This window comes from Ambystoma mexicanum, chromosome 5q (genome assembly GCF_040938575.1).
Source record: "Ambystoma mexicanum isolate Mex_15411 chromosome 5q, UKY_AmexF1_1, whole genome shotgun sequence".
Taxonomy (NCBI): domain Eukaryota; kingdom Metazoa; phylum Chordata; class Amphibia; order Caudata; family Ambystomatidae; genus Ambystoma; species Ambystoma mexicanum.
The window spans coordinates 737,211,064-737,283,152 of NC_090933.1; positions in this window are offsets into that span (position 1 = coordinate 737,211,064).

Here is a 72,089-nt window from a genome sequence, read left to right on the forward strand (position 1 = left end):
TGTAGAATATTTGCCTGGCTGGAAAGCAAGAGGCATGCTTACATATAACAAAAAGCCCCTCAAGCATGGAAAAATGATACAGGCTATAGACAAATTAGTGTCAGAAAATGATTTAACAGTAAAATGGAGGAAAATTCGTGGACATTTGAAAATTCCAGGAGAAGATAAGGAGGGAAATGATAAAGCAGATCACTTAGCCAAGATTGGGGCTGTTATGGGAGAGTTGTTACCCATTCAACACTTAATTGGTGAAATACAAATAGATGCAGTTACACGCTCTAAAGCTCCAAAAGAGGTAGAACAACCAGTAGTGCAATGGAGTTATGATACACCAGATAAAGATCTGATTAAGGCGCAAAAAGATGATCCGATATTGGGGATCTATTATAATCATTTGATGGACCCCGAACAAAATCCTTTAACTGAAAATGATTGTACAGGAAAATAAGAGTTGAGGGTGTTATTAAAGAATAAAAAACGGATTAGGCTACAGGATGGACTTATGATCAGGGAATCCATAACAGGACCGATACAGTGGGTGGTACCCCTTTCATTCAGAGAGCTAATGTTACACCCTGCACATGATGCAATACCTGCAGGGCACAGAGGTATGTGCCCAATTTAAACATGCTTCACCAATGCATAGAGCTCCACTGATGAAAAGAGGCTTGACCCTTCCATGGTCAGATTTGCAAATTGACTATGTATGGCTTGTAAAAAGGGCGAGTAGGGGAAACCGTTATCTTTTGACCGTGGTTTGTTTGATGTCAAAATGGGTAGAGTGTATGCCTGCACCAGATTGTAGTGCTCAAACAGCAGCTACATTACTGGTAAATCATATATTTTCAAGATTGGGATTAACACAAAGAATAGAGTCAGACAGAGGAAGTCATTTCACAAGCACCTTAATGAGTAAGGTGTGGCAGATATTGGGGGTGAAAAGGAATCTGCATATTGCGTACCGGCCCGCCTCTTCTGGAAATATTGTACATTGCAACAGGTCTGTTGTGGAGATATTAAAGAAGTTTGTAGCGGAGGCAGGTTCCACTTTGGATTTACGATTACCTCTGGTATTGAAGGCAATCAGATCAACTCCTGCCAACTCGACAGGTATCAGTCCTCATGAGGTGTTAACAGGAAGGAAGATGGTACTGCCACAACATTTATTATACAGGACACATGAGCAGACACTTGTGAGTGCATCTACAGTTCACGAATATGTGGAAGAACTGAGAAAGCATTTACAACATGCATTTGCATTTGTGCAGCGAAATTTGGAGAGAGCTGCTGACAGTGCAAAGTCATATTATGATAAAAAGACGTCTGTGAAAGAGTATAATGTCGGGGATCAGGTATATACTTTCATTTTGGAAAAGGTAAACATAAAAATTTGAAATTTCTTGCGGCCTGGCAAGGGCCATTTAAAATAGTGGATAAGGTGTCCCCAGAAGTTTACAAAATATTAAAGATAGAGGGTGAAATGGTGACAGAACAATTTGTTCATGTTAACCAAATTAAGCCCTTTCACCCTAAACATGAAATCAGGAGACTTGAGCAAGTAGAGACAGCTTAAGTGCTCTGACTACATGGAGAGAAAGACACAGTGGCTCTTCATAGTGTCCCACGCCATAAAAATAAAAATAGATGTAATCTTTATTGTAGAGATAAATGGAGATGAAAATACCACATTTGATAACAATTGATAGAAGATGATGGATCAGGTTAACTTATTATGGTACAAATTAGATGTTCTACATGAAAATGTTTTGATGTATGATGATGTTATATGTATGTTATTGTTTCTCTTTAAGATGTGCTTAGTTACAGAAATCGGAAGAGTCATTTGGAATGTTTTGGACAACACTTTGTTTTTGTGTGGTAGAAAGGGTAAAATTGGTATTGTGCTATGTACTCAATCTGTTCCTCTTCTATTTAATTTAGACAAATTAACTGACATTTGATTGGGGTCGGAGGTCACAGAACCAGAGGATGCGAGAGATGATGGAGTCATGGAGTCTACGGGATGAAGCTCAAGTAAAGCCTCCAGACCGAAGTATGGAGGTGAAGACAAAGCAACAGGGATGCCTAAAGAGATGATTTCTATGGAAAAGCACCCAAGAGCGCCAGGATGAAAGAGTTTCACCGAATGAACCAGATGATGAGAAACTGGCGATCAGGGCATCTCAAAGGTGCAGTCAAAAAGATGGTAAACGTCATTAAAGGAACAGTAGTGAATTGAACTTAATTCTACAGCGTTCCTGATGAAGCATAGTATTATTCTATGGGACTGAAAATAAGTGTGGTGGAGTATCATATGTTTGTTATTTTAATTATTTGTTTTAGTTAGTTATATTAGTCATTTATTTTATCTATTTATTTTATTTTATTATTTTTGTTATCAATTATGAAATGTTGATGTCACATATATGAAGACTATGAGTAAACCTACGTGGACACTTCGGTTGGAAAGAAAGACATGTGGATATTTCATTATAAATGCACATGTGTATGAGGACTCATGGACCCATTTGGGATATGCTTTGCTTTTATTATGACTAAGCAGTGGTTAGTTAAATGTTTAAATGTTCGTTTTAATAAGTTGATATTATTTCAATTGTGATTCATATGATGGAAAAAGAAAGAAGAACAATTTGGGTTTCTTCCAATTGTGGATTTGGATACCCAGAATTGTCAGAAAAAGGAGGGTTTATATAAGGGCATCTATAGCATTTTGACAAAATATAATAACATATGTTTTTGCCAGCATGTAGTGGCATTTTGCCAGTATGTAATATGGTGGGTTTTTTTTTTTTTACCAGTGTGATATGTAGCGTTGTTGGTGGCATGAGAAGTACAGGATTTACAACACAGCCAGGCCCAACTTGAAATTGCAGATATTCAGACCACGCATAGCAAAATTTAGTTTGCTGGCAGGTTCAAATAATGAAGTGCACCATGTTTGTTTCATGTATGGAGACTACATTAGAATATATAACCAACTAACATTATTAACATTACTAAACTACTAATTCCAACTTCTCTAACATTACAATGTAGTCTCATATGCAAAATGAGGTGAAATCCATGTTTTGGTGGCACTGCTGAGATTCATTTTTAAGTGCACGCTGGCGTTTTCTTCAGCTTGTGGAGAACAGAAAAAATGCAAGCTGCAGGAAACATATTGAAACAGTAACTCTGAGCCTAAAGCTTTCATTGTTCTGAAAATTAGGGCTGGTACAGAGCACATTTTTTTTACTATGATTGGTTGAAATTGTAGGCAGACAAGCTACGTCAATAAGGGGATGCATAATCCCAATAGAGTTTTCTTAGTAACAAGAAATGAGGAGAGCAGTGAGTCCATGCTGGGCTGAGGAGACAGATGGAGGTTCCAGGGGGTAGAGCGCTAGCCGTGGGACATAATCAGCTGGCGCTCCCCACACAAGCTTATAGAAGAATTTCGCGCTGACACTGGGTCTGCATCTCCAAACACAACAAGGTTGTGCAGGGGACTTCAAAGAAATACCAATCTTGGTAAAATAAGTGCTAAGTGAGGACCAGATAACATCATGTATGTGTGACTAAGATTTATTGCAGTTTAGGGAAGTTAGGAAATCATTGTATGTTTATTTTTCTTTAATTTCAGAATGCGGGAACATTAATCCATGTTTCAAAAATACCCGCTTGTTCTGTTTTGTTCTTTTGTATTGCAGATGATGCTGTAATTAACACATGGTAAGATGTTGTGACTTGTAAATTAAATACAATATAGAAAATATATATAAAAACAAATGGGATTTTGTGTCATTCATGCACCTGTGCATTATTTACATAAGTGAAGTATAAAGGGGAGGCTCATATCAGTGCAGTAGTGCATTTACCAATTTACCACTGTAAGTAAAATAACAAACAAGAGAAAGCTAGTAATAAACAGCTATAAAGCAGAGGTTTGTGTGCGGTGTGATGAAAGTTTCCTTCCTTGCATGCTGATGGGAAGGTGTCTGATCTGATACATAGATTACTGGATGTACATAAGCCAGTAATGCCTAATGCCACATAGGTTACTGGATGTACATAAGCCAGTAATACCAGCCACAAACTGTAGGTGGTGCTATAAATAAAATCATTGGGCTCTACTGAAGTGTATAAGTCTGGGGCTTTCTACACACAACTAGAAGGTATTCTAATAGAAAGGAAAGGTTTGTTTTATGATGGGGTTATAGTATAAAAAAGAAACCATGCTCCCCACTATACCACAAGAATAAAATACCGCAAAACAAGATGCCACTAAAATGACCACCAGTACAAGCTAACAAGGTATGGTCACTAAAACAGTGTGATACCAAACCCATTCTAAATGTAAGACTAATTTACCGCCAAATTACCACCTATATTTTGACGGTAAAAAAATACAGCCAAATCCCGAATTCTCCCCAATAAAACAAAATCTCTTACAGAGACGAGATTTAAAATGGCTCGAGCAGAGGTTGCACTGCGTCGGGCAAGCAGGCAGGCAGCTATCCTGGAGGCAACTTGCAGGGAGGCTGAGGCGTTGGGGAGGCACATGTTGGAAGCACTGCAAGCCCTCCAGGAAACAACGGAGGCCAGCTTGCGGTGATGGACGCAGTGCTTGATGATGCCCTTGTCTAGACATTGAGTGAGACTGGAGATGAGGAGGACTAGCCCGCTGCCTGTGTGCATCGTTTTTTAGGTGTAACTTTCCTCTGATTTCTTTTATTATTTGGTGCTGACATTTAGGACAATACTCCCTTTTTTGTTTGTACATAGTTCTGTAGGTGTAAGTTTCCTTTTGCTTATAGTATTTCTTTGGAGTGGTCTAATTGGACTATACTCCATGTTTTCTTTAGACATCGTTTTTGAGTGTGATTTTTTACATTAATGATAACCAGACTTTATGGACATTTCTTTTTATTTCCAATTGTACATACATTTTAGGATGTGAAGATGATATTTTTTTTTAAAAAAGGTACATGGACACCTTTTTCCTTTTTGCTTTTACAGTTTGTATGCTGGTAATACTGCTGTATATTATATTATTTTATTTACTCACAATCATTGTTTGTAGCAGTTCTTTTTGTTGTGTGCCTGTTTGGTAGTCTATTTAGTAGCTGTGATTCTATCCATTGGTTGTCATGTGTGTGGTTGCTTACATGCATGGGGATTGTTGCTGGGTTGATTTGCGAGGGGTGTATACACATGTGGCAGACCGGTGGTGGTGTGTGAAGTGAAAGGATGGGTGTGCACTGTCAAATGGTATTTCATTTCACATGTGCTGCATCACACTGTGTTTGCTTCATTGTGTTTGGGAGGGAGGTAGGTGGGGTGACTGTGGGAGTGTTTCATGCTCAACTTCATGGCACATGTCTTTGTTAATGCTGTGTAACAGACATGTAGTGCATTCACCTTCCTAAGCATGTGTTCCAACAGTAATCATTATCTCAGGTGTTGGTCAATCTCTTGCACTGGGATACAGTAGTGGTGTTTCTTTATAGTCCTTAGTGGCTGCCCTATTCACATGTCAATGTGAGTGGTCCACTCTATGACTGCCATGTCCTTCACACATGCACGCAACAGTGATGTGACCCTTATGGAATATCTTTTGAGAATAGCAGCTCATTTAAAGCTCAGGCTGTCACACACCTGGCCATTGTTTGTTGATATAGCACACATTGAGGGTATGTTTGATTCTGTCATTGGTAAACAGTTGGTCCCTGGGAATTGCTGACATGACATTGTCAGATGGACAGCAGGGCCTCACTTTCACATAACCATGTCACATGTGTATGTTTGGAGATGTTTATATCCAGCAAGTGTGTGTGAGCAGATGACACACTCATGGATGCAGCTCAGGTGAATACTTTTATTTTGATTTGCAGGATACATGTTCCTGAGGATATTCTTGCGATGTCACAACAAAGCAGTCCAGGTGCACAACACACAATTGTTGCAGTGATGATGTGTCACAATGTCAGGGAACATAATGCGGGGGGGTGTCCCATCTGGAGAGGTCTGCTTGTGGGTGGTGTCACAGGTAATGGGGGTTGGGGTGGTATCCCATCTGGAGGGGGCTGCCTGCGGGTGGCGTCACAGGTGTTGGGGGCTGGAGGGTGGTGTCCCATCTGGAGGGGCTGCCTGTGGGTGGTGTCACAGGTGAGGAGGCTGGGGGGTGGTGTCCCTTGTGGAGGGGGCTGCCTGCATGGGGCTGTCATAGGTGAAAGGGGCTGGTGTCCCATCTGGAGAGGTCTGCCTGTGGGTGGCATCCCAGGTGATGGGGCATAGGGGGTGGTGTCCCTTGTGAAGGGGGGTGCCTGCCGGGTGTGTCACAGGGGATGGGGCCTGGCGTTGGTGTCCCATCTGGAGGGGTCTACCTGTGAGTGGAGTAATGGAGGATGGGGGTGGTGTCCCATCTGGACGGGGCTGCGGGTGTCACAGGTGAGGTTGCCCAGGGATGGTGTGTGCACTACAGTGGTTAAAGTACTGTGGGTGGTTATGTGGCCAGGCTGGGTTCAGTGAGTGTGTTGGGATTCATGTTTTTTAAACATGTGTAGCCTACACTTACGAGGGGGTGCGTGATTTCACTGGTGTACGGCTTGGGCTTGCGTGTGAGGGCATGCCTTTTCTCTTGGGTGCAGCCATGGGGATAGCAAGGTGCTGTTGCGCAATTATGCTGGGGTGCGGCCAGGGATTGCAATGTGTTGTCGTGCAAATTCCCTGTTGTACAACTTGGGCTTGCATGGGAGGGTGCACATTTTCTCTGGGTTTTGGCCAGGGATAGCGAGGTGCTGATGCGCAATTACACTGGGGTGCGGCTGGGGATTGTGAGGTGTTGTTATGTGATTTTGCTGGTGTACGGCTTGGGCTTGCGTAGGAGGGCATGCGTTTTCTCTGTGGTGCGACCGGGGATAGCGAGGTGCTGACACGTGATTACACTGGGGTGTGGCCAGGGATTGCGAGGTGTTGACGTGCGATTTCAGTAGGGTGATGGATGCTGGCCCAGGGATGGCACAGAGGTTGGCACAATGTTAGGCTTTTCAATTGCTTTAGATGGCGTGTTGGGGCATTACTCGCGCAGCTTGCTGTTACTTGCACGACGGCTACTGATGCCTCTGGAAATCCATGAATCCATGAATACGCGTCCCACGTGAGTATTTTTTCAGCGCCACAGCTTGCGCAGGGTCCTTCTCAGTGTGCCCCCCTTGCACCATTTCTGTGCCAGATTCTTTCACGGCTTTTGCAGGGTCCTTCACGGTGCATGGCCCTTGCGCCAATTCTGCACCAGATTCTACTAATCGAGCCCAATGTGTTTCTAAAGTATTCCAACAATTGCAAGAGCTGCCACCTCCTCATCCAAAACTAAAATGCTTCCAAAGAAATCCAGTAGGTTCTTTTTTTCGATCCATGATTGCTAAATCACACAAAGAGCCTCACAATGGATTCCCCAATCAATTGTATGCATGTGGTTTTATAACTGGAAGTTAGGTAGGGCGCAACAGAGTGACCTGCAATGATTAAAGAAGGGCTACAAAAGAGTAGTATTGCAGAGCATAGCATAGCATAGTGGGGGCTGGGGATCTGGTCTGTTGCATACGTTTCGTCGTTATTTCTTTGGACCTCATCACAACTCCGGCAGTAGCTGTGCCGGTAAAACCGACAGGCTGCCGCCGGAGTTCCTGGCTTCACGGAAACACTGGTGGATTACAACCCCGGTGTTCCTGGAAGTCAGGTGCCAGAAAAATGTTAATCCCCATTCCCATTTGAGTCCCATAGGACTCAAATGGGAATGGTGATGATGGAATCACCGGCACAGTTAATAACGGTGATGGTGTTTCCTGGAAAGTCTGCGGGCGGGTGCCGTCCCGCCCGCCAGGTCAGCTGCCCACAGACTCGGAGTGTGCCAGTTCAGTAACAACGGTGCCGGTAGGCTTACCGGCACCGTCGTTACCAGACCGGCATGCTCATAATGAGGTCCTTTGTCTTTGGAAGAAAAAGGGATAAGGGAAAGGGTTTAAATGTATCCCTGAGTGTGACACAAAAATTGTCACTGTGAGTTAAATAATTTTCACAAAAGATCTCCATGATTGATTCTCCATCCATGCATAGTACCATCAGAGACCTTAAAAGAGGATATTTTATCAAAACGTGCCTTCCCTGATAGCAAAGTAAATAAAGAGCCATTAGGATCATGCTTAAGTTGCACCACACCTATAAATGAACTATTTGGTTCGGACAGCAAAAGTCCTTTGAATAAGGCGGCAATATTAACTCTCCTGTAGATGATGCCATCATTACATCAAGAGACTTTGACTATATCAAGCTATTAGTCCAGGGTACAAAAGTGCATTTTTACATGTAACAAACTGCAGACTTGATAATTGAGTACACAACTAATTTCTTAAGAATGGGCTATTCAGCTGAAATGTTCTATGATAATGTTATCCATGAAAGCTGTTCTACTAACTCCCTCAATGATAAAGTTAGGGTCACATGTAATCATGATGGCTGACATGTGATGGTGGAGGATATGGGCTTGATGGAAACAACAAACAGGATAAGCGACAACTTACATGGAACTGGCTTCCACAAGCATTACATGGAACTGGCTTCCACTAGCGTTAGTTGGCCTTTCAGAGCAGCATTCCTAGTCCTCGACTACTGATTTCTCCATTTTGTCATGGAACACTAGGGTCAAAGCCACTATATGACAGAGACTGTGGGTTTTGACATCATAGAACAATAGGATTTATTGCTATTGCAAGAAACATGGATTACCGGTGGCGTTTCAATAGATAGGTTCCATGTATTATATCTGGAGGGAAAGAAAGGGGACATGGAAGAACTTGTGGTGTGCTCTTGATTGGGGTAATTAACGTATGCAGTCTGGATGAATTCTGTTTAAGTCGCCGGAATAATGGCAAAAGAAAGAGGTGATGGCTGAAAAGTGTATAATTAATCGTAAACCTGTGGCAATTGCTCTGGGCAACCCTCCAAACCATCTTTCTTCGCCTGCCAAGCCATTACAGAAAGGGGAAAGACTATATGCAAATCAGGCTTGGTCCCACTCCCTAACGGGCAGTCCAGCCTGAACTGCTAGGTCACATCCCTTCTGAACCAATCCACAAGCATCCCCAGACATGTTCCAGCCTCATTGTGCATCATCAGTGAGGAGTAGCTTGGGTCTCTATGCCCAGCCAGCCCCGGGGCCATGTCTGGGCATACACGTCTAACTTGGAGTGACAAAACAAAAAGGAAAAAGTGATGTCTGGAAGGTTTAGAATTAATATTAAATATCTGGAAATTGCTCTGGGCAACCCTACAGACCATCGTTCTTCACCTACCAAGCCATTACAGAAAAGGGAAAGACCATATGCATATCAGGCTTGGTCCCACCCCCTAAGGTGCAGTCCAGTACATCTCGTAATACCCGTCCCACTCGGGGTGACAAATCAAAAAACAAAGACGTGATGGCTGGAGGGTTTAGAATTAATCTTAAACCTCTGCCAATTGCTTTGGGCAATCCTCCAGATAATTGTCCTTCTAAGTCGAAGGAATAAGCATATTCCCTGTGGGAAACTTACTGTTCAATCAGGGCCAAGGGAGCTGTCAATTCTAAGTATACTCATTTATGATCCTCCAGGTGGGGAACACACAACTGATATGTTGTATTATGCCAGCGATGTAAATTATAATTGGACATGGGTAGATAAGAGGGCCCTTATTATTCTGGGTGGAGATCAAATTGCATATTGCCATGAAACTGTGGCCTCAAATGGACACCCTGAGTTAAAAGCTAATCATTGTACACCACACGGGCACCTGGTTGTTCCGATACATAGAGGTGCTAAATGGTTGCAGCTACTAGCTGCCTTCAATGTGTCCAATGCCAGTGCTCTATTCCCCTATTTGATTAACAAGCCACCCTCCGGGAGACCTGGTAAAAAGGCAAGTCTGTTCATTTGCTCAACATAGAATTTAACAAGCTTAGCAATCATGCTAAATTGTAGATTGCCTTAAAGCGTGGTAATTATAAAAAAGGATGACAGGTGTATACATGGCACTTATCTGAGCATTTCAAATGAAAGTCACATTATTTGGAGTAATACAAATGTTAGACAATTGAATACGACCATAAACCGAAGTAATACAAATGTTTACCATACTGTAGTACATAATTCCTCTGATAGCTTTAACGATACATTAAAAGACACAGTGAAGAGCCAAGGGAGTTTGATGATACCGAGGAGTGTCATGGACAATATAAATAGCACAGTTTTATAGGATGCGGCGTGAAAACCCATCTGAATCTTAAATAAAGATGTTCAAATATCTCCTTGCCACAGATATATGCAAATTCCAACCGTATAAAAGACCTACAGAAGCTGGATATGCAGATACAGGAATTCGGTAAATACTGTGCACGAGAATCTAAGATCCAATGACACAAAGACATGTTGGGCCCTAAATAACAAGCATATGGGCAATTGTAATAAACATGAGATCAATCCCATCTCCGAATCCACGTGGATCCAGTAAATATCTAACACGTCTACTGAGACTGACGCCATTGAGGCCGATACCTTGTATCATTATCAGTACATCGAAGATGACATCATAGACATCATTAAGCCCTCTAATTCCTCCAGGGCGCCCAGATGTGCTAGCAGACTGTGTACTTAAGGCTCATCCAGAATGCTGGGCCACATTACGACAAGTTGTAGTCAAAAACATAGTATGCTCTTGGAAAAAGGCACGCTTAGTCCCCATACACAAAAAGGCCTGCATTCTGACCCAGCGATCTATCGCATGTTGGCTATGATCCACATCTCTGGGAAAATATTTGCGAACTTTCTTTTAAAAGATCTGAGAACTTGGGTGCAAGAGATGCAATGATTGTATACTTAGCAACTGGCCTTCAGATGCGGATATGGCACATTGCATAGTATTCTTATCCTCCAGCAATTACTAGAGACCACTTCAGCCGTCCAGGCCAATCACCATACCTGGCACTTGTGGACAGTAGAGCTGCATTCGATGCAGTGAATCCCACTCTTCTTTAGCAGCTGTTACCTCTTTGGGGCATTCCACAAGGACATCTCAGTCTAATAATGCAAATGTATGAAGGCACATCAATCCAAGTTAAACTGGACAATAAGGGTACCCTTTCAAAGCACATATTTAAAAACAAGCCTGAAACATTCTTTAAATGCTCCCTCAGGTTATGCTATCGAACCCGGTCTTTTGATTAACTATGCAAAGACCAAACGTATGGTTGTAGGCTAAAAACCCAGGTTTCCTAATACATTTGACGACTTTATTAATTCACAAAAAGTCGAAAGTGTGATCAAATTTAAATGCCCAGGTGTCATACTGAGTAACAAAAATAGAGACGGCCAAGTGGAGAATCAGGTAACACCCAGAGCCATGAGCACATTCCTGCCTGCCAACAAATTCACCAGTGTTACAGAAGGTTGTTCTGTGCTGGGGGCAATAGAATGACACACTGCCTGCATTGTTACAGGCATATTATACAGGATGGAAACGTTCCTAACAGCCACGTTTCATTGGCTAAGCCAACTAAAGGGAAAGTTATGGAGGTCAGTATTAGGACTTTTTATGTGTTGCCCAATGGAGGCAATTAAGATGGAGGTGGGTACTGTGCAATAAAAAATTGCATTGTGAATAAAACATTGTACATTTCACTTAAACATGCTCCTTTCCCAGCATCACTCCAAAAATGACAAATCAAGATCACAGACAGGGTTTTACGCCTGTGTGTCTATTGCTAAAAAAAAAACACATTGTGGTAAGTGGGGGACAAGAAAGTAAAAAAGAAAACACAAAAAAAAAAGCACCATGCAGCGTCACCTTTGACCCAGGTTAGTGGGAGGAACTGACGATGCATGGATAGTGGGGAGTAGGTGGCACACACAGAAGTGTGCCGCAGTAAAGGTAAGAGGGGGTGGGGTGAAGGAGGTTGGGCAGGGGATGTGGGCAAAGTGATCTATTTGATCACTGCGCCTCGCCATAATTGGCGTTGACATTTTGGGCAGCGCAGAGATGACATAGATTGGTCTGGAAACACAAGTCCGGGATTTTAATCTGCGTTGTCTTGCTTCTAAGGTAAACGTGTCGGCCCTGACCTATCCTAGCCAAATACCTCACTCCAATCGCTTCTGCAGGTTCTGGAAAATAAAAGATAATCTGGAGAATACTAAGCATATGCTCACCCAAAACACACCACTCATTTAGGGGCTGTATCATGGAATTATTTGCACCGAAAAACGGGGATTTGTGCGCCATTGTGTCCGCAAATCCCCATTTGTTAAACAGGGATTTGCGGGCAGAAAGGCGCACAAATCCCCATTTCTTTTTGCACAAATAATTCCATGAATCAGCCCCTTAATCTCTATATATGTAAGGTATCTTTCTAAATATGTACATAATATAGAAAACACTGTAACTGTTGACTTTTGGGCAGTATCTATATCTAGCTCAGCAATCTCACGTATACACTCTCTCTTTGGTATACGGACAGTCATCATGAAATCTCTTGACTCTTTAAATAGATGAGTAGTTTACATTTTATAATTGTATAGGGCCTCATTACGACCCAGGCGGTAAGTTACCGCCTGGGTCGTACCTTTACCACCATGGCGTAAACGTAGTTTACGCCATGGTGGTTGGCGGACCTACCGCCCCATTCCGAGGTTGGCGGGGCGGTAAGTCCCCAATCCCCATTTACCCTTCCCCATTCCCATTTTTGCCCCATAGGGCATAATGGGAGTGGGGAAGGCGTTAATTACGCCACCGTAAATTATGGTGGCGTAATTAACAACAAGGTCCCTTAGCGCCATGGATTTTAACACCTGCTAAAAGCAGGTGTTAAATCCTCCATGGCGCTAAGGGACCTCGGAATCAGGCGGTAAGGGTCGGCGCTGTTTACGCCGCCGTAAACCCCTTACCGCCTGGGTCCTAATGAGGCCCATAGTTATAAAATTGTTAAATATTTATATGAACGTGTATATAAGTTAAACATGTACTGTATATAATGTATGTATATATTATTCATTATGTAATGCTTAATCTGTATTAATCAACATACTGATGTATTTGGTTTTACGTGATTTGATCTTTGTATTTAGTGTGAAAGGTTATTTCAACTATACCACACTTAATTAAAAAAATATGTTCATTACTCCTCCAATGTTTGCCATATATCTGTAAGTACGGTATGCATAGGTACGAGGTGTGGCGCTGCCCGTAATGACGGGCCTACGCGGCGGCGTGACGCTGCACGCCGCCGCCCTGAATATAAATAAAGGGGCGTTCCCGGCCGCGAGCAGAGCGACCGGGAAGCCCGAACCGAAAGGCTGTGTCAGTGTGTGTCCTTTCGGGTGGGGGCTTGCGGGCACGCTGTGGGGGCTCAGGACCGCCCCCCAACAGTGGCGACGAGCGAGTGCGGATGCCCGGGCCCGGTGGTGAAGGCTTCCGAATTTTTCTACACGAATGGAACACCTTGATGTTCCGTCTTACGCCGTGGCTGCGGCTCGTACACGCGGCCGGCGGCCATTTTGTCTTGTAGGCCGCGGATGTTCTCCGAGCTCCGGTTTGGAGGGGGAATTGAATCCGGGCCAAATTTTTGGAAATTCTGCTTGCAGGCAGCATGATCTGCACGCCCATGGTTGGATTGTGGATTTTCATGTAGTTTTGGTGCTACTACATCGAGTGAAAGCCAGGAGAAGGGCTAACATGGCTGGGCCTGCTTAGCCTACTCCATGCTTATGGCTTAATTTTTGGAACACCTATACACCGGTGGGTGACATTGGATGGAGACAGCATTTTTCTTCGTCCCCTTCATCATCAAGTGGCTGTGGTCTCTTCTTCGTCCTCTTCATCATCGGAGAAGGCTATGATTGAGAGACATTCATACCAGCACGCCTTATTCCTGGTCCTTGGAGCTGGTGGCCGTCCCAGGTGAGCTGTGATGCTGGTGGTGTGCATCTGGTATCGGATTTGACTGTTATAGACATTCACACTGTGGATGGTGAGGGGTGGCTGAGTTGTGGCCCCCAGGACAACTGGTGGGGGTGCCTGTGCGCTCAGACCTATGGTTGACTCTGAAGATTCGGATGACGGGGCCGTGGCTGCACCACTTCCACAGCAGGCTGGGCAGCCTCCAGTAATTCCAATGCAACAGCCAGTACCGGCTCCACAGTTGCCCCCGCAAGGACCTCCAGCAGCGCTGCCAGCTGCCCAACCTGGACCCCCCATCATGGCTCAGACAAGAGCACCTGCGGCCCACGCCGCTTTGCAGCCCATTCCGGAATTTGACGCATGAGGGCCACCTTCGAGCATGGGCCCCCGGTGGAGGAGATGGATGAGTCGCCTTGATATGTATTTCAGGGCCTCACAGGTGACGGACGATGACAGCAGAGTGGCCACCATGCTGTACTCCGCAGGGCCTGCAGTCCAGGAAATATTTGAATCCCTCACACCTGCCAATGCCTCTTATGACGCGCCCAAGGCGGCACTCCTTGCACATTTCCTCCCCCTTGCCAATGTGGACTATGAGAGGTTTGTTATGCTGTCGGCCAAACAGAAGGATGATGAGACGCTGGACACCTTCTATGGTCACCTGCGCCGCCTCTCCCTAGGATGTGTGTGGACGGACGCGGAAGACATGATGCGCACAATGTTGATCCAGGCATGCTCCTCTGGCAAACTCAGGAGGCAGGTCCTGAGAGAGCCAGGCATCAATCTGCCCCGCATACTGGAGCTCGGCCGTTGCCATGAGGTGGTGGAGGCTCGGGCCAATAAGATGGAGGCAGGATCCCGGTCAGTGAGGTCGGAGGAGGTGTGCGTCGTGTGGCGAGGTGGCAGAGGCATGAGATGTCCTGGTGGAGGACCCCGTGACAGGGCAGGCAGAGCCAGGGAATCGTGCCAGAAATGCGGGTACGACCTTCCTCACGTGACAGAGTGTCCGGCGGTGGGAAAGACCTGTGGCAGGTGTGGACTGGCCGATCACTTTTCAAGAGTATGCCGGGAAGCCCTGCCGGTGATGGTGCCGAGAGGCCAGGCACGGACATGGAATCCGCGCCAGAACCCGCCGCCGAATGTGGCCCAGGTAGATCAGGGCGAAGTGGATCCCCAGGCAGAGGGTGCCGAGGAGGAGGAGGAGAACATCTTTTTTGTCTCGAGCGTGGAAATCCTGAAAAGAAAGAGTCGGAGGCAGCCGAGATGTGTGGTAGAGGTCAACCACTCCCCAGTCCTGGTGCTCGTGGATACGGGGGCCTCAGTCAATGTAATGGCCAGAGGACATTATGACGCTCTTAAACCCCTCCCAGGTCTGGTCACACCGAAGGCTCGCATATTTGCGTTCGGAAGTCTGGAACCGATACCACTAGATGGTGCCTTTATAGCCAGTGTTGAACATGACGGCTCACAGATCAAGGCTCGCTTCTATGTAACTCCTGTGAGCAACAACACCCTGCTCAGCTGTGCAGCTGCCAAGGCCCTGGGAATTGTCAGTTTCGCCTATTCAGTCTACATTGAAGACATTAATGATCTCCTAGACAAGCATGCAACACTCTTCAGTGGGATCGGAAAGATGACCGGTCCCCCAACACGAGGGTTCCCATTGAACAATGTATTGATCTGATGTCCACACAATTTACCCCTGAAACATTTAGATACGCTTTGGGAAAGACAATGGCCAATGACCCATTTATCTGTACATGGTAGCAACTACCAACACCCTTTCTCTGAAGTGACACATTTGAGGCAATCATGCAGTTTGCCAAATCATTTTTCCAGAAATACTGCTTGCAAAACACAATCTTGTTTGCTCATTTGGGGAGGCATGCATTGCACCTCATTAGAAGTATGGTGCTGCGGTAAAAAGGGCAATAAAACTGAGGTAACTCTGTTACAAACTTTTTACTGCACCTCCATACTATAGATTTGGGGATGAGGTGCAGAGAATATTTCCAGTAAAATGCGTGAGGTAATTCCGCTGCCGTAACACCAAAAATCAGCAAAATCGTCAGAATTACAGCCGGCGGAATCACTGATTGTGGTAATTCCTTTGAAATCTCAATGGAGTGCTATGGGCTCCATAAATGGGGACTAAAACCACCATAGTATCACTTTTGTTACAGCTGTAACCAAGAGGTGGTAACAGTAAATCCATTTGGTGGTATTCTGGTGGATTTAGCACAGGAATACTGCCAAGCCTGTAATGCGGGCCATGGTTCTCATTCTAAGTATCAAGACCAAATTCTCTGTTTTCTTAACGACTGCACATTTTGGTGATTTAAAACACTAATTCCTGCAAGCAGAAACAGTTTTCTTAAAGATAACGGATTCATTGCAGTAGTTCAATTTCGAGAGTTTTATAAAATGTAGCTGATTTAAAACAGCAATCTGTGCTTTCAAACGCATTCCAAATCTAAGAGTTAATGGGTTGATTGTGACTGTAACATATATATAATATTCGTAGCCAATTGTGCCTTTAAGCATTTGATGTCCCAACAACGCTGCATTCCAGTTCAGAGTCCTCAATTAAAGTAGTTGGCATCATCTTAATTTTTGTAAACCGAGCTAGGAGACAGTATTATGGCACATATCTATATTTGTGTGAAAGGCAGTTTCGGAATAGCATCCAACAGATAAGTGTTCATATTTTAGAATGAAGCCTTTTAATGAGTGCTTTGCGTTCATTAAAATATGCACGTCGCACACAAAGGGCCTGATTCATGGAATAGTGTGCATTTATCCCACAAGGGCTGCGCGTCGAAACCGACACTGTGTGAGCCTGCACGCTGAATAAAAGATGCCCGGTCGGCGTAATAATGGAATAGTTTGCGCAAAGTAACCGTATACGCAACTTGCGGCTGGAATGCCCCCAACATACCCCAAGGCAAAGCCAGAACAGCTACATTTCCGCACTCCCCACACACACATGTAAACAGTGCATGGGGTCCACCGCAAGCACACCAGCACCTCGGGGACCCTGTGCAGGGTTCCCCGCAACTGTCACCTGCACCCCAACAACATGCATAAGATTTTTCGTAACTCGGTTATAACTCGGGAAAATCTGTGTGAGAACCCCCATAAACCGTTCCTGCACCCTGCTACACTACATAGGCGCACCCCTGAGTTAGATCGGAACCCCAGCTCCATGTCCACAACCCCAAATCCAACATGCAAAACACACCTCCGAGCGGTGATTCCTATGAGCAAGTGCCTCTACGCCTGCCTTCCGGTGGTGAATAGCATGAGGGCTTTGCATGGCCATTTTCTTGCGAGGTTGATTCCATGAATGTGTTGTTTCGTGGAAGTGTGGGTATGCGATAACTGCCTGCAGCCCGTCCCTCATAACGCCCTCTTTTTAGCATGTTCTTCCCCATTTTCTGTGTTCCGCCCCCTTCCCAACACTCAGCGGAGGCCTCACACACGCCCTGCGTGGTCTCGCGTGTAAGGCACTCGGCCGTTCGCAGAGAAGCACAGTGCATGCTGGTAATCCACGCAAGTCAGCTAAATATCCCGCGCATTAGATTCCATGAATCGACGGACAGCATTCTGCATGTATTTTGACGTGAAAATCCTTTTTTATGCGCAAATAATTCCATACATGTGGGAAATAATTGCATTAACTTAAAGTGTACACCACTTTTAAGCCATACCTTACATATATTTACTTAACCAGGCATATTAATTGGGCACTTGAGGCTGCAGTTGTCGTTGGTAAAACTTCATTGCTATTCTTTACACGTGACACAATCAGATATAAACAATCAATAATGAGGCAATCGAACTGTTCTTAGCATATGATGGCAGTGACTGCACATGTTGGCTTATTCCACGGAATATGGGAACTCTACCAGGCTCTTGATGGCATTATTGGGGCATTTGGGGTTGCATTTGGCATATTCTAGCCAAATCCTTTTGGCTGTGACAGTTCTTGTTTGTTAAGCGCATGCATACTGCTTTGGTGACATGTATCTCAAAATCGGTAGCAGCAGGTTTGATACACTTGTAGGTCTTGCCATCAATCGTTTGCAAATGCAATATATGTTAAAAGTGGATTACCGACATTGGAAATTTAGCACACAACTGGAATGTGAAAATGTGTAGATGTAGTTACCACTTGTATCCGGGAGGATAGCTCAGCGGCAACATGCTCGCCTCGGAAACAAGACCACACGAAGCAACACAGGTTCGATCCCGGGGTCCGCGCTTAGAAACCTCTGGGTTTTAAGTGCATTATAAATAAGCAACTAAGTCATATTCCGGTAACAGTGTCTCTATGCCACCCGGCTGTGTGAGCGCTATAAAAATGCAAATAAATAAAATTAAACTTGTGACGTGTTTTACAGAGGTTGCTGTGCAGACATACTGGAAATTTCAGCTGACATTGACTGCTTCGAAACCCAAACGTGTGTGTTTGAAACACAAACACAAATCAATGTGGTTTCATTATTAGTGTTAGGGAGAATTCTCAGAAATGTGCTAATTCCCTTCTACCTTATAGACTACTGCTCTTTTTGCTGGACTTTAGGACTTTTAATTTCTAACCTGGAGAGAGTGAGACCTTTTTCCCACTCTCTCGTGTATTTTTCTGTGATTTAGACTCTGTTACTTTTGACTTTGGGGTCTGACAAACTCGATAGGTGTCATCTTTACATTGTGACACACAGCACCTTCAGTGCAGGGACACAGGGATTTCCCAAAGATGTAAATACCTTCTCCTGGTGAAACTGTTTCCAAGAGTAGTGACGTGAAATTGACTTTACTTACATTTTGTAACTTTCTAGCCCCAGCACACAGTGGGCCTCATTCCGAGTATGGCGGTAAGGGATAGCGGCCACCGGTAACGAGACCGGTGGCGGTGATCCCTTACCGCCATACTCCGAGTTCCCTTTGCGCCCTCGCCCTTAACGCCTGCTTTGAGCAGGTGTTAAAGTCGAGGGCGCAAAGGGGCCTCCAAGCCAATAACGGTGACCGAAATGAACGGTCACTGTTATTTGCATCTTCCCCATTCCCATTGAGCCCTATGGGGGCTCATTTGGGAATGGGGAAGAGCCTTGGTGAATGGGGAATTACCGCCCCGCCAACCTTGGAATGGGGCGGTAATTCCGCCATCCACCAAGGCGCTGCCGGTCCGGGTATGGCGTCAACCAAGGCGTTAATAGCGCCATTGGTTAGCGCCGTACTCGGAATGAGGCCCAGTATCTTACAATAGGGTGATGGAGGGGTTACTTAGTATCCCCTTTGTCTAGTTTCTCATGTAATATTTTTATGTTACCCTTTCTACAATTAATGGCTGGTGGCAGTGGTTTACTTTTTCCTACCATTGTGTGTTTTTACCGCGGGCTGCAATTGCAGCTGCATTAAGACACACATGGGTGCCCATATTGTCAAAATGTTCCAGGACTTTTTTTTTGCCATTTCTTTTTGGAAAGTTCCTTCTTGAGGTTTACTCTGCGCGACAATATTTGGTCCCTTTCTTTGTTTTGTCTTTGGTGGGATTCACTCATGAAGCCCGCCTCTGGCTCCTGAGTGTCTGGCAGGGGCAGGAAGTGAGGGAGGTGCCCAAAACTAACTGTGCTTAATCCCATTGGGTACAGGAATGCACTCAAAGGTTGTTGGCTGGCTGGCTGCCCTTGGAGGACAGCCCCCAGCTTTGTGAGTGACAACTAGGCTGCAAATGAATGGGAGAAACCTGCATAACAGGCAAGGCTTTTTGCTTGGAAGGTAGAGTCGACCACTGGACAAACAAATCTGAAGAAGAACTTGAAAGAGACGCAAGCTGCAACTCCTGGACCATTGGTTTGCCCGGTGAAGCGCTGTTGCATTACTGAAGCTCCGAATTCGCCTCGACTAGAGAAGTCATGCAACGGATAACTTCTCCCCTTGAGTTAGTGGGACCAATCAACCCCAAAGTGAACTCGTCTGGACATCCTTTCCAAGCTGGGTATACTTCTATTACTGCTGCAGGAACCGATTACCAGGGAGAGGAACACCAGATCGAGTGCATATGCTTTTAATAATAATAATAATAATAATAATAATAATAATAATAATAATAATAATAATAATTTTGCATTTATACAGTGCTATGAACCCTCAGCAGGCTCTGCACAGATGTCCAAGTGAGCACTCTACTCGCTGTGCTATCGCACCAGCTGTACTATTGGACCGGCTTTAAGTCGGATCCAAGCTCCAGGAAGATCATCCAGACTCCCATGAAGCAGGACTGGCCAAGGCTGAGCCACCTCAACAAAGTGCTGGACAAAGTGCTACAAAGGAATTGGAATTTCTTTTCACCTCAAATATTGTGTGATTAAAACACAATTCACCTATATAAACCTTTTGAGAAGTTGTTGGAACTTTATTTTATTTTTAAGTATTGAATTCCACCTTTTTGAAAAAATGAATGAGGAAAAAGCTTGAGTGAAAGCGGAAATAATATATTTTGGATTGAACTAAAAGAAATTAATCTAGCTCCAGATAGGAGCAAGGAGTGAGCACTGGGTCTTATGGGGTGGATTCCACCCTATTTTCCGGTTTGGTTATACTTCATTTCCCCCATCTCCTCGCTTTTCTTTTTTCTTTCTTTCTTTCTTTCTTTCTTTCTTTCTTTCTTTCTTTCTTTCTTTCTTTCTTTCTTTCTTTCTTTCTTTCTTTCTTTCTTTCTTTCTTTCTTTCTTTTCTTCTCTTCTCCCTGCATTTTCCTTTGTTTCTTTCATGTGGAAAAAAGAAGGGAAGAGAAAGGTAAAATGAAAGGAAGGAAAAAGCTGCCATAGGCTTTGGTTCAGAGACTTGGTCTGCAATGTATGTTCTTCTGCCACCTTTGACCAAGTGACAGCATGATTGGAGGTCCTTGTGGATCTGATATAAAATATCCTTTGCAAAAATAAATCTGTGGAAAATAAGAGCAGTGAAGCATACACATTAATGAAGTGTAACATGTTCACCTGCTCTGTCACAAAAAAATGAATCTTCAATTAAGGTTCTATATAAATATTGAGAGACATTCACAAAAAATATTGTAAATGAAAGGAGTGTAGAGAATGCGCTTGTTTCTTTGTGCTCTTTTTAGAAATGAGCAGGTCACCTTATTCTCAAAGGTGAGTGTAAAATGAACCTTAAAATGTGGATGTTTGTGCGCATAACACCAAAGAAAACTCAATATTGTGAGATTAATTTCTTGAGAAAAGATAAAAACACAGTTGTGAAATGTATATCGAAAGAAAAATTTCATTTTATTACTAGTAATGCAGTTTTCCAAAGGATCAATTGTTTGGTGCAAAATGTTCAAACTAATATCTTATTTTGAATATCCCAATTATTACATTTTTTAATTCCCATATTCTAATCTGAACATATCAAATGTTCAATATAGCTTTTCCACTTCTGGTGTTCCAAATGGTTATTATGGGGTCTTCATTCTATTTGCCAAATTCTCAAGATGTTATTACATGAATCGTCTATGTAGGGTTGCCAGCCTTTCATTCATCAAGTTTTTAAACCAAAACCTAAAGCTCTCTGTCAGATTCAATACAAAATCTTCAAAGCTATGTGAATCAAATCCTCAACTGACTCTACAATGTAATCTTCTTATTTGTTTATTACTCTGGTCCTTATAATCAAATGAACTTGAAACTTCATGAATCAAGTAATTAGTTCTTTATTATGTGAATCCTCAGTCCTCAAGGTTTCAAAATCATATCCTCAGGCAAAGTCTATTATCCAAAATTCTCAATACATTGTACATTAAGTCTGTAATCAAATCCACAACAATCAAATAATCAAAATGTTTTTGCCATATCCATGGCTCATCAGACAAATTAATAAGTTTAACTTAATATGTTTCCATATAGAAATTGTGTACACCAAAGTCAATAAAATAATAAGATTAGGTTAGAGGACCTAATTTATATTATTAATCTTTCGGTCTCATAATGAGTAACTTGTTGTAACTAACCTTGAATGTGAAATATTTCGACACTTATTCATGAAAGGTACATTTCTCTTTGTGTTGATTCCAAAATGATCATGTCTGACATAAAAACATTGAAAAACTGGAAAAACAAAAAGGGAGAAATAACTTGTGTTGCTCATCATTTTGTATATTATGTTACCACATGTGAAAACCAACATCAGACTGACAATGGTAGGTGAGAAGGGACTATGGAGAAAAGTAAGCACAACAGAAAGGTGATGGCTGGAAGGTTTTGAATTAATCATAACCACGGGCAAAGCTCTGGGCAACCCTCCAGACCATCGTTTTCAGCCTGCCAAGCCATTACAGAAGGGGAAAAACCATATTCAAATCAGGCTTGGTCCTACCCCAAAAGGGGCAGTCCAGCCCAAACTGCTAGGTCACATCCCTTCTGCACGAGACCACAAGCATCCACAGACATGTTTCAGCCTTGTTGGGCGTCATCAGTGAGGAGTAGCTTGTGTCTCTAGGCCCGGCAGACTCGGAACCCACGTCTGGGCATACCCGTCCCACTCGGGGTGACTTTAGCAAAACAGAAAGGTGATGGATGGAAGGTTTTGAATTAATCATAACCACGGGCAAAGCTCTGGGCAACCCTCCAGACCATCGTTTTTCAGCCTGCCAAGCCATTACAGAAGGGGAAAAACCATATTCAAATCAGGCTTGGTCCTACCCCAAAAGGGGCAGTCCAGCCAGAACTGCTAGGTCACATCCCTTCTGCACGAGACCACAAGCATCCCCAGACATGTTTCAGCCTTGTTGGGCGTCATCAGTGAGGAGTAGCTTGGGTCTCTAGGCCCGGCAGACTCAGGACCCACGTCTGGGCATACCCGTCCCACTCGGGGTGACTTTAGCAAAACAGAAAGGTGATGGTTGGAAGGTTTTGAATTAATCATAACCACGGGCAAAGCTCTGGGCAACCCTCCAGACCATCGTTTTTCAGCCTGCCAAGCCATTACAGAAGGGGAAAAACCATATTCAAATCAGGCTTGGTCCTACCCCAAAAGGGGCAGTCCAGCCCGAACTGCTAGGTCACATCCCTTCTGCACGAGACCACAAGCATCCCCAGACATGTTTCAGCCTTGTTGGGCGTCATCAGTGAGGAGTAGCTTGGGTCTCTAGGCCCGGCAGACTCAGGACCCACGTCTGGGCATACCCGTCCCACTTGGGGTGACTTTAGCAAAACAGAAAGGTGATGGCTGGAAGGTTTTGAATTAATCATAACCACGGGCAAAGCTCTGGGCAACCCTCCAGTCCATCGTTTTTCAGCCTGCCAAGCCATTACAGAAGGGGAAAAACCATATTCAAATCAGGCTTGGTCCTACCCCAAAAGGGGCAGTCCAGCCCGAACTGCTAGGTCACATCCCTTCTGCACAAGACCACAAGCATCCCCAGACATGTTTCAGCCTTGTTGGGCATCATCAGTGAGGAGTAGCTTGGGTCTCGAGCCCCAACAAGGGTGAAACATGTTTGGGGATGCTTATGGTCTCGTGCAGAAGGGATGTGACCTAGCAGTTCGGGCTGGACTTCCCCTTTTGGGGTGGGACCAAGCCTGATTTGCATATGGTCTTACCCCTTCTGTAATGGCTTGGCAGGCAAAGAACAATGGTCTGGAGGGTTGCCCCGAGCAATGCCAGTGGTTAAGATTCAGTCTAAACCTTCCAGCCATCACCTCTTTGTTTTTGCTTTGTCACCCCGAGTGGGACGGGTATGCCCAGACATGGGTCCCGTGCCTGCTGGGCCTAGAGACCCAAGCTACTCCTCACTATGAGCCCCAACAAGGGTGAAACATGTTTGGGGATGCTTATGGTCTCGTGCAGAAGGGATGTGACCTAGCAGTTCGGGCTGGACTTCCCCTTTTGGGGTGGGGCCAAGCCTGATTTGCATATGGTCTTACCCCTTCTGTAATGGCTTGGCAGGCGAAGAACGATGGTCTGGAGGGTTGCCCCGAGCAATGCCAGTGGTTAAGATTCAGTCTAAACCTCCCAGCCATCACCTCTTTGTTTTTGAAAAGTAAGCACATTCATGCTTTTCCTTAGGACAATAAGATGAAAGCAAAACAGATTGTTTTGGGATAACTATCACCCCATTGCAGGGTTGTTATTGCCAGCCAGAATTCTTGAGAAAGTTGTCACCATGCAACTTCAACACCATTTGGAAGCTAATAACATCTTGGATCCCTACCAGTTTGGCTTTAGGCCAGGCTCTGGTACGGAGACTGCCCTACTAATGGTCTGGGATGACCTACTCGAAAATGCTGATATGGGGGACATCAGCATGCTTGTCATGCTTGACCTATCAGCAGCTTTTTGACACTGTGGACTTTGATATAATTGGTTATAGACTAACCGCTGTGGCACAGGTATCGGAAATGGCATTGAAATGGTTTAATTCACTTCTAATCAACCAATTCCAACAAGTGAAATCAGGTCCGTATTTCTCTGAAATATTGACAGTACCTTGCGGAGTGTCACAGGGGTCATCTCTGTCACCTATATTGTTTAACCTATATATCTGCCCACTGTTAAAATGTTTCGCTCATGCTTTATTTACAATATCATTCAAATGCGGATAACACTCAGATCTATGTCAGTTTAAAATAGCCTTCGGAGTCAGTGGAGCGTGTTCTGAAGTGTTCAGAAAGAATTTGCTTATGGATACTTGAGAATAACCTTCAGTTGAATCCGTCTAAGACAGAAATAATTGTATTTGGCTCCAAAAATAAAGTGGCAAAGCTTTCTCTGATAATCCCCTTTGTCCTACACTTTTCGGAATTGCTTCCCAACACACAGAATCTGTAAGCAACCTAGGATGCATTTGGTAATCCAGTTTGTGTTGCAATTAGAGGTGAATTAGATAATTAAGTCTGTATACTTCCAATTGAAGCTTCTCAAACCTCTTCGCACTTTTATATCTGAGCATGATTGATCAGCAGTGGTAGGCATGCTCACCAATGCCAGGTTGGGCTATTGTAATGTGCTCCTTGTAGGCAGTCCAAAATATCAACTACAGCGCCTTTTAGTGGCCCAAAACCCGGCAGTATGTATGATTTTCAATCTACTATGCAAATCACCAATCTCAGAACTTCGCAGAAGTCTTCATTGGCTCCCGGTCCACCAGCGGATTCAGTTTAAGGTGCTGTGCCTAATTTTTAGATGTATTTGTGGCCTGACTCCAGCATATTTAAAATAAAAAATTATGATCTACTATCCTATGCGGTCGCTGTCCTCTATGGATGAAGGACTTCTGGTAATCCCCGCTTCGAAAACCGCTCGTTGGAGGGGCAGGCATTTCTCTGTGGCTGGTCCCCGTGCCTGGAACTTACTTCCGCTTACTTCTGCTACAGGTTGAGTCCCTGGCTATTTTTAAGAAGCAATTGAAAACGTACCTGTTTGTATAAACTTCAAATAGCTGATGTTCTGTATTCCTTTCTTCCCGCCACACATTAGATCTGCACCTAGATGTAGCTTGCTGCTTGGTTCCTCAGGGATATGTGCAAAACAAATTCCCAAATCAATCAAATCCAAACTGGCACCTGATTTATGTTGCGTCTTGATGACGTAATCACATATCGTGAAAATGCAATGACATCGCGTATGTGGCAGCCATTTTTCTTTTCTAAAAGTAAACCTATGGAAGCGTGTGCACGTGTTTGCCTGCAGTATATATTATGTACATCTAATGGATGTTGTAAATTTAATTATGATGTTTGTAAATATTATATTGTCCAAAGCATTTCTTATGCTATGATAATTGAGTGTCATCTATATTTCATGTTTTTAATGTGTATATGATAATACTAGTTTGTAATGTTGGATATTGGATTACCAAAAAGAAAGGTCAATTATTGGATTCAGATAATCCTCAAAGAATAAACTGTTAGTGTAAAATGCTCAGGCTGATATTATCACCTTCTGAAAATCCCAATCCCTACCGACTGAAATGCCACATTTTTGTCTGACAATGTCAATTGCTACATATAGCTTGTCCACTTCTATTGTCCCAATATGCATTTACATGTTACTGTCAGAATAACACTTGATTCCTGAATAAAGAGTTAGTAACAGTGTGGCATTAAAGAAACACATTTTGCTTCTTCATGACGTATTTCCAGTTCTTTATTGCCACCCTTTTCTGGCAGCTTAATTTCCATTATTTCTGTGCAATTGATTTGTTCTATGTGTGGTTTTCTATCCAATGCACAGCTAAAGGATACTTTGTGTCTTGATTTCTAATGGTTCTGATATGTCTTGGATTCTTGATTTGAGTTTTTGAATTTTGCTTCCTATGCACCATTAATTGCAGATACATTTGATTCCATAAACTACAAATTTGGTATTACAACTAATGAAGTGGCTGATTGTGTACTTTTTGCCTTCTTTATTTCTATATATCATATGTGTGCAGGAGACACACGATCTACATGTATAGATTCTGTTAATTTGTTGGAGACACCTATTGCCTATATTTGTCTCAGTGTCAGGTTTCATAAAGGTTTCAAAAGGCTGAGACTAATTTTGGGTTCTATTGTGGGTGCTTTGTGATATACAATCAATGGTTGATCTGGTAAGTATTGTTGTATATACAAATCTACGAGAAGGACATCTCAGTGCTTTTGCAAAATGTTATATCGTACCAAATTTGGTTTTTTTTTCATAGTGACAAACTTTTTCATGATGTGTATTTTTCTTGCTTTGTGAAGTTGCGAAGCATTCTCATCCCTGTTTGCCTTGAACCCTCTTGTATGCTTTGTCAATCATTTTAGTATCATAACCTCTCTCTTTACATGTTTCTATAGTTACTGATGAGTGTTTTTGAAAATCTTATTCACTGCAATTTCTTTTGATTCCGAGCAGTTCTCCAAATGGGATACTGTTGATGACATACTTTGGATGGTTACAGTTTTCATGTAATATAGTTTTGCCTGCTGTGAGATCACATAAAGCAAGGTCAGTATTTTATTGTATTGCACATACAAATGCAAATATAGAAAATTGACCGTCTCTGTACTTTCATTCATGGTCACCAGCTTTCAAACTCCCCAGCCCCACCAGCTTTCAAACTCACCAGCCGCCACTGAACCCCAGCGAATGAATATAAGAATCCAGTTCCCATGTTAGAGCCCTTTCTTTGATCGAAACCTTCTATGCTCAGAAACCTTAGAAGCTAGGTGCTCCCGGACCTGGGAGGGGTAATACTGACAGTATTCACCATTTGGGCAGGTTTGGATAGTAAAAAAAGTGTGAAAATTCACAGGAGCCCACACAACACTTTAATACAGTTTGCTCAGGCTTAATGCCAGTGTATGTTTTGTTCCTATTCTGTGGCTTTTCAAAAATAAATTGCAAATGAACACTGGAAGACTCTGTGAGGTTTATACATAAACGCATGTTTAGCCATAACTAGCTTTGGCAGTGCTCATCTCCCACAGTAGTCTGTCAAATATAATTAAATGTAATACATAATACTTTACAGTATTCAAAGTGCTAAACTTGTTTAATTCTAGATATTTGCTGCAACATAGTTTTTGCTATAATGTGCATGCAACATATGAGTAATATCTTAAGTAATTTAAGAGGTTATTATGTTTTTTTAAATTCATGATTCTCAAAGTCATAATCCAGACCTAAAAAATAAAATCTAAAACTAATATTATGAAATAGTTGTGCACAACACACATTGAATGTAACATGTTTAAAATGCACATGACTCGTTGAAATGCTGCTTTAATTCATTCATCATTTTAATAGAAAGTGTACTATTTGTCGCTTGTATGTTATGTTGCATTTGTATAGCACCTACTGCCATAAATGATGGCGATTAAGCACATTTTGCATGTCAGAGAGGCAAACAATGAGTATGATAGAACATTCAGTAGTCGTAGTGAGAAGCACAGTTGGGTAAATATTTGGGATGATGGTGAGGGAGAGATAAGATTCTCAGGAACGACTTTGAGAGAAAAAGATGGAGGAATCTATCATGGTACTGAACTGCATTCTATGGGGTGCAGCACTGAGAAACAGTTGGAGAAAGGTGTTCACCGTGCCAGGCGATATGTTTGGAATTGACTCACCTCAGAGTCAGCCAAGGCATGTTGAAGCCCTGCCCAAGAAGACACATACGTCAACACCCTTCTATGTATTTGCTTCCCTAGGCCCCCAGCAAACATTTGGGAGGAGTTGCATGTCAGAAATCCGAATTTGACAAGTTTTAACAAAGATCCCTGAAATGTGAACAAAAACAACCTTGAATTTTCTTTTTTGTGGACTTTTTACTTATGTCATGGTTAACAAAAAGTTTTTTTTTTTTTAACGAAACCCCTAGTGAACACTCTTATTATTGTACCATAATTTTGTTTTGGTGATGTCACTATTGTTTATTTGCAAATATTTTTGTAACCTTCATCACTCTTGGGTAGTGACAGGGTGTATCATAATACAAACTTGCATCTTTACCCTACACACTGTAGCATGGTGAGCTATCTGACCCTGTCAAGAGAGGTGTGGGTCCCTTCTCAGCCTGCGGTGGGAGGCCTACCAGTGGGATACCCAGAGCCAGTCCTACCCCATAGGTGGGGTGTGGGAGTTGGGAGGGCCCCAGTCCATTTCCCTTCTTTTTGTGCCTGCATGTTTGATACAAATGCCACTCTGTCTTGTCCAATACCTAGTTTGCATGATGCTCGCCAGTCTCTCTCATACTAAATGAGGACACTTCAAGACCTAGCGGGAGAAGAGCGGTCACTGGCTTAAACATGAGAGCGATAGAGATCAAGAAACCTCCAGGTGGTTGCAAACCTCAACAACCAGACAGACAATCCAAGTTGCCTATGTAATTACTGCCCCACTGGCGACTACACCCAAGACCAGAGTGTGAAGTTCACCATACTACAGAGTCCCATTGGACACCCATAAGGATTGGGCTGTTACCTCTAGTATGCAGTCCGGTTATGAATCAGGCATCCTCTACACAGGGAAACCTGCCCACGAACTGGGACTGTTTGTTGCTATAGTGAGGGAGGTAGCCAATAAATGGGAAAAAGGGGAAGATAAAAGGAGGGACAGAAAGCTGTTGGTTATTTAGGTGACGCCGAGTCAAGGAGGAAGACTGAGAGACCAGGCGGAGAAAGGATGTTGGAGAAGGGCATGCAGGAGAATTGCTGTAGGGGTGAGGAAGATGAGGTGTTGGCTAGTGAGATAAATAGGCACTTCATTGTGAGTGTCCATGTAGTGAGAGAATGGAAATGTGAGTGGAAGAATGAAAGGAGGGGACTGGGAAGAAGGTGTGGGAAGAGGAGTAGTAGTGTATAAAGAGGTGTACTAGCAGAGTGAAGAGAGGGGTAGTAGTAGAGTGGGGATAAGGATGGAAGTAGCGTGGAGACAGTAGTAGTAGTGTGGTAAAGAACATTAGTGGTGGGGTGAATGATCGGAGAGAGGACGATCATAGGTTAGAGGTAGACCTTATGGAGAAAAAGAGAGCAGAACATCAGAAGTAGAGAGCAGGAATTGAAAGGGAGAGAAACCAGAGACAGTGAAGTAGGAGGAAGGAGGAGAACAGGGAGAAAGATGGAAACACATAGGGAGAGGAGGAGGTAGTGGAATTAAGAGATCAAATGTGTCGTGTATGCCTGAAAGGCACCTTTCATTGAAATCTGACCACCTAGATTGTTTACAGAGGGAGTAAGAGAGATAAGGGGCTTGCTTTTAGGCCATCACCATCAGAGCGATAGCTATTAGAAAAGTAGGGGTTAGCAGTTTCTAACGACAAGTTTGGGGTTGAGGGGCACCTGGATTAGGGAAGTACTGACCATCCCTAGGCTAGAGCGGGATAGCCCTTGGAGAGCCCTTTGACTACAATTCAAATAAAACCCCTTGGACTACCTTAAGAGTTGGTGTGTTCTTGATGCCATCAGTGACACAATTTGATTTCTCTAAAGAGATAGGGAGTGATAATCAAAAAGACCTAGACTTTGCAGATGCCCCATTAATGAAGGAAACCATCCATTATTGAATGACTGTATTCTAGCACGCACAAATCAGGGGCACTTTAGATATACAGCAAAGATGTTGAGATGTTCTTCAACCTCATAATGGTCTAATTGATTTGGTAGAGCTCTTTTGTTTAATATGCTTTTGAGTCCTCAAATTACTCAAACCACATACTACTGTCAGTTGCATCCATCACACAAAGTGCCCATTTTACAGTGAGCTCCCACCAAAATGGGCTTAGTTCAGACATATTTCTTTGATGCAGGACCTGCCCTTTTAATTTCAGAACACCGTAGGTCACGGAACAAATGAACAGCAGACCAACAAGTTTAATGACAATTTTGTTTTCAAACAACTGCTGATTTTCAAACTGTAGCTAAATTAAGCAATCGGTTCTAGTTATCATAAGGGGCCATGTGTTTTCAGAGAAGGTGGTAGGCGTATATCTAAATGCTTTCAGTAAAATTAAAGGGTCACCAGCTATGCCCAATGCCTATCAATGATGCATAATTCTCACATTTGCTCCACTATACACTAGCACAGTAGTCAGAAGTGTTCCTTTATCCAAGGCATTTTCATGAAACTTCTACCTTAGAGGGTTCCCCGGGCAAGAGAGGAATAATGGATCTTTCTTCAAATAGGTTGCAAGTGACACAAGAAATCATTGTCTATCTGGCCTACAATTAATTCTAAAGGCAAAATAAAAAGCCTTTAGTTGCACACAGGAAACCCACGTGCACTCTAAATGGACAAGGTCCTTCTGTACCCAACTCCAAAGTACTTCTGAAGCTTAATATACTGTGTGAGACTTTATTTATACAAAACTCAATCAACAAAACAGTATACAAGTAATGGTTATAATTTGGCCCAATCGCTGGGCTATCAGTCTTCTGATAAACAAAGTTACAAGGGTTTTTCTTAAACCAATCAAACACAGTTCAAGAGTACACAATCAATATTCACACTTAAGATGTTTGTATGTAATTAAAGCTTCAGTCAACTATGCTAGTAGACACATTTCGGATATTCCACAATATCCATTTTCAGGGCTTTGAGTTGTCATTCTGACCCAATTGTAATCCTGTATTTTCATCTGTTCACCTGTGAATTTGTAATAGAGTCTAGTTATCCTAAAGGCACTTTCTTTTCTATTTAGCTAAAAATCCAGATACAAGACAGTACATAACTAACCTCAATGTGAGGTTGTTTGTAGGTCTAACCTGCAAGAGAAAGTGCTGTATTATTCTACAACTCTCATGTACACAGTCTACATTCTAAGGGTGCCTTCACCAAGCCACACAATTCAGTCATAATTTGCCCTATGCAAAAAAATCACTCTTCATCTAAATGGAATACATGAAATTGAATATTGTACCCTTACACAAATAATGAAAATATTAAGGAGGTGAGAGAGGGCAATGTAACTATAAAGTAGAGGTCTTATATTCTATCTTTTATATTAGCACCCTACCATGAACGCTGGAATTCAGCTAGTAAATCACAATAAAGGCCCTTCAGTTATTTGTATCCATTTTGTGGTAATAGGAACTGGTGACTGTCTGGATTTCTAATGCCTCTCCAGGTGAGTGCCACATCAATCCCTCTTGTCCACACTTACCTTGCAGTCACCTGGCCACCTCTCATTGTCCACTGTCACCTCCTCCTCTCACATCTCCATGCCTGGTCACATCTCCCTTACATACCGGGCCCTTCCTAGCTGTCTCTGTAAGTGATAAGGAACTTCAAGCACATGGCCAACTAGTATTGGGTGATCAGTGCCATGATTGTATGTGTTTTTATTTTATTTATTCCTCTACATAATACAGGATAAGCCTTCCTATTCTGCCCTAATTTCAAATGGACCAATACGTCAGGTTTCTGGAAACATAACCTTTCACATTGCCTGCATGAGCAGGAAATAATAGCACTGTTAACCCATCCAAGAGGTGCAGAAATCCAAAACCTAGACAGGTGTAGAACACTGCAAACCCACCTAGGAATTTGCCACAATATCAACACTACCAACCACTCATATGTTTGACTTTGCCACAGGTTGTTTTTCAAAAGCACTATGACTGACATTTCACTGACCATTCCTCAGCCCACACAGCAGTTGAAGGTCACAGACACTGCCGTGCTATTGGCTGCCCTACCCATGTGATCTTAAGTGGCACCAAACTCAGCATATTATATATACAGTGTGCTATATTTACCTGCTGTTATGACACATCTAGAGTGGCATGACTTTCATCTGGCCCTTGTGACCTCAGCATGTCAATTTGATATTTTCCATCCCAGACCTAGCTAGTTTTCAGAGGCACCAGCCTGTTGAGATTCTCCCACCACATATGTGCCCCAGTCCACTTCTCCATCACATTCTAGCATATCAATATTCAGATCTGTTATGGAATAACTTTCAGTTTTTGTGCTGTGAAGGATTGCCATTTGGCAAGGGTGTGAAATCCCTAGCGTTTCTCAATGTTATTAATAATAACATGCTGTGTATAATTCATTTCAAAAAGGGTGGTCTGCTAACTAGACACTTTTTCATTTATTGAAATTCCATGCCAAAAGCATGGTGTACACCTCTGCCCTGCTGTATTAGCATCCTGATCTGTAGCTTCTGTTCTCCAGTGGCACAGAACAGGTTTGGAGGTCACAGGTGCCTGGTTTGACAGCTGCTGAGATAGCAAAGTCAATGCAGTACAGAGGTTGCATTTAACTTTATACATATGTTCCAAAACCATAATAACTATGGCAAACCTCAATCTGGTGACCGGATAATCCTGAAATATAAGCCATAGCAAGGTTTTGGTTTGGTGGCCGAAACCTCACAAAATTATTAAAGCAACATTTTAGGTACATCCCCAGCCACGGATAGACATGTTTTTTTTGTCATTTCACTGAGATGGCCAGTTTTGGTGCAAAGCGCTCCCAACAACCACGTTGGGAGCCTTTCATACATTACAGTGCATGCAAAGGGGTTTGACAGTGCACCTTTGCTCCACTATCCAACCCCTCATGAAATGCACATGTCACCTTTGAGCAAGGGGTCTCAAGATGTGCACCTTTCCCTTATACGAAGAAGAGGGAAGGCAAGCTCTTAATGAATAGGAACAACGTCTAGTCGCTAAATCAAATGAGATGATGAAAAGAATAATTAACTAATCAGAAATTGCACACATCAAAATCATGGAAGAAATAACAAAAATCAAAGCTGATATTGAAAACATCAAATATACCAGAAGCAACATTTAAAAATTACAACATCCTACACAAATTACTAAATGATTTTGCAGCCGTATTTCAACTCAAAAACAAAGAAAATGAAGGTGAGACAAATAGGACTATAAACAAGGTGGATATTCACTTTTTTTTTAAAGCATGACCACAAACACTTCATAAATAAAGAAACCATGTTTCAAGAAATACCAATGTCGATATTGCGGACATAACATCCACAAGTGAGAGTGAAAATGATATTGAAATACTACATTTAAGAAACAATGTACTGACACCCTCAGAGGAGGACGAAGAACATCCTCTTTCAGAAGAATTTAGACAGCACCGAACAAGTTTCAAACAATACAATCAATCATTGTGTAAAAACTAGATTCAGAAACAAACAAAAAGAGGCAAGAGGGGAGGCTAAAAGATCAACAGATACAAAAAGTTCAGGCATAGTGACAAGATCAAAGGGAACTGTTCAACACATCAAGAACATGTAATTTGTAATTTATCAAATATACACATATCATTAGATCTTCAACTGGAACTCTCAAAAGGATGTTCATACAGTCCCAGCAACTATATTGACTATATGCACATTAATATTGATTTGTTTAAATTCTGAAGAAATTGTAAATTAAAAACATGTACAAAATCTTTAAAACACAGCCTGAATTTCCAAAGAAGCAGGCAGTGGTAAAAAGACCAAGCATTTTCAAACTGTCAATTAAATGTGCAGAGTACATGCTCACTCTACTGAAACTTAATGAAGAAGAGGAGGACAGTTTAATTGAAAAATTCATTATACCAACGGATGCCAGAAAGCTTAAAATCAAATTGAAATGTGTCCCTTGTTTGCCACAAGATAAAATGTGATAGACACAATAAACAGCCTTGTTTTCAATCAATTGAGACAATTTCAACACAGCAATTCGACCAAAAAGAAAGTACTCCACATTTCCCCGGGCGAATATAGTAGCGAGCGCGTGCAGCGCGTGAGCCCACTCCCCCAAGGGGGGTGCAGGGGGGCTCTCCCCCTGCGAAATGTTTGGAAAAATGGCCTACAAAATGTGCAATTTACTGTCCAAAAAACCCACCGAAATATGAAAAAAGCATTCGGTTTTACATATTAATGGTGGTACACTATTCTTACGTGTGCAAGTGTGATGGTGTATTTTACAGCAGCTTGTATTGGGAATAGCTGGTACTATGGTGTATGCATAAAGATAGATCGATAGATAAAACCTCCCAAAAGTTGTCTCCTCGGTTCCTATTTCCTTTTGTTATAATCAAACATATCAGCCAATTGGACTACAAGTTAAAGCTGCCCAATAAATGGAAAGGCCCATCCAGTGTTCCACATTCTTGCTCCAAACAGCAGACAAAGAGATACCTAGCAAACAAGTCTTCCCAGGTGTAAAAAGTGATTCAACAATGCAATATGGGTTCGATCCCCGAATCCAGCGCATTGAGTGGGCGAAATAGACCAGTAAGTTCGCTATAAATCCCCACTAATAACATAATGCGATATTGTTTTTCAGACTGCGTAATTGTAATTGGTTATTTATAAAGTGCTGAATACCAGAGGTTTCTAAGCATGGACATTGAATTGCCTTTGGGGCGAAAGCATGTGGTGAGTTATTTGAACCGACAAAGGATGCTGCAAATGGTATACCTGAAGTTAATTTGGGAGGTGCTCACATGGATAGAGATGGTATTGTGTTCTTATATCTCAGATGCAAATGGGGCCCTAGACTAATTTATGGAATGGCTCCCTGCGATCAGCCTAGTAAGAATACCTTTGTACGTTCCTGCTGCCCCTCCACTATTATATTTTCATTCTTCTGGCTTAAAGTGGTTGGTTGATTTACAAACTGAAGAAAGATTGGATAGAGACCATACCACGTGGCCCGTGCTGCTAAAACTGCTTGTATCTTTATAATCCCTTTCAGTAAAGTTGTTTAGTGTGGGGAGATAACGGCATCCCAGGCACAAGGGATTTTCATTGTTTCTATTGTTAGAGGCGAGCCCTTTCTAAACTGAACTGCAGACTACCACTACTTAGCATCATTCTAGCACGGCAAGTGGCAGTAAAGTGGTTTACTGTGGTCTGCTGGGGCCGGTGGTGGTAGGGGTGGAGCACCTTCATTTATAAATAATCTAAATTGGGAAGCTGTTCCTGATGCTGGAACTTTTTCCTTTTCGATCTACAGCAAGTAAATGCCTATTACTTGTTTTTGCTGAAAGTCATTCAAAATGCCATCCATAAGTACGAAATATCAATTATGCAGTTCTGACCGAATGGCTAGCAAATGTGCTATGGCAACCAGCAATTTAATTAAGAAAAAAAAAAGAAATTGCAAATAAAACATGTGACCGAGGTTATTGCTAATAGTATTAAGGAGAAGAAAGGTCTCCGCTCGCCTGTTCAGGGGAAAATTATCTCATTTTTGAAACCTCAGGCAGCCCAGTCACACCTCCTCCCCTGCAGATAGCTCGTCTTTCCCCTTCATTTGATTCCTCTGACGGTGAAAATGATGCTAATTCAGAGACCATGGTGATGCTAAGCCGCGGCCGACCACTCCCGCATCATGCTAATTGTGCCGTTTTATATTTTCGGCATTTTTCGACAAAAAATGCCGAAAATATAAAACGGCACAATTAGCATGATGCGGGAGGGTCGGGACTCGCGGGCCGCGGCTGCGTTTCACCAGTACTTCCCAGTGAGCAGACGGACATATTCCAAGCACTCTCTGACCAGCCTGTGCTGCTACAGGAATTCGGCATCGGCACACATTTGAGGAGAATGTTACTCCTCTTACAATGCTGCCGCAGAAGGAGAGTCTGTGAACATTCCCAGCTTGAGCGCCTGGGAATGAGTCGATGCTGCTAATTAATTGGTAGAGGCATTTCTTTTCACAGGGGAGGGAAAGGTTATGTTACCATGCAAATTGGCACCCCTCTGTGCCCGTGCAGGGGTGTCTCAAGGAACTCCAACCCCAAATCATGGCACACTATCTGGCAACTGCTGCAGCAAGCCGCTTATGGATGAAGCTGTGAGAACAGTGCCACCCATAACATTCTGTATAGAACCAAGCCAGTACTTAGAATAATTCATCTGCTCAGAAAAACAACCCCACTATATTACACGTTTGTCGGTAACGAGCCGTGCAGCCAATCCACAGCAATAACGACGAGCCCTTCAGAGCACAGACAAGACAGACGTTTGCCGCCAGTACCAACATTTTCCAAAACACAACTTTGCGACATTTCGCAAAACTTTCCTAGCTTACTAGTTCCAGCCATCATCCTCATGCAAGGATGAACATCCCGGTCCGTGCCGTGGCCCAAGGGTCTTGCCTTGGGCCACGCCGGACGGTACTCAAGGCCCAGGCCAGGGCACTGGCAGGCAGGCGTGCGCTAGCGCTGCCCAGTATGGGCCTAGCAGCGCCAGCGCACGCCTGCCAGTGCCCTGGGCCTTGCGTACCGGTCCGGCGTGGCCCAAGGCAATGCCCTTGGGCCACAGCACGGACCGGGGCTAAACAAAGCAGGCCCAGGCGGCTCCCGCCTTTGTGGTAGCGGGCAGCCCGCTACCACCAAGGCGGCTCGCCCCAAGTTGACAGCAGGCTCGGCAGCAACACTGAACGACGTGTAGGCCCCCTGGCCTACACGTCGTTCAGTGTTGACTGGGCCTGGGCCGCGTGGTGGACCACATAGTTTGGGCCCGGGGAGGGGAGTAAGTGTAACAACACTCCCGAGTCCCCGGGCCCAAGAAGAAAGTTAAACAACGCACAATGCTGGGGTACTTACCGTGGCGCCGCTGGGCTGGTGGCCTGGTGCAGCTGCAGCACTCGTCGACTCGTGTGTGTTGTTGACTCCGGCTGAAAGAAAGACGGGTGTGAAGGCGGCGCAGGCGCACGCACACACCCTGCGCCGCCAGTCATACACATAGATACAGTAATGTCATTGGCTGTTTGCCAGCCAATGACATTACTGTATCTATGGCAGGGGAGGGAATATAAGTGCGCTGTTTGCGCACATTTTAATACTGGCGGGGCCAGCCCTGAAGCGCCCCGCCAGGCTTCTAATAAAAGGGGCTACGTAGAGTGCGTGGAGTTACGAGCTCCACGCACTCTACTATAAAATAAATTATACTAAATTGGGACGCGCCCCGCTGCCGGGCCGGCCATAGTACACTAGTGACTATTGTTTCCTTGCCACAGCGCCCCCGCACTGTTGGCAAAGGATATGCAGCAGCATCTTAGGCTAAAAGAGATTCAATCAGAGAAGTTCTCTGATTGAATCTCTTAGCTTCTCTCTTTTTTTCTGGGGGGGCGGCGCCCGGCCGCCCTATCATAGCAGCCGCCACTGCTGGGGTTGCATCCTTTCCAATCAAGTAAGAAATACAGTCTCCCACTTTGGTACTTGAAGTCACATATCTCTTGATCCTCATATTCTGGTTGCCCCTGAAACAATACAGATGCGGGATTCCTCTTTCTTCTTCATGAACAGTGTTGGTTACATAGGATTTGAGGACTGATACATAAGACACTGGGTGAATCGTCGGCCCAAGATTCTAGAAAACTCGAGTGAAATATAACTACATTTCTTTCAGTCAGTGATGAGAAATGGTACAACATACATGGGTGACAATCTGGAAGGCATTAGACATGAAGGAAGGTTTTTGGTTAATAGCCAAATGCGATCCCGTATACAAATGTCAGGTGTATATAATCTTTTCTTGTCTGCATACAATGTCATAGTTTCTTGTGCTTCTCGCAAGGTTTTCGTGGCTATCCTTTAAATCTTTTTTAGTATCTGTACATGTTAATTTGCAATGCAGAACATAAAGCATCAGATTATATGTTGTTTTCCACTGATCTTCCTTCTCCGACCCGGAAATGATCGGTGTCCATTTTAGGAAGGGATTTCTTCTTTTATGGATGAGCAAGCTGGAATGGGAAACTGATATTGCCAGTTCAGTACTCCTGAATGGAAAAAAATGCACCTGATGTAGGAGAGCATGCTGGAGCCTCAGCGCACATACTGCCTGGATCCAGAACCAGTCTTTTCCCAATATGCTTTATTAGCATGTACAATGCCAGTGCCTGCAAAGGGGGGCATTCTGACAGCAATCCCTCAATTACTATCTTCTTTTTTCCACTTCCTATGGAATCTGCATTTCTGTATTCTCTAGTTCCCCCTCCTCCTGCTCCATCTATGCTCCTCATCACCTAAAGATGATTTGCTCCCAAAGAGACCCCCTTCATCCATAACAACTGGGGGTGTCAATGACACTAAGGGAATGGCGTTTACAAGGCAAGGGGTTTCTACTAATCAAAAGGGTTTCAAGCAAGTTTTTGTTTCTATTTTAGAGATAGTGTAAGGCAAAGGGGAAAAGAGCAACAATTTGTATTTATTTATTTTGGTTTTAATTTGTATTTATTAAGCACTTTATGCCAACTAACTGTACATATCAACACGCCACGGTACACATAAAACCAAGAATGACATTGATAACCAAAATGTTACAAGAGTAGATGAGCTAGAGCAGTGCAAAAGAGAAGGCATGAAGAAATAGAACGAAGAGAGAGCAGAAGCACATTCCAACGGAAAGGAGCCAGAAGAGAAAATGAATGAAAGTGGGACCGAGCACAGGGTGGGCGAGGAACAGTTAAGAGAAAAAGAGACTGGGAGCAAAGAGTACGAGGACCACATTAAAATGACACAAGGGAGGAAAGGAAATTGAATTTAAGACTAAAGTGAAAAGGCAGCCAGTGTAGGGAAGACAGAGCAGAAGAGATTGAGTCTTGAGGAGGGAGGAACAGAAGAGATGAACAGAAGTATTCAAAAAGGATTTAAGCGGACTAAAATGAGAAACAGGGAGGCTGAAGAGGAGGGAAGAGCATTAGAAAAGCTAAAAAAAATAAAAAAATAAGAGACAACATTAATGACTTAGTGGCCTGGGAAGTAAGAAAGGGCCTTGCCTTATGATTGTTAAAAAGGTGCACCCTGCAGGAACGAGAAAGCAACGAGAGGTGAAAGAATAGGTGTTGAGGGGAGGAAAGGGAGTAGAAGAAGCAGGAAAGAAAAGGATTTCGGTCTTTGAAGAGTTAAGACTAAGGTAGTGATTGGACATTCAGGATTTGAGGGCCAGACGGTAAGAAGTTAAAGTAGTGTGGATAGAGTAGAAGAATGAAGAAAAGGAAAGAAGAAGCTGGGTGTCATCAGCATAAAGGTGGTGGGACAGTCCAAAAGAAGAGATTATGGAAGCGAGGGGGAAAGTGGTAGCGAGAAAAAAGAAGAGGACCCAAAACTGAACCGTGGGGGACACCATGCTGAAGAGGAAAAGTAGAAGACGATTTACCAGTCCAAGAGATGGAATAAGTGTGATAGGACAGATACGACTGGAACCAAAGCTGGACAGAGTCAGAAAACCCATGAAAAGAAAGAGAAGAAAGAAGAAACACATGGCTGACAGTGTCGAAAGTGGCTGAACATTCGAGAAGAGTCAGAAAGGAAGAGTGCTTCATATAACGTTTAGAAAGAAGAAAGTCACAGGCAAAGCGTAGTGCAGTCTGAGTAGAGCGGTGAGAGTGGAAACCGGATTGGAAATGAAGAAGAATAGAGTTAGTAGGGATGAAAGGAGAGATTTGAGAGTAAACAAGACAATCGAGGCGCTTAGAGAGACAGGGAAGAAGAGATAAATAGGCCAAACATTAGAGGGAAGAGAAGGGTCGAGAGAGGGCTTTCTTAGAATAGGAAGAATCTTGGCATGTTTAAATGATGTGGGAAAAGTTGAGAAAAAAGTGGGAGATACTATATTAAAGGGAGAAGTGAGGTAGGACATAGAGAAGGGTAGACTTTAGGTATCAGAGATGAAGCAATGCATCAGAAGGAGCAGAGGTGGGAAATGCTTTAGACAGAAGGAGCGAAGTGTCTGAGTTAGAGAGTGGGAGGAAAGAAAGCATATGAGCTGCTTGAGAGGGAAAGGGGGAAGTAGGAGTAGAGGAAGTGACAGTGTAGAGTGGAGAACAGTGACCTTATAGGTAAAGTTGGAGGTGAGGTCTGTAGCCGAGAGGGGAGAGATAAAAGTAGAGTCAGGGGGAGGAGGAGAAAGTATGCGTGACAAAGTTTGGAAAAGACGTTGGGTATGAGAAGAGTAGGAATTAAGGACTAATGAAGGAGGTCACAGATTGTTTAACAAAGCATTTCTATTTTTATTTGTTTCCCTTTTGGGGATGAAAAAAGTAAAAGTAAGGGAAAGGGTACAACATGCTTTGCAATGTATTTTCCTAAACAAACAATCACAATTGGACTCACACAGCTTTTCTCAAAGCTGATGTCACACGATAATGAATTTCACAAAACAAGCACAATACAAAATAAAATGACACTGGCAGAAATAGAAATGTGAACAATGCCCACATACATGCTATCCAAAGAGCAGTGCAAAAGAGAAGGTATGAAGAAATAGAACGAAGAGAGAGCAGAAGCACGTTCCAATGGAAAGGAGCCAGAAGAGAAAATGAATGAAAGCGGGACTGAGCACAGGGTGGGCGAGGAACAGTTAAGCGAAAAAGAGACTGGGAGCAAAGAGTACGAGGACCACATTAAAATGACACAAGGGAGGAAAGGAAATTGAATTTAAGACTAAAGTGAAAAGGCAGCCAGTTTAGGGAAGACAGAGCAGAAGAGATTGACAAGCCGATTCATGGAATTATTAGCGCGGCGCAAGTGGCCAAAAACGTGCGAATCGCAGTGGAAGAGCGAAAATCGCAGTGCAAGTGCGAAAATCGCACGAAAAGCAGCGCACATCGATTCATGGAAGGCCGTGCGCGAGAAGACCATCGGATGTGCGATAAGAAAGTGCGCCAGGTTACAGCGAAAATCGCACAGGCCACAGCGAAAATCGCACATAGCGCGGCGCACGCAACAAAAGTAGGCGTAACACGGGGCGTAACACTCGGAATGGGGAACAACTTGCCAAAATGTGGGCGTCACGGGGGAAGCACAGGGTACAAGTGCACGGAACGCCCACACGCTCGCCTACAACATGTATTCATGGAATAGAATAGGGCAAAAAAGCGCACGCTCAAACCAGCGCACAGGCACAAACACGACCGCCACAAGAAAGCAGGCGGTAGCGTCTCTGCGCCTGGAAGAAATGTGCGCCAAAAGGTGCGCCAACAAATAGCACCTATATACAGCCATGATGAATGGCCAATACTGTGGCCCTCCAGGATAAATGACGTGCAAAGGGGTACCCACAAACACAGACACGCGCTGACAGAAAAAAAACGTGTGCGTGTATACCGGGGTGTGCGGGAAGTCTCACACGCGAATTGGCCGGGTGGATTACAGGGGTGCGCGGGAAGTACCACACGCGATTTGTCAGGGTACGTGGATTTCAGGGGTGCGCGGGAAGTTCCACACGCGATATGGCCGGGTACGTTGATTTCAGGGGTGCGCGGGAAGTTCCACACACGATTAGGCAGGGTACATGGATTTCAGGGGTGCGCGGGAAGTTCCACACGCGATTTGGCCGGGTACGTGGATTGCAGGGGTGCGCGGGAAGTTCCACACGCGATTTGGCTGTGTGCTCCCAGGCATTACCTGTACACCCTCCACGGCCCCTGCAGGCAGCACACACCACAGGGGACTACCCTGCACACCTGCTCATGTCTCCCACCACCCCCACCCCCCAGCACTGTGGGGCACCCTCCACCAGGCCCCCACCCATGACTCCCACCACCCCCACCCACCAGCCACCAGGGGCACCCTCCACCAGGCCCCCACACATGTCTCCCACCACCCCCACCCACCAGCCACCAGGGGCACCCTCCACCAGGCCCCCACACATGTCTCCCACCACCCCCACCCCCCAGCAGTGCAGGGGCAGCCTCCACCAGGCCCCCACCCATGTCTCCCACCACCCCCACCCCCCAGCCACCAGGGGCAGCCTCCACCAGGCCCCCACCCATGTCTCCCACCACCCCCACCCCCCAGCCACCAGGGGAAGCCTCCACCAGGCACCCACTCATGTCTACCCCCACCCCCACCCCCCAGCCACCAGGGGCAGCCTCCACCAGGCCCCCACCCATGTCACCCACCACCACCACCCCCCAGCACTGTGGGGCACCTGCCAGCAGGCCCCCTCCCATGTCCAACCCATGTCTCCCACCACCCCCACCCCCCAGCCACCAGGGGCACCCTCCACCAGGCCCGCACCCATGACTCCCACCACCCCCACCCCCCAGCCACCAGGGGCAGCCTCCACCAGGCCCCCACCCATGTCTCCCACCACCCCCACCCCCCAGCCACCAGGGGCAGCCTCCACCAGGCCCCCACCCATGTCTCCCACCACCCCCACCCCCCAGCCACCAGGGGCAGCCTCCACCAGGCCCCCACCCATGTCTCCCACCACCCCCACCCCCCAGCCACCAGGGGCAGCCTCCACCAGGCCCCCACCCATGTCTCCCACCACCCCCACCCCCCAGCCACCAGGGGCAGCCTCCACCAGGCACCCACACATGTCCCCCTGCCCCCAGGTCCTGACGATACTCAATCATGGCAGTAATGGGCAGCATACCCAGCACAAACACCCAGGCAAGGATTGCATCCACCCACATAGTGAATGCAATTACATGATACAACCCCAATGGCAAGTATGTAAATTAACACATGTCCGTCACACACACATACACAATGGGTGCAAGTGAATGTCAAAACCCATATCATGACATGTATGAAACCAATGAGAAAATAACACAAGTGGAAGTAAAAATAAAAAATGTATTAAAGATGAAAAATAAGTAAACAAATCAAACATACAACAATGTGGATAACAAAATAAATGGTCCATGTCCGAGAACAAAAGTAAAAATCAAAAAAACAAAGGAATACAAAAACAAATGTTGTACAAAGCAATATCATGTAGAAGGAAAATAATGAAAAACCATTTCCTCATGGTGAACACAATAACAAATAAAAAAAAATGTATCTTCAAAAAGCAAACTATATACAGGAATGTTCAAGGGTCCATGAGCCCAACACCATAAATGAAACCTACTACTACCTAATGAAAAAAATATATACAAAAAAGTGGCCATTGTACAAGCGGTCCAAAATAATAAAAATAAATAAAGGAAACCTAACACTAACTAACTAAATAACTATATACAAAGGCAGCGGGCAAGTCCTGCGGCTCACTTGGTGATGTTGCTGGCCAGGGCATCATCGAACTCCATGTCGATGTCCTGGAGGCGGGACTCTGTCCTGGCCCCGAGGTCTCGCAGGGATAACCCCATGTTCAGCTCAAACTCCCTGCGAGCTTCCTCGAGGCACTCAGCCCGCCTCAACGCCCGACGCATGGAGAACTCCGCCCTGACCATGGCGAGCCGCTCCTCTTCCGCCCGCTGCCGCTCCGCACCTATCCGCTGGACCAACTGCTCCCACACGGAAGACACCACCATCCCAGGGTTGCCCTGCCCTCCGGCCGATGCCTGCCCCTCTGATCTTGATGGCCCCGAGCCATGATGCCTCCCACGTCGAGCCCGCTGCTGCCTCCGACGCCACTGCCTTTGCCAGCACGACGGCATCCAGGCTGATGGAAACCACCGACGCCGTCGTGCACGTGCCCTGCCCGATGATGCTGTCACATCTTCCATCTGCTGGGGTCCAGTTGCTGTGTTGTCCACCCCTGCTGGACCTCGACTCCCAACTGTGGCAGGGATGGGATCCCCACCGAGCTGGCTGCATTGGTCGGGGCAGGTCCACAGGGGGCCCTGGTGGCATCTGGGCCGGAAGACGGCAAGGAGAACGACTGCTGTATAGCCTGCACAGAGGAGGAGAGGGCCGCCAGATTGGCCAACACATGCAGGAAACCCCCGAACATGGCCGATACCAATTGGGCCACGTCGGCACGGTGCACTTCGTGATGACGTGCGTGCTCCTCCCGGGAAGCACGCACGGCATCACGAATCACAGCCGTGCGCATCGCGACCCCAATCAGGACCTTCTCCACACGGCCAGGGGTTCCCACGTCCGCAGGTGGAGGGGAGTCAGGTGACATGGACATCCCCTCTACCTGCGGACGGGCCTGGGACGGGGCATCCCTGCTGGTGCATGGTGGTGCACTCACAGGGTCAGGGACAGCGACATGCACAGGCCCCTCCACGGTGACCTGTGCTGCCTCCTGCCCCTGGGCCTGGACTGCACCACTTGCACCAGCAGGGATGCCCCCACCAGGCCCCATGTGTGCCCCAGTGGCGGCCTCCTCCTCCTCTGTGCAAACCACCAACCTGGATGGCTCCTCACCGTCTCCCACCGTAGCAGGCCCCTGTGGGGGCTCACCCACCCCTTCCGCTGCAGCCGTGGGGGCATCCCTGCCGCCTTGCTCCACAGCGCCGTCTCCGTCCTCTTCTTCACTAGCCGCTGCGTAGAGGGAGACAAAGAACACAAGCATCAGGGTACTGTACAATGGTCCCCTAGACAGGAAGCAATAGCAGATGAGCACCACTGTCAAAGTACACTTCCATCATGTCCCTCCACAACACATGGGTCAGTCCAGGCAAAACACACACAGTAACAGGCATGGTGCATGCCATGGACATTTCCATGCATGTCCAATGGACTCTTGAAACATTCAATGATATGTAACTCACATGCATCATGGCTCATGCCTATCACATGCACACACTTCACCTCAGTCACATCCATCTGGCCCCAAACACAACAAACACAGTGGATACAAGGGTAATCTGGCTGCTCCACTGAATCTGTGCATTGTCACACACATGTGTCATGCATCCATGGCATGCACAAGTCACAGACACGCAGGTCAGGCACACAGACATGGCTACCACATATGTACCTGGCATCAGCACCCATCCCTCACCCCCACCCATGTCCTGGCACAGAGACTGGCATGCTCTCATGTTCAAAATCTGCATAGGGCTCCCCATGCGGCATTTGAACACATGCAACAACCATGTGGGTCACACATCACTGGTTGCACATGCATTACCATGATGTCCCTGCACACATACATGCATACATGGCCTATGGCACACATACAGGCAAGTATCATAGACCCAGCACACAGCAACATGCCCTGTCTCACACAGTAATGCTTGGACACTTACCGCTCAACTCCAGACGGGCCTCCCTCTCAAGGATCTGGGCGTGGACCGCTGGGCGTACTCGTTCCAGGACCCTCATCTGGATGGAACTCATGCGGCCCCGGCCCCCCTCCACGAGGCGCCGGGCCTTCACAAGGGTCCTGGACCTCAAGTCCTCCCAGCGCTTCTTGATCTTCTGGATGTTGCGGGTTGCCACCCACTCCGCGTTGATGGCAACCACACAGTCGGCCCAGATCCTCTCCCGTCCTTCCTTGCTGGCGCGGGACGATCCAAAGAGGGCATCATACTGCCCCAGGACATGCTCCACCAGGACACCAACTTCGGTGGCAGTGAAGCTGGTGCCCCTCTGCCCCTCTGGCCTGGGGTTGCCACTGGTGCCAGATGTGGAAGTGCCCGACATGGCAACCCCAGAGGCAGGTGTGGGTGGGCAACTGGGTCCTGGGGCTGGGCTGTGGAGCGATGTAATCCCAGTCGGGAGTCTTCAGTTCCAGCAGGGGTGGACACAGCAACTGGACCCCTGCAGATGGCTGATGTGCAGGCACCAAATGGCAGGGCACGGTGGCAGCAGGCAGGCAGGCAGGCAGGCAGCAGCAGATGGCACGTGGGAGGCTGCTCGGGGCACTGGGGGGCAGTAACTCGGCCTTCTGGGCAGGAGCGTGGTCTTCCGTGTGTTTTCGCGTGGCCAGCTTGATACGGAGTGATTTGGCACGTGAAAATCCGGCACATCAGCGTGAAATCCGAGGAAAGGCCCTTAGCGCGTAAGCGCGTCAGCACGCATACGTGATTCTATTGGTCCAGAGTCCCTCAGCGCGTAAGCGCGTATGTGACGTGACCCGCACGGGTGTTCCCCACTCAGCACGTGATGACGGAGCACACGTGTAAATACTGCACGTCAGAGTGTCATCGCGTGTAATTGGACAAAAGTGCGCGTACACGCGATTGGCCTATGTACGTGTATTTCAGGGGTGCGCGGGCACTTACACACGCAAGTACGTCAGCGCACCTGTATCCCGTGGTGCGTGGGAATTTCACACGCTATTGGACTGGGAACCAGGTGTGCGCGGGTCACACGCTCGCCTAGAACACGTGCAAAGCATGAATTTGCGCACTTTAACAATAACAAGCTCAGACGCCAGGATGAACATACCGTTCCTAGCAGCAGTGGCAGTGGGCTACCAAAGGAGGAGGAGGAGGATAGTCAGGGCCAGAATATTCACACCCAGAACCAGCCTTTTCGGGATGCCTGATGACCAGGTGTACGGAAGGTACAGGTTTCCACCACACATAATACTGGACCTGGTGAGTGAGTGGGAGGATGACCTCACATCACGCACCCTGTGCTCCCAAGCACTCAGCCCCCTGGAGAAGGTCCTCAATGTACTGCACTTCTTAGCCACTGGATCATTTCAGCGGACAAGTGCCATAGTGGGTGGGGTGTCACAGGCCACCCAGTCACGCTGCCTACACCAGGTCTTGAACATCATCACTGCACGCCCATCAGTCCGCAGGCACATATACCTGCCCAGAACACCTGCAGAAAGGCATGCTGCCGCCCTGGATTTTTACGGTGTGGCACGATTCCCCAAAGTGCTAGGTGCCATCGACTGCACCCATGTGGCTCTACGTCCCCCCAGGGCATCTGAGCACATCTATAGGAACCGCAAGCACTGGCATTCCATCAACGTGCAGGTAGTATGTAATGCCAAGGGAATCATCACCTCAGTATATGCCAACTATCCCGGGTCCACCCACGACAGCTTCATTTACCGAATGTCCACCCTATGCCGGGACCTAGAAGCTGGGCGGCATGGCGATACATGGCTGCTTGGTGAGTATGTATGCCACTGCACATGCATGCATGTTGGATACTGAGCAAGGTCACAACCCCACCAATGATACCAATCAACACCTCCACAGGGGACAGTGCCTACCCTCTCAGCCCCCACATGATGACGCCAATTCGGAACCCCACCACGCCACCCGAGGTAAGATATAACACAGCCCACATTACAACCCGGGGCATAGTGGAGCGCACATTCGGAGTGCTAAAGTCACGCTTTCGCTCCCTTGACCGTTCTGGAGGGCAGCTGTTATATGCTCCCCCAGTAGTGTGCAGGATCATAGTGGCAGCATGTGTCCTGCACAACGTTGCAACACGCCGGGGCCTGGCCGTGGACATGGTGGTGGCCCCACATCCCCAACCACATGCACAGCCGCTGCGCATGGGAGGGGAAAGGGCACGGGGGGAGGCAGCCCGTACACATCTAGTGGCTAATTACTTCACATAGTAATCACACCCCTGTGGACTGCACACTGGCCTGGCACATTCCATCTGACAATCAATGATGACTCAACCTGACACTGATCCTGAATGTCTGGAGATTCAACCGTGAAAAGCATATCAGCCTGAGATTGTTCACCTGGAAGTGTTACAATGTGTGCATCCCTACCCACACACACCACCAATGCAGTTTTGTGAAGAAACACATTCAAGCAGCTAAAATGAATACCCACTTGCTAAATGCAACAAGAGGACAGTGCCATGTCACCCAACCCATCCCCAGCACAGCCACACAACACACCGTGCCATGTCATGCTATGTGCAGGTAAACAAAGTAATCCCCACAACATGACAAGTGTCGCGATGTACAGTGTCCCCAATTGAAACTTGCTACACCTGAAATGCTCACTGTAATGCAGGACCAACAACAAACTTGAGCAGGTACTACCATTGACATGACTTCACTAATGTAATAAATCAGTAGTCTCACCACCTGGAAATGCCTGCACTCCCACCACTTCCAACTGTACAGTGTTGGCGCCATGTAGAGTTGTAGGTGCACTGCTGCCAACAAGGACCCCATCTCCAGACTAGAGGGCCTTGTGTAGACATGAGGAAGGGACCTGCAAATTGGGAGGCAGACACAGATGATGAGTTACACATCAATGCAACATGCAGTGTACAACACAACAGCAATATGCACTAGGAATGTATACACAGTATTGACTAGACTACCCACACATGTAGTGGGAGTCCAATGTCACCATGTACTTCAATGTCACTTGGGCACACCCTTTGCAAGCCCATGGAAACGGGAAGCAGGAGGGGTGTGTGTGACTCAAACCCAGGCATCTGAACCTAATACATGACAAGCCTGCATGTGCCCAGCCACAATGCAGCGTATGCCCACAGGAACCACGGAAGCCAACAAAATGTCCCAAAAAAATTGGGAAAAATATTTAAAAAAATTAAAATAAAAATAAAAATAAAAATAAAAAAAAATAAAAAATGGCCATTAATGGGCCCAGGGGGGTTGGGGAGGCCACCCAGGAGGTCCGAGGACAAGGTGCACACCAAAACCCACCTGTGTGGATCCTGGGAAAAAAAAACACCTCCATGGGCTCATGGCCCACACGGCTACCCTATTGTGGGAGTATCACTGCTGTCGCTATTATCACCCTGTGCAGCTGCATCCGGAGGTGGTTGCACTATGGGAGGCAGCCCACACAAGGCCCTACTCTGTTCCTCCATGGCTGCAAGCATGCGGGTGTGGTAGGTCTCGTTCTGGAGGATGAGGGTGCGGAGGTTCCCATGCAACAACTCACAGGATGCCCGGACCTCCGCCCTCGTTGCTTGCATCTCAGCTGAGAGCGTACGGGTGAGACGCTCCAGCTGCTGTTCTGTCCTTTGGTGTGTTGAAGCCTCAAGCTCAACAAGAGTCGTCCTGAGTTGATGTAGCTCCTGCCTCAGGGCTTCCCTGTGGCCCTGGGACTCTATGGAGATGGCCTCCTGCAGAGTCGCCAGTGTCGCCCGCCTGTCCCTGTTGGACGCCAACATGTCCTCCCTGTGTGACTGGCAGATGGAGTCGGTTGCCTGCTCTAGTCGCTCCATCAGCCTTTCAGGGGGGACAATGGAAGTGGCCACCCTATCCATGGCCTGAGCCATCATCTCGGATGATGCTGCCTGTTGGGTAGCCATACCATAAATGGATTGCTCCCATGCGGTATTGCCAGGTGGCGTACGGCCACCACGTCGGCGGGCACCACACCTGTCTGGGGCAAGGCGAACTGCGCCTTGCTGTGCCGGCACTGCCTGAGGCTGCAGGACTGCATTCCCCCTCTGATCTGCTGGCCCAGGAACAGGATCAGATGTCGCGGAGTGTGACCCTGCATCCGTAACCACCAAAGGCCTAGCTGCCAACACTGACATCCCCATTGAGGGTACTGACCCTGGTGCAGGTGGGTGGGACAGAACAGAATCCCTCCCTGGAACACTCACCTGCGACGGCACGTAGGTCTCATCATCCGAATCAACAGCTGAGTACAGCTCGGGGGAGGTGCAGCCAGAGACACCCCTTGAGAGCACGACCTGCAGCACTTGTGGGTTCTCACCCACCAGCACACCACGTCCCTCACTGGTGGATGGTCGGCCCTCGGACCCCTCCTGGCTCTGCACCATCTCCACAACCCCAGTAGTATCAGGTGCGTCTTCCCCTGCAAAGACATAATAACAAAGAAATGGAAGCAGCCATTAGCACCATGGCACACAATGAGGGCTGAGAAGCAAGAGAACCAGTACTTGATTGACACATGTCCCACATGACTAAGACCCTCCCATGCATGCACCCTCACTGCGTATGAAGGGCAGGCAAATGGCACACACTGATGACACAAAGATGGAAGAACACATTTTCTGCATGCTGCCTGGCAGTGGCATCACACATTGGCCTGTGATTGCCAGGTGACACACACATGCCATCACACAGATGGCATGTACCATTGCTATTAAGTGAAGATGGAGAGGAGGGCAGCACTTATTCATTCAGTCCAGTTCCCGCATGCAATAGCTTTTCTAATTCAAACAGGTCTGATTTTTCACCTGGAGCTGCCAGTCCAATATGGTCCAATTGCACATGGACATGTGTGAACATATGATATCCAGGTAACAAAGTCACTCCACTTTACCATAGCCATGCCAGACATGTGACTAGAGGACTGAGGAATGCCTAGTATAAGTGGTGGAATGCAAACAATCTGTCTGAATGAACATAGAAAAATAAGCAACAATTTTGTGGCAAGGTGACACTTCAAGGGCAACTGGGGTGCTGTTGGGCTAGATGTCTACTGTTGGCAGAAGGGATACTGCAATGGCCATATGCAGCTGCGCAGGATGTATTGCATGAAGCACATGGCTGACCCATACGACTCAGGCGCACACACTCTCACCTGGCACACAAACAGATGCCCTCACACACACACCATGCACATGGATGACACACACATGCATGTGCACTCACCGGACAATGCCTCGTAATCAGGCAGATCTCCCACGCCTTGGATCTGTTCCTCCGTGACGTAGGTCCCAGCGACTGACTCATGTGGAGTGAGTTCCATGTCTAATACTGGAGACCCACCTCCAGTCACTAGAGTTGCGGCATGACTTGAGGCCAGCTTCTTCTTTGCCCTGCGCTTTAGGTCATTCCAGCGCTTATAGCAATCATTGGCTGTGCGCCTCACGATTCCAAGGGCACTTACGATGTCCGCAACGGTCTGCCAGTGTGCCTGGCGTTGTGCAGGTGTGGTCTTGGATCCTGCAACAATGACCATCTCGTTATCATGTCCGGACACATACTCGACAAGTGCATTCAGTTCGTCATCCGTGAAGCTGGGCTTCCTCGACAGGCCGGACTGTGTAGCCGTGTCTGGGGCATCAGCCTGTGCCGGACGAGCACTCTTCCTCTTCCGCTTGGAAGGTGGTGGTGATCCTGAGTGTCCTGCGCCGCTCTGGACACTAGGGGCAGGAGCCCTGGTGGGCTCTGTTTCAGGTGTGTGGGATTGCACACTCAGCATGGGAGTTGGTGCAGGCATTGGCTCAAGTGTAATGGTGTCAGGGGGAATGTTAACAGGATGGACTAGGACCGACACTGTCCTGGCTGGGTGTGTGAGAGCTGGGGTGGATGGAGCCGCAGCTGCCCCTGCAGCCTCTCCGCCCTGCCTACTTGGGGCAGCAGATGACCTTGCTGCCCCAGATCCACGTGGCATGATGGCATCAACCTGCACCAGCGCACGTGTCGTAGCCCTGCTGACCTGGAAGTCAGCCATGGAGTCAGCCAGGTCTGGTGCCACAATGGGCTGGTCCAACAACGGCTGAGCATGGATGGTGTCAGCCACATCAGCCTCAACGGGAGGGGGGGAGGGGGGGATTATGGGTGCCCTTGACTCATGGGGGACAGGCTCACCCTGCAAGTTACGACCACGTCCCCTACCGGATCCACCACGGCCACCACTTGTGGCTCTTCCACCTTTGCCACCCTTACGGAATCCTCGCCTCCCAGCTATGGCACTGATATTAATGTGCGTATGGGAGTGGCTGTAGACTATTGTCCTGGGCAATTGGGGGTCAAAGGGGTTGGGTACCAGATGGTAATTGTACCCTAGTGCTCTAGCAAGGCTGAATGTAACCCCTGGGGAAAGATGACGGGTCACGCAACGCACAGGAGGCCCAAAAAAGGGAGATGACATGCACGCAACCCCTCCTAGACCACGTGTGCAGAAAGAAAAACCTGCACTACGCTGTGGCACCCAGTAACACAAGAATGAACGTATGCGTGTCACACGCAGCCTAGAATGACCTCTGAAGGGGTAGGCTACACACGGGGCAAGCACAGATGTTAGATACGTGCGTGACTCACCGTCTGCCAGGTAAAAGAGCGTGAAAAATGAGCGCGTTTGGTTGGCAACACCCCCGCCAAAAGAAGATATGTACGCTGTCTGAGGAGACAGGACAACAGTAGAAGGGAACACTGTTTGAGGGAACAGGCACAGGTAAACCAGTACAAGAGAAAAAAGAGAAAAAGCTGTCAGAGGTAACAGGGAGTACGAACTGGAAACGCCGTGAAGTAAATCGCGTGTGAAACGACAAGAAGTACAGAATTCACCCACTCGCTCTCCACGAAAAGCACGTACAAGGAATTGGTGTTCTACACGTACCTTATATGCAGGCCCACACGTACAGCGTCACTTACGCGGCGTGTACGTGCTAGGCCCATTCCCACCAATTACAAGCTTTGACACTTCTGCGTGTAGGTCCATTTTCACCAATTACACGCTTTGACACTTCTGCGTGTAGGTCCATTTTTACCAATTACACGCTTTGACACTTCTGCGTGTAGGTCCATTTTCACCAATTACACGCTTTGTAACTTCTGCGTGTAGGGCTATTTCCACCAATAACACGCTTTGAGACTCGGACGTGTCACACAACTTATTCCTACGCGTGCACGTGACTTCATAGACGCGCATACGCTGGTGACGCGTTTACGCGCTAAGGGCCTTTCATCGATTTACACGCAGACGTGTGGGATTTTCACGTGCAAAATCACTCCGTATCAAGCTGTCCACGCGTACACACACGAAAGACCACGCTCCTGCCCAGGAGGCCAAATTACTGCCCCCCAGAGCCCTGAGCACACTCCCACCTGCCATCTGCTGCTGCCTGACTGCCTGTTGCCCACGTGCCCTGCCATTTGCTGCCTGCACATCAGCCAGGGGTGCTGTTGCTGTGACCACCCCTGCTGGAACCAAAGGCTCCCGACTGCTTTTCCGTCGCCCCACAGCCCAGCCCCAGGACCCAGTTGCCCACCCACTCCTGCCTCTGGGGTTGCCATGTCGGGCACTACAACATCTGGCACCAGTGGCAACCCCCGGCCAAGGAGGCAGAGGGGCACCAGCTTCAGTGCCAGGGAAGTTGGTGTCCTGGTGGAGCATGTCCTGGGGTAGTATGATGCCCTCTTCGGAAGGTTGCGCGCCGACAAGGAAGGACGGACTCGGATCTGGATGGACATCGTGACTGCCATCAACACGGAGGAGGTGGCAGTCCGCGACTACGAACGTGTCAGGAAGCGCTGGGAGGACTTCAGGTCCAGGACCCTCAACAAGGCCCGGCGCCTCATGATGGCAGCAGATGCTAAGGGGCGGGCGGGGCCACTTGTCGGAAGATCAGATGAGTGTCCTGGAACGCATATCCCCAGCGCTCCACATCCAGGTCCTTGAGAAGCAGACTCGTCTGGAGTAGAGCGGTAAGTGTACATGCATTCTGATTGTAAGCTGTGCGTGTGGTGGTGTGCCAGGAGTGTGTAGGTTGAACATGTATTTTTATGTGGCCAAGTAGGGGGTGTGTACAGGGCTGTGAGGGTGACACATGCGAGGGGTCTCATGTGTGACACATGGATGGTGCTTGTGTGTGTGGCCTTGCATGGCACAGGATGTGGAGGTATGATTGTCAGGTGTGACATGGATGTCAATCGAGACACTGCGACAGTTGGCGGAGGTGTACAGATGCATGCAGGTTTGGTGTTGTGTGTGCATGTGTAGTGTACTCCCTATGTTGCATGTGATGTGTGGATGACCTTTGGCTGCCCATGCTGTTGTATGTGAATGGATGGTGCTGGCTGTTGCATTATGGCTGTGGTATGGCTCATGTGTGCAAGTTGAAATGACATGTGTGTTGGGGATTGTGATGCCATGTGTGAGGTTTACCAATGCCACTCATGTATAACTGTCATGTGTGTATGAGTCCATTTTACAGTGCCCTGATGCCTGTGTTTTCTTTCTCCCTGTCTGCAGCGTCAACTGATGAAGAGGGCGGAGAAGGTGCTGTGGAGCACAGCGGCAGGGGTCGCACCATCAGCCGGAGACGCAAGGCCCGGATCCCCTCCCAAGTTGTGATCTCGTCGGGGAGTGAGGAGTCTGGTGCCACCTCCCAGGCCGCAGCTGGCGAGGGGAGGTCCAAGAGGCGGAGGTCGGAGTTGGACTCCTCGGCAGCAGAAGGGGCAGCTGGGACCCCACAGGGCCCAACGGGGGAAGATGGCACGGAGTCATCCAGGTTGGTGGGGGCCTGGTGGAGGGTGCCCCTGGTGGCTGGAGGGTGGGGGTGGTGGGAGACATGAGTTGGGCATGAGTGGGGGCCTGGTGGAGGGTGCCCCTGGTGGCTGGGGGGTGGGGGTGGTGGGAGACATGGGTGGGGGCCTGGTGGAGGCTGCCCCTGGTGGCTGGGGGGTGGAGGTGGTGGGAGACATGGGTGGGGGCCTGGTGGAGGCTGCCCCTGCACTGCTGGGGGGTGGGGGTGGTGGGAGACATGGGTGGGGGCCTGGTGGAGGGTGCCCCTGGTGGCTGGGGGGTGGGGGTGGTGGGAGACATGAGTTGGGCATGAGTGGGGGCCTGGTGGAGGGTGCCCCTGCACTGCTGGGGGGTGGGGGTGGTGGGAGACATGAGTGGGGGCCTGGTGGAGGGTGCCCCTGGTGGCTGGGGGGTGGGGGTGGTGGGAGACATGGGTGGGGGCCTGGTGGAGGCTGCCCCTGGTGGCTGGGGGGTGGGGGTTGTGGGAGACATGAGTTGGGCATGAGTGGGGGCCTGGTGGAGGGTGCCCCTGGTGGCTGGGGGGTGGGGGTGGTGGGAGACATGGGTGGGGGCCTGGTGGAGGGTGCCCCTGGTGGCTGGGGGGTGGGGGTGGTGGGAGACATGGGTGGGGGCCTGGTGGAGGGTGCCCCTGGTGGCTGGGGGGTGGGGGTGGTGGGAGACATGAGTGGGGGCCTGGTGGAGGCTGCCCCTGCACTGCTGGGGGGTGGGGGTGGTGGGAGACGTGAGTGGGGGCCTGGTGGAGGCTGCCCCTGCACTGCTGGTGGGTGGGGGTGGTGGGAGACATGGGTGGGGGCCTGGTGGAGGGTGCCCCTGGTGGCTGGGGGGTGGGGGTGGTGGGAGACGTGGGTGGGGGCCTGGTGGAGGGTGCCCCTGGTGGCTGGGGGGTGGGGGTGGTGGGAGACATGGGTGGGGGCCTGGTGGAGGGTGCCCCACAGTGCTGGGGGGTGTGGGTGGTGGGAGACATGAGTTGGGCATGAGTGGGGGCCTGGTGGAGGGTGCCCCTGGTGGCTGGGGGGTGGGGGTGGTGGGAGACATGAGTGGGGGCCTGGTGGAGGGTGCCCCTGGTGGCTGGGGGGTGGGGGTGGTGGGAGACATGGGTGGGGGCCTGGTGGAGGCTGCCCCTGGTGGCTGGGGGGTGGGGGTGGTGGGAGACATGAGTTGGGCATGAGTGGGGGCCTGGTGGAGGGTGCCCCTGGTGGCTGGGGGGTGGGGGTGGTGGGAGACATGAGTTGGGCATGCGTGGGGGCCTGGTGGAGGGTGCCCCTGGTGGCTGGGGGGTGGGGGTGGTGGGAGACATGGGTGGGGGCCTGGTGGAGGGTGCCCCACAGTGCTGGGGGGTGGGGGTGGTGGGAGACATGAGTTGGGCATGAGTGGGGGCCTGGTGGAGGGTGCCCCTGGTGGCTGGGGGTGGGGGTGGTGGGAGACATGAGTGGGGGCCTGGTGGAGGGTGCCCCTGGTGGCTGGGGGGTGGAGATGGTGGGAGACATGGGTGGGGGCCTGGTGGAGGCTGCCCCTGGTGGCTGGGGGGTGGGGGTGGTGGGAGACATGAGTGGGGGCCTGGTGGAGGGTGCCCCTGGTGGCTGGGGGGTGGGGGTGGTGGGAGACATGAGTGGGGGCCTGGTGGAGGCTGCCCCTGGTGGCTGGGGGGTGGGGGTGGTGGGAGACATGAGTTGGGCATGCGTGGGGGCCTGGTGGAGGGTGCCCCTGGTGGCTGGGGGGTGGGGGTGGTGGGAGACATGAGTGGGGGCCTGGTGGAGGGTGCCCCTGGTGGCTGGGGGGTGGGGGTGGTGGGAGACATGAGTGGGGGCCTGGTGGAGGCTGCCCCTGGTGGCTGGGGGGTGGTGGGAGACATGAGTTGGGCATGAGTGGGGGCCTGGTGGAGGGTACCCCTGGTGGCTGGTGGGTGGGGGTGGTGGGAGACATGGGTGGGGGCCTGGTGGAGGCTGCCCCTGGTGGCTGGGGGTGGGGGTGGTGGGAGACATGGGTGGGGGCCTGGTGGAGGCTGCCCCTGGTCGCTGGGGGGTGGGGGTGCAGGGGGACATGAGCAGGTGTGCAGGGTAGTCCCCTGTTTTGTGGGCTGCCTGCAGGGGCCGTGGAGGGTATACAGGGAACACCTGTGAGGACCCACCCAGCCTAATCGCGTGTGATAATTCCGACGCACCCCTGTAATACACGTACCCAGCAAAATGGTGTGTGATAATTCCCACGCACCCCTGTAATTCACGTACCCTGCCAAATCGCATGTGATAATTCCCGCGTACCCCTGTATTACACGTGCCCTGGCTAATCGCATGTAAGACTTCACGCGTACCCCTGTAATACACGTTCCCTGGACAATCGCGTGTTGAACTTCCCGCGTACCCCTGTAATACACGTACCCTGGCTAATCGCGTGTAAAACTTCCACGTACTCCTGATATGAAGGTTGTCCGCTTTGCGTTCCTTGTTTGGCAGCCCTGTACACTGGTCCAGGGTTAGCGCAGCCCTTTGCGATGATTTAGCGATTTTGATGGCTTTTCCTTGCGCGAGGGCGTTCTTGGGGGCGTTTCTGGCGCTGCTGCAGGCTCGCAGCGATACTCTGCGCCACGGCTGGTTTGGGAGCATGAAATCCATGAATACGCTGTGCGCGGAAATCGGTTTTAGCGCACGTGCCTGGCGCACACAATCGCACGCGGACACTCTGCGCCAGCCGCTTGCGACACTTTTCTGCGAAATTCTATGAATTACCCTGTGAGTCTTGATGAGGGAGGAACAGAGGAGATCAACAGGAGTATTCAAAAAGGATTTAAGCGGACTAAAATGAGAAACAGGGAGGCTGAAGAGGAGGGAAGAGCATTAGAAAAGCTAAAAAAAATAAGAGACAATATTAATGACTTAGTGGCCTGGGAAGTAAGAAAGGGCCTTGCCTTATGATTGTTAAAAAGGTGCACCCTGCAGGAACGAGAAAGCAACGAGAGGTGAAAGAATAGGTGTTGAGGGGAGGAAAGGGAGTAGAAGAAGCAGGAAAGAAAAGGATTTCGGTCTTTGAAGAGTTAAGACTAAGGTAGTGATCGGACATTCAGGATTTGAGGGCCAGAAGGTACGAAGTTAAAGTAGTGTGGATAGAGTAGAAGAATGAAGAAAAGGAAAGAAGAAGCTGGGTGTCATCAGCATAAAGGTGGTGGGACAGTCCAAAAGAAGAGATTATGGAAGCGAGGGGGAAAGTGTAGCGAGAAAAAAGAAGAGGACCCAAAACTGAACCGTGGGGGACACCATTCTGAAGAGGAAAAGTAGAAGACGATTTACCAGTCCAAGAGATGGAATAAGTGTGATAGGACAGATACGACTGGAACCAAAGCTGGACAGAGTCAGAAAACCCATGAAAAGAAAGAGAAGAAAGAAGAAACACATGGCTGACAGTGTCGAAAGTGGCTGAAAATTCGAGAAGAGTCAGAAAGGAAGAGTGCTTCATATAACGTTTAGAAAGAAGAAAGTCACAGGCAAAGCGTAGTGCAGTCTGAGTAGAGCGGTGAGAGTGGAAACCGGATTGGAAATGAAGAAGAATAGAGTTAGTAGGGATGAAAGGAGAGAATTGAGAGTAAACAAGACAATCGAGGCGCTTAGAGAGACAGGGAAGAAGAGATAAATAGAACAAACATTAGAGGGAAGAGAAGGGTCGAGAGAGGGCTTTCTTAGAATAGGAAGAATCTTGGCATGTTTAAATGATGTGGGAAAAGTTGAGAAAAAAGTGGGAGATAATATATATTAAAGGGAGAAGTGAGGTAGGACGATAGAGAAGGGTAGACTTTAGGTATCAGAGATGAAGGAATGCATCAGAAGGAGCAGAGGTGGGATATGCCTTAGACAGAAGGAGCGAAGTGTTTGAGTTAGAGAGTGGGAGGAAAGAAAGCATATGAGCTGCTTGAGAGGGAAAGGGGGAAGTAGGAGTAGAGGAAGTGACAGTGTAGAGTGGAGAACAGTGACCTTATAGGTAAAGTTGGAGGTGAGGTCTGTAGCCGAGAGGGGAGAGATAAAAGTAGAGTCAGGGGGAGGAGGAGAAAGTATGCGTGACAAAGTTTGGAAAAGACGTTGGGTATGAGAAGAGTAGGAATTAAGGACTAATGAAGGATGTCACAGATTGTTTAACAAAGCATTTCTATTTTTATTTGTTTCCCTTTTGGGGATGAAAAAAGTAAAAGTAAGGGAAAGAGTAAAACATGCTTTGCAATGTATTTTCCTAAACAAACAATTACAATTGGACTCACACAGCTTTTCTCAAAGCTGATGTCACACAATAATGAATTTCACAAAACAAGCACAATACAAAATAAAATGACACTGGCAGAAATAGAAATGTGAATAATGCCCACATACATGCTATCCATAGGCAGAGGGCAAGCTCTCTTTTTCTCTTCCAGTGTTAATCCTACAGGCAAGTTCCACCTATACAGAACCAATAAGTAGGCTTTGTATCAGACCATCAAACCTCCAGTATCATCAGGAACTCTGATTGGTCTGCTGAAACTCTATGAGCCATTTGTTGGCTCTAATTAGCTTGCCGATGCAGGTTGCAAATAGCAAATCTCTCACAGGGGTTCGGCACAATTTTGGACTGGCAGTTGAACCTGCAAGATCTTGTGGAAACTCTGTATATCACCAGTGATATTTAGCTTGTCCCACAAGATCGGTTTGGCAGTGATTAGTTGGCACAATATTTTTCAGCATCTATGGAAATCGCAATTAAAAAAAACATGTTTTTTAAGCAATCAGGCCAGGCATGAAAAACGTATGAAACTTCATAACATCCTGCATGATTGTTCAGATGTATCCAGAAGAGTTGCATGCCAAATTTGGTAAACTTCATGGACAACTCACCGAAGAAAAAGGGGTTTCCATTTTTCTATGTAAAGTGTCATGTAACCATAACCACAGGGTTGCACTTGTGGCTCTATAGCATATATCTGTGTATGCAAATATGTAACTATTATTTGCTTGGGTGAGCAATGTTTTGTCCTCTGGTCTTCTTTGTATAATAGAAGACTGGGGCAAACTCATGTGTCAATGACAGTGTTTTGCAGTCTCAAAATGCTGCTCGTGAATCCTTGATCCAAATAAGTATATATATAGAGCATATCGCGATGACTGCTCTATGTATCTATGGGAATCTTTGTTTCATGTTCTTGTCTTCTTTGTGTTGAATTCTCAGGTTTTTATTAGATCTTTTTTATTGCACTGGAAGGCTTTCATATTTGCATTCTCCATTGTCCACTTAATGTATACCTTTGCTTTCTGTGTGATGTCATTTATGATTGTTGTAAATTAGTTTTAATTTGATCATATGTATTAGAGTCTTATGAATTCCTCAATCGGAATACTCTATTTGAGTTTCTTTTGGTAACTGCTGATTGATTAATGTAATGAGTTAGAGCTTTTAAGCTTCTGATGCAGATTAATTTTTCACTCTTTGGGCCCAAATAGCAATACTCATTTTCAGATAAATTATTAACATGTTCCTATGTTGTTTTGGAAATATGTGGTGCATTTTATATTGAGGTCTACCACAAACATAATACAATTCTGTTCTGGGGCACTCCTAAACATGAGGTGGCCATCTGTGCATCTGAGCCACTGCACTACCATGTGTTTACATTATTTGTATGCTATTACCCACACCATCCCCAGTTCAGCCCAACCTGCAAAGATCTTCTTGTATTTGACACAACTATTGTGCCAATTGTTGTGCCCCTTTTTTGGTTGTTTAATGTCCCAACAAAGATTAAAACATTGTTGTTTTTAAAGTAAATTACAACATCGTAATTATAATCTCTGAATGACAGCAATATACACATGCTTGGATCCCAATGCTGTGCTTGATGCTGGTGTAGCATGACATTATGGCCATGGTTCCTATTATTTCGTTATTTTCAGATGGTGTGTCTTTTGGTTTGAACAGTTGGTCTGTGGTGTCTCTTGCGTTTGATAGAAGTAAAGAAACACTAACTAATCTACTTAATAATGCCTCATTTGTTCACCCTGGTAGCTTGGTCATTGATTTATGAATCTGAGGGAGAAAAAACGTTGTTGTTTTTGACTGATCAGTGGTAAGGGACTGTTCATATCCCAATCTAATAAGTTCTTTACCCAACATTCATCCATAAGCGCATAATGTTATCATTTGATGTCAGGAGTCAGATTAGTCTGGAGATTTTTCATAGCTATTTCTGTTCCCCATTTGTGATATGCATCTATAACATAACATGTAAAATCCATAATTGCCAAATTGACATGCTTAGCTGATGGTTTGAGCATTCTGCTTCCTAACAGCTGTTGCTTGATGTGGCCAATGGAAATCATTTTCTAAAATCCTTAAGGTCTTTGATAGCCATATCATGTTTGGTACTTAAGGGTAATTAAATAATAACATGTGTTTTCTTCTTGAATATGTTTTTTAGGCTAAATTGTGTTCGTTTCAAATACTGGTTAAATCTTCATTTCTTCTAGTCTGCATCATTTATTGTGATTCCAATGGGTGTTCGAGCTCTTCCAAGGTTATTATTGTAGAAAGAACATTAATAGCTATATTTGTTCTACCCTTTAGGGTAGTTGTTGAAACAGTCATTTGGGGGTTCATCTGAAATAACTTGGATGATTTAATGTTGCCATATTTACTTTGGGTACAAATTGATGTAGATCAGTTTGACTTTGAATTTGTCCACTGCATTTACCTCCTCCAATGGTGTGGCAAAGCCATCTTCACGGGCCACAATCACTTCCGTGTTGGGAGATCTGTAGATTCAACTAGTTCCCATAATAGTTTCTTTCAGGCCTCCCATAGTATTTAGATGCTGCCATAATCTAATCTAATCTAAGATAATCTAATCTAATCTAATCTAATCATAAAGCAGAAACAGTACAAGTTATTTATTAAGTGCAAACCCATTACAAGAGGACCAGTTTCAAAGGGCTGTACAAAGTACAAAACATGTAAGATCATAGAATAATAAATAGCAAATAGCATTCACAAATACATATGAAACAAATAAAAAAGCTGATACATCATTCGTAATTAAGGTACATCTAGAGAATACAAATATTGTTTCAGATGAATTTAAAAGATCTGTACCATAGTACTCTTTCTAATGTAAATTGGGATTTATTCACAAATAGCATCCCGCAGTACGTAAGATTCTATTTCCAACTGCCATTCCCTGATTTTTACCTATTTCAAGTGAGTCCTGTGTACTGGATCTGAGAAAACGTGATGGGTTGTAATTCTGAGCATGATAGATTCTCAGGTGTCACACTATCTGACCTGAATGGTTCTACGTGATTTTGCCGACCTATTTTTGGTTGTGGTACTTTTCATTGCCGGATTTTACATTGCCAGAAACCCTGTTTTTTTTTTTTTTTTTATTCTGGGTGGGTTCCCCCCAGACCGCCCCCTTACTATTATAATAATACCCCAACCCCAACAAAACACCCCCCCAAATAAAAAAATAAAAAAACGGGGTTTCTGGCGATGTAAAATCCGGCGATGAAAAGTACCACAACCAAAAATAGGTCAGCGAAATGCGTCTATACCACCTGAATCAGGTCTTCAATATATAGGGCCTCATTACGACCCAGGCGTTGGACCATGGTGCTAATAGCACCATGGTCCATGCCGGTAACTTACCGACTCTGCCATGGCGGAATGGGGAATTACCACCCCATTCCGAGGTTGGCGGGGAGGTAATTCCCCATGCCGCCATGGCCCTTCCCCATTCCCATTTTTGCCCCATAGGGCTCAATGGGAATGGGGAAGGCCGTAATGAGCTCCTAGGTCTCTTTGCGGGTTGGATTTTTAACGCCTGCTAAAAGCAGGCGTTAAAGTGCAACCCGCAAAGGGACCTCGTAATCAGGCGTTAAGGGTTTAACGGCGTCAACACCTTTTACGGCGCCGTTAACCCCTTAACACCTGGGTTGTAATGAGGCCCGTAGTCATCCTAATTCTGAGCAATAGTGAGAAATGTGGTTGAATTTTCTTAATTTAAATATCACTTGCACTGCATGGTTTTGTACTGTTTGAAGCTTTAGCAACGCTTTTTTCAGAATGCCTAGATAGATAGAAAGACAATAATACAGTCTAGATAAGACTACTGCCTGATTTATATTCTTCGGCTGTCCACATCCAGTACCTTATCACATCAACTAGTATTATATAGATGGAAGTGTGGGCTTTTATCAACTGCATCAATTGTGGCAAAAAGAGATAGATGGCTATCAAATATTGCACCAAGATTCATGCTAGAAGAACTGGGGAAACCCAAGAAACAAGGTAAAAAAATGGGATTGACGATTCAGAAGGCCAACCTAGGAGGAGACCTTGAATCCATTAAGATGTTGACAGCTGTCTTGCATCGAGCGCTGTACTGCATCCAATCTTCCACAAATTAATTCTCAATTTTCTCCCCATGGAGGTCTACCAAAATCTGGTTATCAACTGTGTATATTTGGCATTGTAAGCCCTACTTTTCTATAAACTGCACCAAAGAGTACATGAATGTGTTAAAGGGAAGGGGGACAAGGCTGAACCCTGTGGTACTACTTGATGAGATAAAACACCCCACCTTTACCATCTAGCATATACCTTCAAGAAAGATTCTAGCCATGCCAAAGGAAAGTAGGAGATATTCAACAATGTTCTAAAGTGCTGTACTAAAATACCATGGTCAAAAGTCTGCTGATCCAAAAAGATCAAAGGCACTAGTCTACCAATATCTCAAGGTTATAACAGTTTCTCTCGCATGAAGAGAAAGGATGGCAGAAACGGGAGGACTTTCCGCAAAATTCTTAATTGAAGGTGAACAGCCTGACAGACCATGCTCACCTGAGCCTCATTAGATAGAGAAGAAGAGAACTTGAACCCAAGGTTTTTCACACCTGAAACCAGTGAGGGAAATGGGGCTTTGTGATCTTTTATGAATTTAGGGAGAAGAGGATCTGTTGTTTTCAGTCCCTGCAATCATTTTAAGATGTCTGAGTTGGAAACAAAATGAAAAGATTTTAAATCCAAAGGTTTATGAACAATCGTATATGGTGTACCTTCTGGTATCTGGGGTTCAGCTGCAATCACTTCTTGCAGTTTAGAGATATTAACTATAATAAAGTTAGTATATACTTAATGTTCACCTCATAAGTGAGCGGCTGCAAGTCAAGTTTGAGGAACAAGGGCACCCTTGGTGCACTGTTAGCGAGCCCTACCATTATTTAGGAAATGTTTTTTCCACTATTTATAACTGTGCAATGGCTGGATGCCCCCAAAGTTCAGCACCATACAAGGTGGCACTACAAACCTATGCTGTGTGCACCTCGATTTTGCTTGGGCTATTACTTTACTACCAAATCTGTGAAATAGTTTAATTGGCACCAGCTCCTTGGGAGAAAATGCATTTGCTTCTTGACATTTGGTCTGTCCAAGAACCACTAGCCATCAATCTCAGGCCAAGATAGTCAAAGTTGCTAGTTTGTCTGATGATCTCGTAAATCAATTAGTTAGATAGAGTTTGATTCATTTCATTTGATGGCAGGCAATGACTTCTTTCTTGCTAGGGTTGACTTTTAGGCTATACTCTTTGCAAAATTATTTTCTTTTGAATAACCTATTTCTGGATTATTGAACATAAAAGGAAACAATATTCAACTGTACATTTATCCTTCTTAAACCCACCTTGTAGGTTAGAAATTAGTGTGTTCTTGCATACCCAGTCATTAAGTTTGAAAAAGAGTATATTGACATATGTTTTTGCCAAGGAATCAATAAGTGGTATTGGAGGGTTCTTTCGAAGGAATCTACTCTCCCCCTCCCCTTTTTTAAAGATAGGTATAATCATGGCAGAGCATCAAGAACTTGGCAACACCTGCAATTCATTGATATGGTTAAAGAAGGATGTCAAGAAAGGAGCCCAAATTATGAGCTTATTGGAGAAAAGCCCCATTGGCAGTTTGCTGGGGCCTGGCCTGTTTCCAGCTTTTTGGAGAAATAAAGCGATTAAAGTGTACATTTCAGTAAAAAACCATGAATGCTTGAATATCTAAATGTGTCCTACAGCAGCAGATGACAATCACTATACAGTGCCTTAAAGAAAGAGAGACAAAGATGGGGGGAAGTAATGGAAGCGGATGTTTGAAACTGATCAGATTTGCAACCTTTAGTCAATGTAGCCCAAAATGACGGCTGATCTTTTTTCTGTACAGCTGCTTCTAGGAATAACCACTCTAACTCGATTCCAAATTGTTTCTTACTTTTAATAAGATGTTTGTAATAATCTTTTAGCTCTCCTGCAGTTGCTTCCAAACCATTTTCTGCTGATAGGGTGTTGTTTTATTGTATGGGTCAATAGGCAATGTTACAAAAGAGACTATGGTCTCTGTGGTCTCCTGGACTCTTTCTTGAATATGAAAAAATGTTTTATACATAAGTGGCAACTTAGATTCAAGGTCTAGCATACTCCATTTTAGCCTTCTTAAAAAGTCATATCCCCTGGGGTCATAGTTGTATATGCTAATCACATTACTTTGGTTAAATTAAATTGACCAAACTTATGTCACTGGGTCATCATCGATTTTCAGGCCTAATGATAACTGTCTTCGAGCAGCGCATGAGAGGATAGATTCCTCAAGACTTAGTTAATACGAGAGAAGGACAATCCTTTTGTATTGGTATATTTTGCAGGGTTGTCACCCCTTTTACAACCATTTACTGCTTCTACTGTGCCAATAGAACTCCCCCCTCACATCATAAACTCAACCAACATATTTGCTTTCAGCCCTGCTCTCCAACTCCATCTCTTAACACATGTAAGGGTTTCCCAGACTTATCCAGTACTCGTTTGACCTCCTTGACCCCTTTCTCCAACTGTCACTGTGTATATATGTGCTGATATCTCCCTGTAGATACCCTTCTTTGTTCCCCTGCTGGAAATTCTAGTCCTCGAAAACAGAAGATGTAGAAAATCAATGAACTTACGTCAGTCTTTAAATAAATACAGAATCCGCCCGATCCCGATGATAAAATATCTTGGAGCTAAAATCAGTGCAAATCCCTCTGAAATCCCATGGAAGGGGCACCTCGAAAGCAAACTCAAACATATAACTGTGCAAGGTGTCCTAATTGGTCCTAATTGGGAAAAAGTATTGCACGTTCTCACTCCAACCTGTTATCCACTTTTGGAGTCAGAAAGTGGTACCGGCTATCATGTATGCTGACGATGCTTGCCTCACCTTACCATTTGAAACTTGGGAGCCCTTCGAGGGAACATTTTGGAGAAGGATCTTGCATCTGCCTAATGCTGTCCCAATGGCACCAGAAGACATGAGATTGGTCTTCGGTCTATACATGTGAGAGTAGTCTGGAGATCACTCCAACATTTTAGTAAAGTCAGGACTCCAATTGTCTACCACAATTCAAGATTCTACAACCGAACATCGCGAAAGCCTCTGACTGGTCGCTGAATATGTGGACAAAGACTTGCAGTGCCATCCTGGTAGATCTGGTCCTTTCTGAGGATATCTTGATTAAGAATACAACTTATGGACTGATGATTGGAGAATCACAGAATCCAAGAGAAACTCATACGCTGTCCAAAATACTAATAAGACAACCTAATATGACATCTTGTTACTTAAATACATTTCCAAATGAGAGACACAGAGAACTCTTCCTGAGATTTTGTCTAAACATCCTGCACACAAGAACAACCCTACAAATATACAGAATGATTGAATCTGACATGTGCAGACTATGTCACAATGAACAAGAATCTTTAAACCACATCATTCTGTTCTGCCCAGAGCTAAGACGCTACAGGACATTACACATCCATAGTCATCTCTATAAATAATGTGGGGTTGACGCAGGAAGGCGGTGGGAGACTTTGTATGGTGGTGAAAATGGGGAGTGACATATGCTTTGGTGAAGTTTCTGGAGATGCTATTTACAAAAAGTTAAAGTAATGACAGACAAAGTAATTTGGACATTCCAACTTTTGGAAGTCTGTTTAATTTGGAACTCTGATAGCAAAAGTTTGCACTTAACTATATGCCGTAATAATTAAAATAAAATGTAAAAAGAATCTTGTGGGACTACTGCCATGATTTACATCATACACTGCATGCCAGAGTCTAACTTCCAACCTATAGGCATTTTAAATGCCCACCTGGGGCTGTGGCAGGTTTTGTGTCAGAGAATAGTACTGTACCCAAAGCAAGGTTCAAGAGAAAGTTGAGTATCTATGCTTTAATGCAAGAGAAACTACTACACCATAGAATCTGACATCTGACAGGGGTATTATTGGACAGTAATATTGGTGTGGGCCCACCTTCTGGGAGAATCTTTATATAAATGTGTATTACCTGTGTGTATATAGTAATTATTTGATGCTAGCAATATCTTACCTAAACAGTTTCATCACTAAACCAGCAAGTGTTTGCACTAATATAGTGTCTTTTGTACTCAGAAACCAAAATAATGCTTTCACTCTCTTATTTAGCACGTATGTATACTTATTCTCCTGTAGAAAGTATGTGTGTGCATTGGGAATAGAAAAGTCAAGCACTATCCAGTTCCTACTATTAGAAATAAAGTAGTGCATTAGATACCCAGCATCCTATTTAAAACGTCCTACTACCAATTGCCATCGTGGCCCAGTAAAACTTAAAATTATACTCACAATGGTGTGGCTGTAGATTGGCAAGCCAAGAGAAAGGTGCAGTTATACAGACCAACCTCTGGATAATCCATTAGGTAGAAAGAGTCAAAAAGCTATGTCAAAACATTCATGGCTTCTATGGATAGTTAACATCCAAAAATGCTTGTATAGCCATGGAGCAAAAAATATCACCAGTAAAACATTTTAAATCTCCCTTCAAAGGATTTCTCTTGCACTTCCTCTGTGCTTTGATGGTCTCCCTTACCATGGCCAATGAAATGCATGGGGCAAAAAAGGTTATGTATGGATATTGTGCCATGGCTCGTCCTACACTAAACTCAATGTTTCACCTGCACAGGCAACGTAAAAGGTCAGCTAAAACAACAGATACTGGTTTCTCTTAATGGTTCTCCCACCAAAAAGATAAATGGGTAAAAATGAATTTTTACAATCCCATAATATTGAAAAGGTCGATAATGTGAAATCTGAAAAATTGCCAAAGTGCCGATTTGTTGCCCCCTTGTATGATATGATATAGCATTTGTAACATGCCTATACACACATATTTCAAGGCGTGACAAGGCAAGGAAGGGGGCACAGAGGGAGGGCAGAGACAACATGAGCAGTTTACCGTCTAGGGTGAAGGCATCTGAAATCTGTTTGCTACTATTTTCAAGCCAAATCAGCACTGCAATTCAGCACTCCACCCAAATGATTTAAGGAAGAATTAAAATCTGAATTTTGATAAATTGGCCAAGTGCCAATTATTAGATCCCTGGCTTGTTTTCCTGATTACATATTACATTATTCATAAAACCTCAATGGCCCTGGCAAAGTATGTGAATGAGATCTTTCCTGTTTACAATAGAGCTTTGTCCATGAAGATTTGTTTAAAAAAATATCTGGCTGCAGATGTTACCAACAGATGGTCCAACAGCTCTTCCAACTGTTGTCCTTTCTGCTCAGATGCGATGGAGACCATATCACATTTCCTCTTGGAATGTCCTAAATATACATCACTGTGGATCAGGTGGATTCTTCCAGTCCTTTTGAAATATTCATCCTGCTCTGTCTGTGATGCCTTAATCCAGGGTTGTCCAACTCCAGGCCTCAATGGCTGGAAACTAGACGGGTTTTCAGGATTTCTTTCATTAATATTCATGAGTAAAAATGTGCATACACTTTGAATCATTGTATGCAAATTTATCTCATGAATATTAATGATGGGTATCCTCAAAATCCAACATGGATCTGACCCCCGAGGCCTGGAGATGGACAACCCTGCCTTAGTAATTAGTAAATCGACAACCTATAAGGATGAGGACTTTTTTGTATCCATATATTTAGCCAAAGCTTGGCGGGTGAAATCAAAAAACAAGTGAATGGTCTACTGCTACATTTTAATGACTGTTACTTATAACACAACTTTTAACTTGTACTTTAATATGTGTTTGTACTATATGGGCCTCATTACACGGATGGCGGAGAACCATGGCGCTGTTAGCGTCATGGTTCATGCCAGTAAAATACCGGCACCGCCTATGCGGAAAGGGGAATTACCGCCCCATTCCAAGGTTGGCGGGGCGGTAATTCCCCCTTCCACCATTGCCCTTCCCCATTCCCATTTTTGCCCCATAGGGCATAATGGGAATGGGGAAGGTGCTAATTACGCCACTGCAAATTGCGGTACCGTAATTAGCTCCCTGGGTCCCTTTGCGGGTTGGTTTTTAACGCCTGTAAAAAGCAGGCGTTAAATCCCCCAACCCGCGAAGGGACCTCGTAGTAAGGCGGTAAGGATTTACAGGTACCGGTATTTTACCGGTACCGGTAAATCCTTAGCGCCATCCCTGTAATGAGGTCCCATGTCTGTTATGGATAATAGTTTTATTAACTGGACTGTGATGTTAACTTTTAATGGTCTGTATTTCATTATTTGTATTAACAATTTTTTGGGCTAGATCCTGAAATAAAGTATAAGATTGATTGATTGAAAATTACAATCCAGACCTAGAAATGGAAGCTCCTGTTTGGTTCCTTACCCAGGTAGGTGCAAATAATGTGGGTTAGCAGTATCCCCCAGACCTTGTGCGTGTGTGCTTCAAAGTGGTGTAGCCTTAAGTGAAACCACAGGAACCTCCTCCAGGCTGCTGAAACAGCTGGTCCTGAAAGGCTAAGTCTTACCCCTGTTTTTTCTCTCAGCCAGTCACATTCTACCAGTTAATTATCTCATTTGTGTAATCAGGAGGAACAGTAGAACATAACATCTTGTTTTTTGCATTTGAACTGCAGACCATTTTGTCACTATCTATCACTTACATAAGAACTGGTGTGTTTGAACAAGGTGGATCTTGGCACAATGACAAAAAGACGTCATTGTTTTTTCTTGTTGAACCAAAAATTGCAAATAATTCTGATGTGCTCCTCTGCTTCTGGTCTTAATAAAAGTGCTAGCAAGATGCTACATACAACACAACAACCCTACTGATAAAGTGGCAAGGCCCTCATTAAAGAAAAGCAAGGTTTTGAAAATAGATTAGCAAACCGGACATGGTTCGTAGATAGACTAGTTGCTTAGGCAATGTCTTGTCTTGTGCTTTCCATATAGAAGGCAAGACAAGCATTTTCTTTTTCTTTTTTTCTTTTTTTTTTGTTTAGAAATTTTTATCAGGCTTTGTAATGGATACATCCAGGATATAATCAAGACATGCATTTTCTAAATGAACAAAGCTTTTTTGGTTTCCAGTGAACACATTAAACACATAATGCAATCTGACAAGTATTAGTAATGTTCAGTATATGTCCAGTTGTACTTGAGAAGAGAAGGATGGTAACATCAATTTTTGGGAAATGTATGTCTGTTAAAGTTATGAGGAGTGTTTATCATGTGGCCACAGGCTTAAAGGCTGATATGGTCTAGCTTGACATTTAGAGCTTTACATATCATAAGCATATAATACAATGTATGTCACTGCAAAGATGTTGCATCCACCGTAGTTCCAGGTTTCCTCAGCAAATAATTGTCTTGAACACTGTGCAGATGGTGAGGTTTTTATGATCTCTGTCATGGTTGTACCAATTGCACACTTTGGACTTTCATTGTGCGATGAGATATGGATTACTAGGTGCATCTAACTACTGAAAATGTAGTGGTGGAGGTGGTAGTTGTGGTAATGGTATTATTGGTCAGGTTACCACACACTGACATTTTTCAAAATGAAATCTTACAGTGCCTCTGAGTGCTGTTGTCTGCTGTTTGCTGGTGTGCCGGGTTGTGATGCAACTTCTGATCCTGACACTCACTGAGGAGTCTCTTAACCATAATGGCACACATGAATTGGAGGGCCCCTTTTGCTTGTTATCTGCTGATGGTATGTTGTGGACTTTGCACAGCACCCCTCCGAGATGATAATTGGCAAGGCTGCATAACAAATTGTAGCGACCCGAGTAGTACATTTATGGACAGAGCATTGTGGTGAATAAAATATAAGGTGTGATCTAAACTTACATATTTGACACACAATTGCTATTTCTTCTAAACGAAGTCTGAATAAAAGCATTTGTTGCTTTTCCTGCATAGCATAATGCCGACAAAACGGAGCACCTATAAACTACGCAATGCTCCTCCGTGCTGTAAGAGAAATACAAGCCAGATATCAGCTAACTTGCACTCCTCTCGGAGGCACACTCACTTGTTGACGAGAGATAAAGTGACTAAATCTGATAAAGAACAAGCTAGGATCATAGGCATCTTTGCAGTACATAATGCAAGAGCTGGAGAGCAAAGCACTGAGGCTATTGTAGAAAATTCTCTCACAACCCTTATACCAAGTCAGCTTGCCTCCATGCTGGACAATAATTCACTATTGGAGCTCTATTATGAACTAGGTCGAGAATCATTGGACTTAACCATTGCCACTGTGTCCTCTATTGATCATGGCTATGATAATGTTATTGGGACAAATCTATCAGTCTCCCCCCATATAGCGTAAATCACTGCAAATGTGGATTCTACTAGCGTTGACTCTGACTCATTCAATAGTTCCTTTTCCACGCATATAGAGACTGAGAATCCACATCAGCAATGGGATGCCATTGTCGTAACACTTGATGCAATTTTTGTTCTATGATCTTCATTAATTAAAGAGCCGAGAGATCTGAATTTAACAGTTGCTAAAGTAGTGGAGATTATAATAGATAACAGTGGCCAGCCTGAACAAATAACATGTATTACTCACACACAGCCATCATGCAGACTCATATCCCCAATGCCCAATTCACAGCTGACAATAGGGACACAAATACTATAGAAGTACTAAGCAGCCCTGATCCTACCTCTGAGGTTTAGCACAGTATGACATATGGCAGACAAAAAAGATTTTGCCATAATTCTGCCATAAGAGACAAAATAAGAAATGGGTCAATAATAAGCCCTGAATAGAAAAGACTGCATTGCTGGCTGAAAGTCATAAATATGAGATTATTTTCATCAAATCTTTTTCAACATACGACTTGTTGCAATTCATTGATACAGAGAAGTGGCAACATGATGTGAAAATAAAAGGCCCTCTGGATAAAGGGTTGCAATATAAAAACTTGGTAGTAGAGCAACATTAAAATGGGCTTGCTTAGATCAGTACATACCAGCAATCAATTGACAACTCAATAAAACTTGTCTGCACATACATAAATTGTAAATAGGTTTTGTGTACAACGCTGTGGCAATGCTAACCAATACAGGGAGAATACCGTATTACTACTGCAATTTCCTGGTAAAGCACTTTGCATGCCAAGACCCTTGGATCCTTATATCAACAACACCAATTGGCTAATGTGCAGAGAAGCCAACTTGGGTTTATAAGTTAAAATTATTGAATTGTTTCCTGGAAGTGACAGTCATTTTCTAATTTGCGAAAGGGTGCTTGAATTACGATATCACAATTTAAAGATATGTCCTATGCGTACATTTCTTCAGTTGAACTCGTTAAACTTTAAAACTGAGATAACTGGATTTTAATACTATTTTTATCTAACAACTATTATTGTCCGATTTATTGTCTTTTTTTCTGCTCCGTTATTAAAGATGGGCTTTGACATAACAGTTTGAAAAAAATATTATCATGAAAAAT